Genomic DNA, 72,089 nt, shown 5'->3' on the forward strand with positions numbered 1-72,089 from the left:
CACACCGCGTAATCACTAGTCCCCGGGTGATGTCTTAAACACCGCGACTACTCACCCTTACAACAATGTGGCGTCTTAAACACCGCGACGAATCCACACTTCATTCAATACGATGAGTGGTGTCTTAATCACCGCGACACTTCCACTCCCATGACAATGTGGTGTCTTAAACACCGCGACAATACCACAAGTCAATCATACCATGAGTAGTGTCTTAAACACCGCGACAATGCTACTCGTTACTTAGAATGTGGTGTCTTAAACACCGCGACAATACCACATTCGTGCAACACAAATAAATACATTATATACACATACGCATAATTATTCCACTCACCTTAAACCTTCGGTGATTATTAAACCAAGCTTGAATTCCAAGGTAACGTACCTATTTCACAAGCATATAATTAATCAATCAACTTGGCCTAATCTCATAACACACACCATCCTAGGTCATCTTGACCCATTTTGACACTTAACCCTAATTTGGGTCATTCTTACCAAAAACCCTAACTCTTGGCACTCAAGGCCTTCATACACTTTAAATCACTAGGTTTTAACACAAAACACTAACGTTAACCAATCTTGGTCCATTTTGACCCGTTTGACTCAATAAAAGTCAATACACCCATTTTGGGTCATTTATACCCAAATCACACCCATTTTCACTTCCTTAAGGTGTTCTAGCAAATTATTAGCCAACTAGGGTTTCATAACAACAATTAATACATTTAAAACCTTAGCTTACACACAATTGAGTCTACATGACCCAATTTACCCAAGAACCCCCAAATTTACCAACAAATGGGTTTTATGAGTAACACTAACTCAAACCCTAACCCATACACGAAATCAAAACAAGAATTGAAAGTTAAGGCATACCACAACTATCAAGATGTAGCAATTGACGAGATGAACAACTTTAGAACTTGGACTTTAGCAAGAAACCTTCTTCTTCTTCTCCAAAATGGGATCTCTCTCTCTAGAACTCACTTCTCTCTCTAGAATTGAATTAGGAAGATAAGGTTGGTGAAAAGGGGAGTAAATGAGCTCCCAAACAACTGAACCAAGCCTTAAAGTCGGCCTTGAAGTGAATTTCCCAAAATGCCCTTGATTTAAATTTAAATAAACAAGGGGGGCTGTCTGCACGATTTTGCGCGGCGCGCCATTAGGCCGCGCGGCACGCAAATGGACAGAAACTGGTTCCTAGCTCCTTTTGAAATATAAAACCAATCCCACAACAAAGTTAACTTCTATACATTATATACAATAATTACACGGGTCTTACAACTCTCCCCCACTTATTCGGATTGCGTCCTCGCGATCCAAGCCGCATGACAAGCGGGAAGATAAACCAACACAAACTCTTCGGGCTCCCATGTAAACTCGGAACCTTTATTCCGTCGCCATTGAACTTTGTAGGTCCTAACCTCTTTATGTCTCAACCGTTTGACCTTTTCATCAAGTATTGCAATTGGCTCTTCAACATACTCCAACTTATTGTTTAGCTCAATTTCATCTAAAGGCATCCATGAAGAATCATCCGCAAGGCACTTACGGAGGTGAGAAACATGAAACGTGTTATGGATCCCCGCAAGCTCTTCGGGCAATTCCAATCGATATGCAACTTCACCAACACGAACTAAAACTTTAAACGGTCCAATAAACCGAGGACCTAACTTTCCCCGTTTTCGAAATCGAATAATACCCTTCCATGGCGAAACCTTAAGCATAACCATGTCGCCCTCTTGGAATTCGATCGTTCGTCTACGTTTATCGACATACGACTTTTGCCTATCTTGAGCCTTCTTCAAATGCTCCCGAATAATATCAATCTTGTTATTCGTCTCTAAAACCAAATCGGTACTTCCGATTTCTCTTTGACCCACTTCTCCCCAACAAATGGGAGTTCGACACCTTCGGCCATAAAGCATCTCGTAAGGTGGCATCCCGATACTAGTATGAAAACTATTATTGTATGAGAATTCCACCAAAGGTAAATGCTCATCCCAACTACCACCAAAATCAATGATGCACGCCCGTAGCATATCTTCCAAAGTTTGATTCGTACGCTCGGTTTGACCGTCCGTTTGAGGATGATACGCCGTGCTCAACTTTAATTGTGTACCCATATCTTCATGAAACTTTTCCCAAAATCGAGATGTAAAACGGGTATCTCGATCCGAAATAATAGATATAGGAACGCCATGCCGCGAGACCACTTCCTTGATAAACAACTTAGCCAAGGCCTCCGACGATATTGCTTCTTTAATGGGAAGAAACAAGGCACTTTTCGTCAACCGGTCCACGATCACCCAAATCGAATCATATTGAGTTCTCGCCGTCTTAGGTAACTTAGTGATAAAATCCATGGTAATGTGCTCCCATTTCCACTTCGGGATTTCTAACGGTTGCAACTTACCATACAGCTTTTGATGCTCGGCTTTAACTTGCAAACAAGTAACACATCGTTCGACGTATTTTACAACATCGCGTTTCATGCCCGGCCACCAATAATCTTTCTTCAAGTCATGATACATTTTCGTCGCGCCCGGATGAATGGAATATCTCGACTTATGTGCTTCATCGAGTAGCACCCGTCGGTAATCACCCGTCTTAGGCACCCACACCCTTCCTTGAAAGGACAACAAACCCCGCGGACCCATAGTAATAAACTCCGATTGGCCCACAATTCGTTCCGTGTGCTTATCGTGAACATAAGCCTCTATTTGGTCTTCACCCATCTTTTCAAGAAAGTCGTTAGTGATAATCAAACGTAACGATGTTATACGTATCGCCGGATGTTGAGTCTTTCGACTTAACGCATCCGCGACCACATTCGCCTTACCCGGATGGTAAAGTATCTCACAATCATAATCTTTCACCACATCCATCCATCTACGTTGACGATAATTCAAATCCCTTTGAGTAAAAAGGTGTTTCAAATTCTTATGATCCGAATATATCGTACACTTGACACCATACAAGTAGTGGCGCCAAATTTTCAACGCATGCACAACCGCCGCCATTTCAAGATCATGAGTCGGGTACCTCGTTTCGTGTTCCTTTAATTGCCGAGAGGCATAAGCAATGACTTTACCCCTTTGCATAAGAACGCACCCGAGCCCATTTAAGGAAGCATCACAATAAACCACCATGTCTTCGACGCCTTCCGGTAACACTAATACCGGAGCTTGACACAACTTCTCTTTCAATAATTGAAAAGCAATTTCTTGCTCGTTTTCCCAATTGAACTTAGCACTCTTCCTCGTCAACTTTGTTAATGGAGAAGCAATCTTAGAAAAGTCTTGGATAAACCGACGATAATAACCGGCCAATCCGAGAAAACTTCGGATCTCCGTGGGCGTAGTCGGTCGTCCCCAACTCTTCATCGTCTCAATCTTCCCCGGATCCACTTGGATACCGCTTTCGTTCACAATGTGACCAAGGAATTGAACTTCCCTTAGCCAAAATTCACATTTAGAGAACTTTGCATACAACTTCTCTTTTCTTAGCGTCTTCAAAACTTCACGCAAGTGACGTTCATGTTCGTGCATACTTTTCGAGTAGACTAGTATGTCGTCAATGAACACAATAACCGACTTGTCCAACATAGGTTGGCACACCCGGTTCATAAGATCCATGAATGCCGCCGGTGCATTCGTAAGACCGAAGGGCATAACTACAAATTCATAATGCCCGTAACGCGTTCGGAAAGCCGTTTTCTCAATATCTTCCTCACGGACCCGCATTTGGTGATAGCCGGACCGTAGGTCGATCTTAGAGAAATACGTTGCGCCTTGAAGTTGATCAAACAAATCGTCGATCCTAGGTAGTGGATAACGATTCTTGATCGTCACTTTATTCAACTCACGGTAATCAATGCACATACGCATACTACCGTCTTTCTTCTTCACAAATAAGACCGGAGCGCCCCATGGCGAAGCACTCGGTCGGATAAAACCCTTCTCGAGCAATTCTTGAATTTGATTCAATAACTCTTGCATCTCCGTTGGTGCTAAACGATAAGGAGTTTTAGCAATGGGGGTAGCCCCCGGAACCAACTCGATGCGAAATTCGACTTGTCTTTCCGCCGGGACACCCGGTAACTCATCCGGAAAGACATCCTCAAACTCATTAACTACCGGAATTTCACGAATTGGTGGTGGCTCATTACGAGTGTCGACAACATGAGCAAGGAAAGCCATACCACCGGTAACAACGTGACGTCGTGCCCGAGCAAAAGTGCATATCGGCACCGATCTCCTTCGTTTGTCACCATGAATAATCATCTCTCCCCCACTTGGGGTCTTTACACGAATAAACTTGTCGTGGCATGCAATATCGGCTCTATAACGATCGAGCCAATCCATACCAACGACAACATCAAAATCACCCAAAGTCATCGGAATAAGATCAATTTCGAAACTTTCGGCGCCAAACACAACATTGCAATTTTTACACACATCAACCACTAGAGCCGTCTTGCCATCCGCTATTTCAACTTCTACCGGACGACTCAACTTTACTAGCGGTTTATTTAACTTAGGCACAAATCTTGGAGATACGAAAGACAAATTAGCACCACTATCAAAAAGTATCCGAGCCGGATTAGAATTAACCATGAAAGTACCTGAAACGACTTCATTGGATTGTTTAGCTTCTTCATTAGACATCAAGTAGTTACGACCCCTAGCCGTACCCGCTGCCTTCTCTATCCGCTTAGCATTATCATTACGCAACTCGGGACACTCGGGCTTCTTGTGTCCCTCCTTCCCACAATTGTAACAAGTGAATTTTGTAGTAGAAGATGGTTTGGTACAATCACGAGCCATATGCCCCCTTCGCCCACAATTATGACAAGTATAGGGGAAATCCCCCGAGGCACCTTTCTTCACACTCCCCACACTCTCGGTTGGGCCTTTCTTTGACTTCTTGCTTGAAAAATTTGAGTGACTCGAACCTTCATACTTTCTCTTCCTCAACACAATCGCTTCAAACCCTTTCGCCATATTAAACAACTCATCGAAGCTCTTCACCACATTTACGCTAATCTTTTCTTGATAACTATCATTCAAGGTTCGATAGAAATCTTCTTTCAACATTTTATCATTCCCGACATACTCCGGGCAAAATTGCGTCTTGGACAAGAACACGGATTTGAGAGTGTTCAAGTCCATCGACCCTTGCCTCAAGGTACGTAGCTCGTCCTTAAGTCTTGTAAGATCGGCCGAAGTTCGGTACTCATCGAAGAACTCCGCTTTAAATTCCTCCCAAGTGAAGTCCATACATTGTTCTTCACCATAGAGTTGGATCTTAGCATCCCACCACAATTTCGCGTCACCCCTTAACATGCTACAACCATACCTAGTCTTCTTGTCGGGTGGACACTCACAAGTACGGAAGGCCCCCTCCATATCGGAGATGAATCGGGCACTCTTGAGTGGGTCCCGATCGCCCTCAAAAGTAGGAGGTTGAGCATCCCTAAAGTTCTTGAAGAAAAAGTCACGCCTTCCCCCATTTTCTTCTTGAAGAGCAATCTTAATTTGCTCCTTAACCAAAGTGACGACTTGTTCGTCAATCGTCTCGAGAAACATCTTCTTAACATCTTCGCGAAACTCCGCCTTTTGGCGTTGAAAGATGGCCTCAACCTTGGCCGTGAACTCGGGGTCCTCGCTCGTGCCCCCAATATCGGTGTCGTGTCCGTTTCTCATCTTCATTCTATAAAACGGAAAAGATTAAACAACGAAACTAAAGACATGACACATATATACATATACACCATACCACTCCATCTCGCTCGACAATCGTCGTACATCGCTTGTTTGACACGATTTGCACCCGTAGTAAGGGTAGCTAATCATTACTACGCGAGCTCGTCGCGTTAACTCGCTAGTACAACGTTCATTTCGCTCGATGATTGCTATACAACACAAACAATAACGCATGATTAGTTCATAAAAACCTATGCGCTAACCAAGACCCGGTCCGACCCAAAGTCCTACAAGTCCGCACAATGCACACACAAAAGTCTAAGTCTAGGCGCCTATCTCAAGTCACCTAAATCCCTTAGACCATGCTCTGATACCACTTGTAACAACCCAAACCGTAACCGACCAAACACGACGAAATTTCAAACAAAAAAAAAAATTTTCTGGTGCAGGCCATCTGCGCGGCGCGCCAGGTGGCCGCGCGGCGCGCCAAACCACCTGGACAGCCCGCTGTCCCCGGAAGTCAGTTTAACGAAAATGTTTGACTAGTTCTCGACATTTTTAGCCAAAACGCTTTTAACCATACATTCATATATGTAAAACTAGCACATAACTAAGGTATGAACAAGTTTTACAAGGTAGGGCCCACACGTGCCCAAAACGCCACTAAGTTTAAAATACAATGTTTAATACAAATTAGAGTTTCGACCACAAAAAGTTTAATTGCCAAACGACACAACGAGCATGGTGTTTGGGGTTAAACTACCCAAGTCTCGGTCAAACTCCAAGCCATAACCCAAAAGTGCTTCCTAATCATCGAAGCGGGAAACTCAATCCAAGGTAATGCCCTTACCCTTATCCACACACGAACCTATAAAAAGGTAAACAACGAGAGGGTAAGCAAAGCTTAGTGAGCACAATAATTATACATACACATATATAATCTACTTACTCGCATCACTTACACAACATCATATCCGAGTTTAACAATTCATCAAGCATGCTACATTAATAAGCATATACCAATAAATCACAATCCCACAAGTAGCTAATAGTACAATAGCATACAATTCATAAATTAATACTTCCAATACATAATTCACATAACTTTGGTTAACCAATTCGAACACGGGAAGCGGTACTTACAAGACCGTTGGAGTTCATAACGTCCACTAGTGTTACTTACACACCGCGTAATCACTAGTCCCCGGGTGATGTCTTAAACACCGCGACTACTCACCCTTACAACAATGTGGCGTCTTAAACACCGCGACGAATCCACACTTCATTCAATACGATGAGTGGTGTCTTAATCACCGCGACACTTCCACTCCCATGACAATGTGGTGTCTTAAACACCGCGACAATACCACAAGTCAATCATACCATGAGTAGTGTCTTAAACACCGCGACAATGCTACTCGTTACTTAGAATGTGGTGTCTTAAACACCGCGACAATACCACATTCGTGCAACACAAATAAATACATTATATACACATACGCATAATTATTCCACTCACCTTAAACCTTCGGTGATTATTAAACCAAGCTTGAATTCCAAGGTAACGTACCTATTTCACAAGCATATAATTAATCAATCAACTTGGCCTAATCTCATAACACACACCATCCTAGGTCATCTTGACCCATTTTGACACTTAACCCTAATTTGGGTCATTCTTACCAAAAACCCTAACTCTTGGCACTCAAGGCCTTCATACACTTTAAATCACTAGGTTTTAACACAAAACACTAACGTTAACCAATCTTGGTCCATTTTGACCCGTTTGACTCAATAAAAGTCAATACACCCATTTTGGGTCATTTATACCCAAATCACACCCATTTTCACTTCCTTAAGGTGTTCTAGCAAATTATTAGCCAATTAGGGTTTCATAACAACAATTAATACATTTAAAACCTTAGCTTACACACAATTGAGTCTACATGACCCAATTTACCCAAGAACCCCCAAATTTACCAACAAATGGGTTTTATGAGTAACACTAACTCAAACCCTAACCCATACACGAAATCAAAACAAGAATTGAAAGTTAAGGCATACCACAACTATCAAGATGTAGCAATTGACGAGATGAACAACTTTAGAACTTGGACTTTAGCAAGAAACCTTCTTCTTCTTCTCCAAAATGGGATCTCTCTCTCTAGAACTCACTTCTCTCTCTAGAATTGAATTAGGAAGATAAGGTTGGTGAAAAGGGGAGTAAATGAGCTCCCAAACAACTGAACCAAGCCTTAAAGTCGGCCTTGAAGTGAATTTCCCAAAATGCCCTTGATTTAAATTTAAATAAACAAGGGGGGCTGTCTGCACGATTTTGCGCGGCGCGCCATTAGGCCGCGCGGCGCGCAAATGGACAGAAACTGGTTCCTAGCTCCTTTTGAAATATAAAACCAATCCCACAACAAAGTTAACTTCTATACATTATATACAATAATTACACGGGTCTTACAAAAATCAGGGTTCTTGATTTTGGGATAATGAAGAAGAGGATGAGCTGAAAAGATAAATTATATAAAAAAGAAAAGGAAAAGAATTAAAAGACTAAAGTACCCTCACATGACATGCACGTGATAAGGGGTAACGGCAGGTTTTGACAGAAATTAGACGGTGGGACGAGGAATGTACTCTTTTGATAGTTTAGGGACGAGGAATGCACAAAAAAAGAAAAGGACAGGGAATCAAAATCGATGTAAAGTTCAGGGACGAGGAATGAAATTTTGTCTTGTTAATATTAATTTCCATTTCCATATATAAACAATAAACCAAACCCAAAGTGTTCAATTTGGGTCTAATGGGTCTAGCATATGGGTCAAACGGGTCAAGTTGTAAAGTTTCTAGTTTTTGAAATTCGCATCACAAAAAAATTGATCCAATGAGTTTTTTTTAAAACATACTGGGTCTTAGACAAAAAATAAGAAATGTGTCGATCATATTTAAATCGATCAAGTCCAACAAATAAACAAATAGAGACGGATCCAACGGGTCTTGTATATAGGTGCAACGAGTCGAGCTGTAAAAGTTTGAATTTTAGTTACACGATGTAATTTTTTAAAATAAAATAAAAAATAATAAAAATAATAAATAATAAAAATGATAAAAAGATATTTAAAATTAGAATTTTATTGAAAAAAATGGTTCTCGGCCCGACCCAGCTCGTTTGGGTCTCGACCCACTCAGACCCAACTCAACCCGGGTCCCGACCTAACCTGTTTTTGACCCATTTAAATTATGACCCGTTTCGACCCAACCCGTTTCAACCCATTTATATCAAGTAGATGGCTAGAACAACTGGTAAGTTCATGAGTTTGTAAAGAAAAAAAATCAGAGTTCGAGTCCTTCTGCCTCCTTTTTTCCCCAATTTTTTCCATCAGTTATCGCTCAATATTAGTTTCATAAAAGACGTTAAAATGTTCCACCGCAATGCGCAGACCATTGGATATATTAGGTACCAAACAACGCATATCCAAATACAAACGCAACAATGCGCGGAATTTTTTCTAGCTAGAATTGTTAAGAGTATTTGTTATTTATTCTTTATTTAGTTATTAGTTATTATTATCTCATAGTATTACTTTGTTATTTTTTTTACAGTCAAAATTGAATTATTATATATATACTATGCTCTCTCTAGCAATGCACTAAAGGTGAGACAACGAAAAATACAAAGTGATTACAAATTTACAATGGCATAGTAAACCATGAGTTCCGATCAGAAATAATATTACCTCCATTTTTAAGCCAACGAAAAGAAATAATAACCTAGTTACATCAAAACGCTACTTTTACTATAAAATTTTTTGTTAAAAACTAAGTCGTTCATGAACCGCCAAAGAACCATAGAAGAGTAACCACAATTGCGATGATCCGATCCTTTTTTAGCTCGATAATTGAAGACTCTCGATCCAACTTAATATTTCATCCCATGAACTCCATGAAGAGAAACTAGGCATGTTACAAAGTACAATTCCTTACATTACACCAAATATCCACGGCTAATGGGCACCCAAAAACAAGTGAGATCTCAACTCGATACCATTATTATAAACAGGACAAAAAATAGAATTGATCTCTAAAACTTTCACAGAGAGATTTCAACGAAGAGGAAGAGCATCCAACCTGAATCTCCACAAGAGAACATTAACTTTCCTCAAGAGAAACTTGAACCGAACTGCCGACAATTGCGTAGGACCAAGGATAACTCGGTTAATAAACTCTCTTGTGGATTTTACTGAAAAAATAGTGTTCGCATTTAAAGTAAACATCCACTTATCATATATGTCAGAAATATGAACATCTTGTAGCTCGTCACGAAGCGAAGAAAGAGCTTACATTATACTGCAGTTGACATTTTTTGGTCAGAGTTTTTTATACTATAATTATAATTATAATTATAATTATAATTATAATTATAATTTATAATTATAATTACAACTAAAGTTAAAATTGGGTATTAATTAAGATCAACTAATAAACACCAAAGGGACAGTCAACTAATAAACCGATCATCCATTGTAAATAGTTTTGACTTACGAGCAATAAGATCTTTATTTAGCTTTCTACTCGATAAGCTTTTTTTCCCGACATGAATTCAGGATGACACTAGTAATGTAAAATGAGTTGGGTTCTTCAATGCCATCCCATTAGTAGGCCAAAGCAGCATATCATATCCTGACTTCAGTTTTTCAGTTCAATTCATTTCTAGCAGCTTGCTGCAACATATTTATAGTTACTATTTAACAAACTAAACCACTCTCATATTCATAATAAACAGATTAACTGTCACAAACTGCCTCACTAGATTCACTTAACTCTAGAAACGGACACAACAATGTGTCAACCGACAGTAGGATCTGATACAGAACTGTACAACAACAACAACAACAACAATACCCAATCCAACGAAAGTGGGGTATGGGGGAGGTGAGTGTAGACAATCATTCCTCGTACCCTAGATTAGAAGGAAGTCACTACTCCACCCGCGGGTATAGAACCCGCGCCTAGATAAGGTCGTCCCTCCCTCTACTCTAGCGCAAAAGAGATTGCTTCCTAAAGGACCTCCGGCCCGAAGAGCTCATAAGAACGAAATAGAGAGGGCAAATGATACGTACCTGTACGAGTAATGAGCGCCTAGCAAGAACCAACCATACACAGTAACCATAAAGGGGACACATATAGCAGTAATGCACAACAGTAAGGCAAAGAGCATGAATAAAATAGTGCACATAACCATTTAATTTCAGGTAGACATACAGACAAACAAAATATATACATGTACATGTACATATACATATACATATACATATATATATACACGCACCCACACAGACACACACATCGATATATATATACCACACGAAAGCATGAAAAAAAAAAAAAAAAAAAACACTCATGCTTAAACATAAATACATATAGATACATTCGTAGATATATATACCTAGGTACAGATACAAGACAGACAAACCTACATACATCAATACATGCACTTAGATACATAGATACATATATATATAGATACAAACATATACATCGGTACATATATATAGCCTAAAAACATATACATAGATACAAAGGCATATAAACCATGTAGAGGGGTATAAATAGTGTGGTTATTGAATATCTGGTTATAGTTATATATGTAGTTGTATAATAAAAGTAACTAACACAATGAAAAAAAAATGAAAAAAAAAACCTACTCAATAATTCTAATTCTACTCCTCCACAGGCTCCTATCAGAAGTCATGTCCTCCATCAGTAGGAGCTCTTTCATGTCAAGCTTCAATCTATCCTCCATCCTACGTCTAGGTCTACCCCTTCTCCTTACGCCGCCAACGGCGAGGGTCTCGACTCTCCTAACTGGGGCTAAAAGTGGGCGCCTCCTAACATGCCCAAACCATCTAAGTCGTCCTTCCCTAAGTTTGTTGATGATGTTCCCAACTTCCAATTTCTCCCTAAAAACTCCATTTGGTATCATATCTAGCATGGTCTTACCACACGTCCATCTAAGCATCCTCATTTCTGCCACCTCCATCCTCCTCTCTTGGGCCTTCGTCATTGGCCAACACTCTGATCCGTACAACATGGCTGGTCTAATTGCCACCTTAAAGAATTTACCTTTCAGTTTAAGTGGGACCTTCTTGTCGCACAACACCCCTTTCGCAGCCCTCCACTTCAACCATCCTACTCGTATACGATGCGTCACATCCTCATCTATCCTTCCCGAAATGTGAAGCATCGAGCCTAAATATCTAAAGGACTCTTGCGGAGGTAGAATCTGATCCCCAATTCTGATATCCACTATATCGTCGTGTTCCTCTTCGCCCCCCTTGAAATCGCATCTAAGGTACTCCGATTTAATTCTGATATCCACTATATCGTCGTGTTCCTCTTCGCCCCCCTTGAAATCGCATCTAAGGTACTCCGATTTAAGTCTGCTAATCCGTAGGCCATTTGATTCTAAGGCGATCCTCCATTGCTCTAGCCTCCTGTTAAGCTCATCATGAGAATCCGAAACTAATACAATATCGTCGGCGAAAATCAGGCACCATGGGATGTTGTCTTGTATCCTATGAGTCAACTCGTCTAGGATCAAAGCGAAAAGATAAGGGCTAAGGGCAGATCCCTGATGTAAACCAACCTCTACCGGGAAAAACTCTGTGTTTCCTACCGTCGTACGTACACGAGTCTTCGCCCCCTCGTACATATCTCTAATAGATCTTATATATCTACTTGGGACTCCCCTAGCATTAAGAGTCTTCCAAATCAGCTTACGCGGGACACAGTCATAAGCTTTTTTCAAGTCTAAGAACGCCATGTGTAGGTTCTTTTGCTTTTCCCTATACTTCTCCATAAGGCTTCTAACTATGTGAATCGCTTCCATCGACGAGCGTCCTGGCATGAAGCCGAATTGGTTCTCTGAAACCTTTGTCTCGCGTCTGAGCCTCGTCTCGATCACTCTTTCCCAAAGCTTCATAGTATGACTGAGTAACTTTATGCCTCTATAGTTACTACATAATTGCGCATCTCCCTTGTTCTTGTAAATGGGAATAACCTCACTGAGTCTCCATTCCATAGGCATATTTGCGCTTCTAAACGTCGTGTTGAAAAGGTTTGTCAACCATCTAACCCCGTCACCTCCTAGGCACTTCCACGCCTCAATCGGAATTTGGTTTGGTCCTACTGCTTTGTTTCTCCCCATCTTTCGTAGGGCCAATCTAACTTCCTCCTGATTAATTCTCGTGCAGAAACAGTTGTTTTGAAACTCCTGAACCTCGTGGGGTTCACCGTTCCGCTCTGGTCTTCCCCTACCGAAAAGGGATGCAAAATATTCTTCCCATCTTTTCCTAATAAGGTCTTCTCTCACTATACTTTGCCCTGCTACATCCTTGATATATTTGATGTTACCTAAGTCCCTCCTTCCTCGCTCCCTAGCTTTGGCTATCCTATATATGTCATTAGCTCCCTCTTTAGAGTCTAGTTTTTTATACAAGTCTTCATATGCTTTGTCTTTTGCAATTGCTACGACCTTCTTAGCTTCTCTTTTAGCTTCTTTATATCTTTCTTCTACCCTAGTTCTCTCTTCAGGTGTCCCTTCTCCAAGAGTAATGAGCTCCCTAAACCTCGTCTACTTTAACGCGACTTTCGATTGGACATCGTCACTAAGCCACCACGACTCTCTTCTACTCTTATGGGCTCTCGATGTCCCTATAGCCACTCCTAAGGTCTCTTTTGCCACATCTCTGATAGTGGACGCCATGCGATTCCATATCTGGTCTGCGTCCGTAGGGGCAACGTAATCCTCTTCTACACTCAATCTATTAACAACAATCGCTCTAAAAGTCTCCGCATTCGCTCCATAGAGGTTCTTCCAAAGGATTCTGGGTTGTACAGCCCTAGCCCTCCTGCCAACTCTTCCCCTAGTGACTAGGTCCATGACGAGCAATCTGTGCTGGGAGGAGCACGTCAAAGCTGGAAGGACCTTACAGTCCTTACATGTCCTAAGTTCCCCTTTACGAAGAAGCAAAAAGTCAATCTGGGTGCTGCGACCCCCGCTATGGAATGTGGCTAACTGAGCATCCCTCTTCTTGAAGAAAGAGTTTGCTACCACCAACTCGTGGGCAATGGCAAACTCAAGAATTGAGCGCCCCTCTTCATTTCTAGGACCAAACCTAAAGCCACCATGGGCTCCCTCATAACCTTCTGCCTCCACTCCTATATGTCCATTCAGATCACCACCTATAATCAGTCGATGGTCGGCTGGGCACCCCCTCACCACCTCATCTAACAATTCCCAAAAACTCTTCTTTTCCGCATCACCTAAACCCGCATGAGGTGCGTATGCACTAATGACCGTGAAAGTCTCCTCCTTAATAATTAAACTAACCGACATAATCCTATCGCTAAACCTGCCCACGTCAACAACGTTATCTTTATGTAGTTTTCCTAAAAAGATACCTACCCCGTTACGTGCTATCCTAGAACCCGAGTACCACAACTTATAGTCCTGAATCTCTATCGCCTCTTCACCCTTCCATCTAGTCTCTTGAACACACACTATGTCTACCTTACTCTTAAGAAAGGTATCAACGAGCTCAATCCTCTTACCAGTCAAGGTTCCTATATTCCAATTACCCACTCTAATCCTACCAACGGTGGCTACCCTACAACCTCCTCTAACCCCTCTAGGCCTACCCGCCCCTAAAACAGGAGAACATGACCTCAAGTGACCATAACTATGCGAAGGATCTATATTACTTTGTGCACTAAAAAGATAACCAAGTACAAGCTAAACAATATGAATAAGATAAATTCGTATAAATTGTAAATTATAATATTTAGAACTAAAAAAGGATATATAAATGTAAGTTATACTATAATATAAATTACAACTAGGCGGTATATCAATAAAAGAATAATATATAATCCAATATAGTCAAATAGGAGAGAAAGAAAGGAAAAATATATATATATGTATATATAAGAAGAATTTATACCCAATGGAAAATACTTAATAAATTTATAAAAAAAATCTATTAGATGAAAACTTAATATTGTTAATCGTTTTATATATTTGCATATAACCAACCAACCAACTAGGCTTGATCCTACCACCAAAGATGCATGCAAGATTTGATCATAACAGTACTTAAAAGGTGTTCCATGATACTTGCACAGTTGCACTACTTAAGCATCACACTAAACCTCTTGATATTGACTCTGTCTGACATCAAGAAATATACATACCAAAGTTCAATTACAATCTCACATCTATCAGCAACTACTCGAATCAGGCACGAACAATAATCCATTTCATAATATGACTGAGACTGGGCAGTCAAGGTAAATGACCTTATTTCTCACCAAAGAACAACAATAAATCATAAAAGTGGAGCAACAAGACAAATTTGATTATAGAATTGAATATTAAGCATTGGGATCTGAAAGAGTCGAGTATGATCAACAGTGAAGTTGATAAATCAATCCATTTTAGTAACTGAATGTAAAAATCAAGGCTTACAGATTATAAGTGAAATCTCTCTAATTTGTTTTCAAAACATAAATCATGTAGTACTGAAACATAAAGCAGATCATAAGTGAAACCTCTCTAATTTGTTTTCAAAACATAAATCATGTACTAAATAAAACATATAGAAGCAACAATAATAATGAACAGGCTCAGGTCTACACAGAAGATTCAAAACAAAGGATTTAAATGCCATGGCTGCAAATTCTCGGCTGAGTTGGTGTCGGAAGAAAAACAAGCATATCGACTTCAACACTAGACATTCAGAGAATCGCCCCGCCAAGATACAGTAGATCTCTTTGCTCAACCTTCACGGAGATATAATAGACTAGTCATCACGGCCTCATTTATATGGAATGGGTCAATTTGGGTCATCATATACAAGTCCATTAAGAGGCAAACAAACACAACCTTACTCAAGATATTTGTAAAATCACATTTGTAAAATCACAAATGCATATATTATGTACACATCGTGAACACAATCTCGAGTTTTTATACCACTAGACCAAGCTACCTTCATCAGCAACTTCACCATATTTAATTAATTTGGGAAGAGATAACATAAGTAATCGTAAAAACGCAATCCCAAACACAACCCTATATCGCCAAAAAGCAATTTTATAAGTAAAAATAAATGAGGCTCAGATCTGTAAAAAACAATCAGTGCAAAGAGGATAAACCCGCCATGGCTGCAATAATAACGGCAGCATCGAATGTATCGAGCCACCGGAAAGTTGCCACGCCAAGATACGTCATATCTCAAACTTTGACCAATTAACTCAGACTATTAGAAATAGAAAATTCATCATCACAGCCTCCATTGTATAGTTTATAGTTTTGTAATCACTACCCTTCTGAAAAAGAAAGAAATGAAAAGAAAAGACATAATTACACGAATAGTCTCTGTGGTTGTTGTTGGTGTTGTTATGGTTGTTAAGGTTGATCATAACTGCGTGTAAAGAAGCCGATCTATCGATCGCATACACACATGCATACAGATATCTCTATAGTTTCTATTAAAATACGTGATTTCACGGGTCATTTCACTAGTAGATATAGATAAAGATAAAGATACATAGATATATATATACCCCGTATATATGTATGTAACCAAAAGAGGGTTGTTAAAAAATAGGGGCAAATTGGAAAATCATAAGCAAAGGAGGGGGTCAACAACCCTCGGAAACATCCATTCCCTCCGCTGCTTCATTTCTCTTTTTTGTCTGAGTTTTAAGTTTTATTTGTTTGCCCCAAACCCTAATGGGAGGAAGAAGGACTGCTTTTTATTCTCATATTTCACTGAATTTCCAGTTTTATCCCTTACGCCCTTTTTCAATCATCGGATGTTTTTGTCTTTTCAGTTATTTTTCTTTAATAAAATTTAGTCATTGGTCCTTTAACTTTGTATTAAACAACGTAGATGATCTTAAAATTTTTTTACTTCATTAACCTCGAACTATTAAGATACCTCACGAATGATCCTGCACTTAACGAGCGTTAATTTTATCTCGTGAAATGAGATCACATGACAAACACATAAGGGTATTTTTGTCATTTTACATGTTCCTTTAAAAAAAACAAAACTTCATCTCCATTATTTTCATCTCTTACACAAATATCAAACCATATTAACTCAAAATCAAATTACATGAGGATATTTTTGTCATTTTATGTTTGGATATAGATTTGAGTTTTGATTTTGGTTAATGATATTGATATGGATTGATTTGATTTTGGGTTAATGATATTAATTGGGGTTTGATATTTGGGTAAAAGATGATGATGGAGATGATGAAGTTAAAAAGAGAAGGGAATTTGTAAAATGACAAAAATACCCTCATGCGCTTGTCATGTGATTTCATTTAACATGGTAAAAATAACAATCGTTAAGTCCAGAGTCAGCCGTAAAATAGTTTAATAGTTCGAGGTCAGAAAAAGTATAAACAAACATAAAGCAAAATAATTCGCAATTTAAGATATACTCCGTACTATTTTTATTTTTGCTTATAAAATATATAGAAAACAAGATTTGTCAAATTGGATCACAAATGTTTAGCGTTTTCAATGAAACTTGACAAAAAAAAAATTCATCTTGCCTAATATCTAAAATGTTACTCGTATAATTTTATATTAATATTTTAATGAAATTAACATTTGAAAAGACATATAAATTTTGCTAATGAAAAAACCGTGGTTAACACAATTTAATATGTTGAAAATTTATATTATTCTCATGATTCAATAAAAAAGTATTTTAACCTTAATTTTAATTGATGCAAATTAGACAAAAAAAAAAGACATAAATTATTATAATTAATCTGTAAAATGAAGCATATTTTAACTCTTAGAGTCGTCGTTAACACGAATTATACTTATAGTTATACAATATATCAATCATGAGTAGCTTGGGAGTAGGCTCAGGGATGAGGTTGCAACATCGGTTGTCCCTCTAGGCTTGAATTACTAGTCACTTATAACACATTTTTTTTAAAACACTCAAAAGTTTGTACCTTGCAAATTTTTTTGTCCATTTTAATCCCCATTTATCTCCTTCCAAATTTTTACAGTTTCAACACTCATGTTTTAGATTTTAGCCTTCACCAATTTCCAGTTTTCCTCCTTCCCACTTTTAATTTAGGTCCACTCACTTTCATCTCCGATTTCCTTTTTATTATATTTTAAACCTTCTAATCATTTTATTTATAAATCTTTCCTTAAATTTATTTTACAATGTTTTTGTAGATATTTTTTTTATTTCTTTATCTATATTATATCATATATTGTGTGAATTAGAGAAAAAAAACATATTTGATTTAATATAGTTATTTTGTAAAATAAAAACATAAAAAGTTAAAAGTATTATATTACTATTACTATTACTATTATTACTACTACACACTAATTCTCATAGTTGGGAATGGTAAGTGAATAGTAATCGGTTTTATGCTTCATCGAATTGTACGTTGTGCAGAAACAGTTGTATCCACAAAGCCCAGTAATGAACTACAATGTTTTTTTATTTTATTTTAATTCTCCTCCTCATTCTTCCCTACAAATTTTAATAATGACTGTACAAAAACGTTGCCCCGTTTTTTTTCTAAAACTAATTTTCATAAAAAAAAAAATATTATGCTTACTTCTTATTTTATTATTTTTACCCTTATTTTTCTCTAGAATTTTTTCTAAATATTGCCAAAAAATGTTTACACGATACCATCGCGCGCCCCTACCACTAGTTATACAACTAAAAACTAAAAAGAATGAAACAATAAAGGGTTTGGCTAACTCATGCCCTAAGTGCATAAGCTAACTCTCATCTATTTCACTTAAACTTTCCAAATATATTAAAAAATTAATTTAATAAACTCACAAATTACCAAATTTACATATATATTAATTACACTCTTAACTCATGCCCTAAAGACACAAGTTAGATTTTCCCAACAATAAAATTAACATGAGGGATCACTAACAAATTAATTACAAAGTAAAGATGATAAAACAAAAATGGAGAGAGAGAGAGAGAGAGAGGGGGAGAGAGAAAACGAAAATGGGTGGGAAACTGTAAGGAAGAAACGGAACAAATCTAGGGCAAATAATGAGCAATCGGCTGCAGGCGAGCAAGGAGAGTACAACGGAAACGGGTTTCACGGTCGGCTAGGTAGATCAAACAATCCAAGAGTGATGTCTTTCATGATATTCAACTTCCCGGAATCGTGGATTGTACCGGATTTCTGGAAGTTTTTCGCACCGCAAGGGGGAATAAGGGATGTCTTCATTCCTAAAAAAACGTATAAGAAACGGGCAAAGATTTGCATTCATACGATTCGAAGGGGTACATGATGAGACAGTATTCCTCCGGAGACTTAACAACTTGATAATCGACGAATGGCATTTAAGGGCTTACAAGGCTTTCGACCGAAACACAGATGAAAAAGAAAAGGCGAAGTTTAACTCAGATTCGACAAGGAGTAACATCCCAAAAACGCATGCAAACTTCAACACTTTCACTGATAATAGAAGATATAATGAAGTGGCCGGGAGGAGATGGGTCAGAAAAGATAACCAGAATGAAGAGTTCCCTCCATTACCAAAACACAAACCTGAAATAAGGGGAGAAACTGAACGCGTGGTCACCATAAAAGACGATGAAGATAATACAGATTGCCTCAAGAACGCGATAATAGGAGAGGTAAAAAATATAAAGGTTCTAACTCAACTCAGGTCAATATGAGACATCGAAGGGCTACGTAATGTCGACATTAAATTCATTGGGGGATTGGAGGTCATGCTGATGTGTGGATCCGAAGAGCTAGTAAAGAAATTACTAGAAGATGAAGATCATGGGATTAGAAAATGGATTTCGGGTTTGAAAAGATGGAGTGCAACAACCAAGAATCCAGGGAGATTGACCTGGCTATCAATTTTCGGTGTTCCGGTGCCCATATGGAAAGAAAAAACGTTCCATAAGATTGCTTCCTGGTGGGGAAAAGTCTATGAACTTCAAAATTGTGCTCTTCATGGGGATCAAAACCTTTCTAGTGGCAAAGTCTTGGTTAAAATCATGAATCCAAAAATCGTCAAGGAAGAAATAAGCCTCAAATATAAAGGTAGCATTTTCTATGTCAATGTCTACGAGGATCCACGTGATATTTTCCAGATTGAAAAAGATGATGATATAAGTGAATGGGAAACAGAAAATTGCTCTACAAATAATGAGGACACGCCGATTAATGGTAAGCTACCAGAATTCGTCCAACAACCGGTGGCCGAGCCAAATCCGGTGGTAAACCCTAACTCAAGGGTGGAAGACCAAGGGTCCAAATGCCTTGGAACCAACGAGTGTTCCTCTAGGGTTGAGGATACATTTAATGATGGTAATCATAAAAGGAGCAAGGATGCAGCTGTTGGGTTGAACGATGTGTCAGACATTAATGATGAGAATGTGGCGTGTAAGGTCAGGGAGGAAATCGATGAGACAAACACTTTGAATGATAACGATATTAGAAGTGGGCCAGGGTTACATGTTGACGATGGGCCCAATATATGTTTATCATCAAGTGGGCCGAGAACTCAAAAGGGTGGGATAACAACAAATATTAGGGATACTGTCAAGGAGTCTGTTGGGCATGCTGGGCTTGACAAACCAGATAAGGTGAACCATGGGCCTCAAGTGTGCAACAAAGACTTAGAGCCCACAGAAGTTAATCCGGTAGAATTGGGGAAACCTGATGATAACTCATCCAAAAACACGGGTCACAAGATTAGAACCAAAACATTTAAGAGGGCTGTAAATTCCCAAATTAATTTACCTAATATTCTTTCTACGGGTGCTGCGAATTCGAAGACAAGATATGGTAGTCGATCCCTTGATTCAATATGGAAGAAAGCAGCTAGATGGCATGTCTCTTCTAGGTTTCTACATTTGAAGAATCTCGCAAGGAAAATCCATCTTTTAAAGAGAAAAAAGAGAAAGTTCTCAACTTCAATTCCAACTTCTAAATCAGTTTCTAGGTCTAAAAACAACAATTACGGGCCAAACATTAGAGGTGGAAGCATGATGACTAAGGGTAAGCAGAAAGTATCCAACAATTGCAACAACTCTCACTCTCAAGGAAGCGAAGATACGGTGAACCACCATGGATTCGGTGAATTGTTGGGGCTTCATTGGGCAGGTCAGAAACATTGAACCTCCTTTCTCGTTTCGATAGTCTGTGTTATTATGATACTCTTATCAGTCAATATTCGTGGTTTTAAAAAGAAAGGGATGATAGATTGGCTTCGCAATCTCTGTGATAATTCAAAACCTTATATTATGGCATTACAAGAAACAATGTGTGAGTCAATTGATGAAAAATTCATTGAGTTCTTCTGGGGTTCCCCGAATTATAACTTTATTTAGAAGGCGGCTAATGGTAGGTCGGGGGGTCGCTACTGATATGGGATCCCATCTTGTTTAATGTTGATCAAACAGTAGAGGGAGAGTACTACCAAACGGCTAAAGGAAGATTTGAAGGGCATGATCGAGATACAATAGTAGTGAATGTATACGGACCTCACTATGATAATAAAAAGCGATTGTTTTTTGACAGTTTGGAGAACCTTATGAAATTCGACAATGAAAACTGGATATTGTGTGGAGATTTTAACGAGGTTCGAAGGATGGAAGAACAGAGGAATTGTGAATTCAATCAACGCAGAGCTACTCGTTTTAACAAGTTCATTGATAAAGCGGGGTTAGTAGACGTTCCTTTGGTTGGCAAAAAATTCACCAGAATTTGTGATAATGGGAAGAAATTTAGCAAGTTGGATAGGGTTTTAGTCTTTGGTTCGGTTTTAAATAGATGGAGTGAACTATGGGTAATGGTACTCGATAGAAAACTCTCTTATCATTGTCCTTTGCTTCTGAGGTCTAAAGTACTAGATTACGGGTCCAATCCCGTAAAGGTTTTCGACTCGTATGTAGTGACCCGAACTTTTCCATGTTTATATATATATTAAATGACCACCCAAGTTGACCGGTGATTCACGAACGTTAAAACTTGTAAAAACTATACGATGACATATATATGGTTATATATATAGTTAACATGATTTTATTATAAGTATGTATCTCATTAGGTATTTTAACAATGAGTTATATACATAAAAATGAGACTATTAATTTAAGAAACTCGAAAACGATATATATAACGATTATCGTTATAACAACGTCTTACTAGGTACATATGAATCATATTAAGATATTGATACACTTGGTTAATTATGTTAAATGATAAGTAAATATATTATTAAGTGTATTAACAATGAAATACATATGTAAAAATAAGACTACTAACTTAATGATTTCGAAACGAGACATATATGTAACGATTATCGTTGTAACGACATTTAACTGTATATACATCATACTAAGATATATTATATATCATAATATCATAATAATATAACAATTTAACATCTCATTTGTTATAATAAACAATGGGTTAACAACATTCAACAAGATCGTTAACCTAAAGGTTTCAAAACAACATTTACATGTAACGACTAACGATGACTTAACGACTCAGTTAAAATGTATATACATGTAGTTTTTTAATATGTATTCATACACTTTTGAAAGACTTCAAGACACTTATCAAAATACTTCTACTTAACAAAAATGCTTACAATTACATCCTCGTTCAGTTTCATCAACAATTCTACTCGTATGCACCCGTATTCGTACTCGTACAATACATAGCTTTTAGATGTATGTACTATTGGTATATACACTCCAATGATCAGCTCTTAGCAGCCCATGTGAATCACCTAACACATGTGGGAACCATTATTTGGCATCTAACATGAAATATCTCATAAAATTACAAAAATATGAGTAATCATTCATGACTTATTTACATGAAAACAAAATTACATATCCTTTATATCTAATCCATACACCAACGACCAAAAACACCTACAAACACTTTCATTCTTCAATTTTCTTCATCTAATTGATCTCTCTCAAGTTCTATCTTCAAGTTCTAAGTGTTCGTCATAAATTCCAAAAGTTATAGTTTCATAAAATCAAGAATACTTCCAAGATTGCAAGTTTACTTCCAAGTTTTCTAAATCCATTCCAAGTAATCATCCAAGATCAAGAAACCTTTGTTACTTACAGTAGGTTATCTTACTAATACAAGGTAATAATCATATTCAAACTTTAATTCAATTTCTATAACTATAACAATCTTATTTCGAGTGGAAATCTTACTTGAAATTGTTTTCGTGTCATGATTCTGCTTCAAGAACTTTCAAGCCATCCAAGGATCCTTTGAAGCTAGATCTATTTTTCTCATTTCCAGTAGGTTTATCCAAGGAACTTGAGGTAGTAATGATGTTCATAACATCATTCGATTCATACATATAAAGCTATCTTATTCGAAGGTTTAAACTTGTAATCACTAGAACATAGTTTAGTTAATTCTAAACTTGTTCGCAAATAAAAGTTAATCCTTCTAACTTGACTTTTAAAATCAACTAAACACATGTTCTATATCTATATGATATGCTAACTTAATGATTTAAAACCTGGAAACACGAAAAACACCGTAAAACCGGATTTACGCTGTCGTAGTAACACCGCGGGCTGTTTTGGGTTAGTTAATTAAAAACTATGATAAACTTTAATTTAAAAGTTGTTATTCTGGGAAAATGATTTTTATTATGAACATGAAACTATATCCAAAAATTATGGTTAAACTCAAAGTGGAAGTATGTTTTCTAAAATGGTCATCTAGACGTCGTTCTTTCGACTGAAATCACTACCTTTACAAAAATGACTTGTAACTTATTTTTACGACTATAAACCTATACTTTTTATGTTTAGATTCATAAAATAGAGTTCAATATGAAACCATAGCAATTTGATTCACTCAAAACGGATTTAAAATGAAGAAGTTATGGGTAAAACAAGATTGGATAATTTTTCTCATTTTAGCTACGTGAAAATTGGTAACAAATCTATTCCAACCATAACTTAATCAACTTGTATTGTATATTATGTAATCTTGAGATACCATAGACACGTATACAATGTTTCGACCTATCATGTCGACACATCTATATATATTTCGGAACAACCATAGACACTCTATATGTGAATGTTGGAGTTAGCTATACAGGGTTGAGGTTGATTCCAAAATATATATAGTTTGAGTTGTGATCAATACTGAGATACGTATACACTGGGTCGTGGATTGATTCAAGATAATATTTATCGATTTATTTCTGTACATCTAACTGCGGACAACTAGTTGTAGGTTACTAACGAGGACAGCTGACTTAATAAACTTAAAACATCAAAATATATTAAAAGTGTTGTAAATATATTTTGAACATACTTTGATATATATGTATATATTGTTATAGGTTCGTGAATCAACCAGTGGCCTAGTCTTACTTCCCGACGAAGTAAAAATCTGTGAAAGTGAGTTATAGTCCCACTTTTAAAATCTAATATTTTTGGGATGAGAATACATGCAGGTTTTATAAATGATTTACAAAATAGACACAAGTACGTGAAACTACATTCTATGGTTGAATTATCGAAATCGAATATGCCCCTTTTTATTAAGTCTGGTAATCTAAGAATTAGGGAACAGACACCCTAATTGACGTGAATCCTAAAGATAGATCTATTAGGCCTAACAAACCCCATCCAAAGTACCGGATGCTTTAGTACTTCGAAATTTATATCATATCCGAAGGGTGTCCCGGAATGATGGGGATATTCTTATATATGCATCTTGTTAATGTCGGTTACCAGGTGTTCACCATATGAATGATTTATCTCTATGTATGGGATGTGTATTGAAATATGAAATCTTGTGGTCTATTGTTACGATTTGATATATATAGGTTAAACCTATTACTCACCAACATTTTTGTTGACGTTTAAAGCATGTTTATTCTCAGGTGAATACTAAGAGCTTCCGCTGTTGCATACTAAAATAACGACAAGATTTGGAGTCCATGTTTGTATGATATTGTGTAAAAACTGTATTCAAGAAACTGATTTCGATGTAACATATTTGTATTGTAAACCATTATGTAATGGTCGTGTGTAAACATGATATTTTAGATTATCATTATTTGATAATCTACGTAAAGCTTTTTAAACCTTTATTTATGAAATAAAGGTTATGGTTTGTTTTAAAAATGAATGCAGTCTTTGAAAAACGTCTCATATAGAGGTCAAAACTTCGCAACGAAATCAATTAATATGGAACGTTTTTAATCAATAAGAACGGGACATTTCAGTTGGTATCCGAGCGTTGGTCTTAGAGAACCAGAAAATTTGCATTAGTGTGTCTTATCGAGTTTGTTAGGATGCATTAGTGAGCCTGGACTTCGACCATGTTTTCTTTAAAAATGATTGCTTAACATTTTTGTTGGAAACTATATATTATTAACATGTATATATTATGTGATATATTAATCTCTTAACATGTTTGATATTGTGTGATAGATGTCTACCTCTAGCACAAATCCCATTGACTCACCTAATAATAACGAAGAGTCGAATATATATTGGACTGATTCACAAGTTCCCGAAGAAGAACTGGAAGAAGAATCAGAACCGGAAGAAGAATCAGAACCGGAAGAGGAGGAACCGGAGGAGGAAATAGAACCGGTGGGGGAAACAATAAAACGGTTAAGTAAAAGAAAATCCTCAACCAACCGACCAAGGTTAATTATGGTCAATGGTGTTTCCGCCAAGGAAGCAAAATATTGGGAGGATTACCAATTCTCCGATGAATCGGATTCCGACGAGAATTCCGATGATGTTATAGAAATTACCCCAACTGAATTTAAAAAGGCAAAAGAAAATAATAAGGGAAAGGGCATAAAAATAGAGAAATCTAATTCCAACCCCGATGAACTTTATATGTATCGTCAACCCCCGAAGCCCTTAAGTTGTAACAATGACCCGGGAACCTCTAAACCACCAGGTTTTTCTAAACCATTGTGGAAAACGACAGCTCGTATTGGGGGAACATCATATATCCCTAGAAACTTGGCAAAACGAACCAAAACCGAAGAAGAAGAAACGAGCGAGTCGGAATAAGATAGTTGTATTCGTGTGGTGTAATATATGTAATATAGTGTGCTTATGCTTTATGATATATGTAATAATTGCTTGTATTAATAAGTATTTTTTTATGAATCTAACTCTTGTCTATTTTACAGTATAAAAACACAAAATGGATAGACAACCCAATATTTTAAGAGACCTACCCGGAGACATGATTGATGAAATCTTGTCTAGAGTCGGTCAGAATTCTTTGGCACAACTATTTACGGCGAAATCATTTTGTAAGACATTCGAAGAACGTTCCAAGAATGTCTTGGTTTATAAGAGACTTTCGTTTGAAAGATGGGGGATATCACATTGAGAAACCCATAAGTTACGATGTGTTTACTTTGACGCATATATTGCGGGAAACCCAAATGCTATTTTACGCAACGGGTTAAGAAATTATTTTGACTCAATGTATCCGAATATAGGACTTCATGATTTAGAAAAAGCGGCTAAAATGCAACATAAAGAAGCATGCTATGCTTACGGGTTAGTAATGTTCGCTTCTCACCAAAGTGAGAAAAAGAACATCGGGCTACAACTATTAAACAAAACGTTCCCACAAGTGACGGAGTCGGTAATTGGGGTAAGAAATGAGGTTTTTAGGTTATTACGAGACTGTTGGTCATTACGTAACCCTCGTCCCTTTGACGACGTTACAACATGCTGTCTTATCAACGGCCATAACGGTTATGTTCCACAAGACCAAGGATGGGAAGTAGTCCTAGTAAAACCAGAATGCATGACTTGTTTCTGGACGTATGAATTACGTGTCTTTATTGTAGTGACCCGAACTTTTCCATGTTTATATATATTAATTGAGATTGATATTTACATGATTAAACGTTTCCAACATGTTAAGCAATCAAACTTGTTAAGACTTGATTAATTGAAATAGGTTTCATATAGACAATTGACCACCCAAGTTGACCGGTGATTCACGAACGTTAAAACTTGTAAAAACTATATGATGACATATATATGGTTATATATATAGTTAACATGATATTATGATAAGTAAACATATCATTAAGTATATTAACAATGAACTACATATGTAAAAACAAGACTACTAACTTAATGATTTTGAAACGAGACATATATGTAACGATTATCGTTGTAACGACATTTAATGTATATATATATCATATTAAGAGATATTCGTACATCATAATATCATGATAATATAATAATTTAAAATCTCTTTTGATATTATAAATATTGGGTTAACAACATTTAACAAGATCGTTAACCTAAAGGTTTCAAAACAACATTTACATGTAACGACTAACGATGGCTTAACGACTCAGTTAAAATGTATATACATGTAGTGTTTTAATATGTATTCATACACTTTTGAAAGACTTCAAGACACTTATCAAAATACTTCTACTTAACAAAAATGCTTACAATTACATCCTCGTTCAGTTTCATCTACAATTCTACTCGTATGCACCCGTATTCGTACTCGTACAATACACAGCTTTTAGATGTATGTACTATTGGTATATACACTCCAATGATCAGCTCTTAGCAGCCCATGTGAGTCACCTAACACATGTGGGAACCATCATTTGGCAACTAGCATGAAATATCTCATAAAATTACAAAAATATGAGTAATCATTCATGACTTATTTACATGAAAACAAAATTACATATCCTTTATATCTAATCCATACACCAACGACCAAAAACACCTACAAACACTTTCATTCTTCAATTTTCTTCATCTAATTGATCTCTCTCAAGTTCTATCTTCAAGTTCTAAGCGTTCTTCATAAATTCCAAAAGTTCTAGTTTCATAAAATCAAGAATACTTTCAAGTTTGCTAGCTCACTTTCAATCTTGTAAGGTGATCATCCAACCTCAAGAAATCTTTGTTTCTTACAGTAGGTTATCATTCTAATACAAGGTAATAATCATATTCAAACTTTGGTTCAATTTCTATAACTATAACAATCTTATTTCAAGTGATGATCTTACTTGAACTTATTTTCGTGTCATGATTTTGCTTCAAGAACTTCGAGCCATCCAAGGATCCATTGAAGCTAGATCCATTTTTCTCTTTTCCAGTAGGTTTATCCAAGGAACTTAAGGTAGTAATGATGTTCATAACATCATTCGATTCATACATATAAAGCTATCTTATTCGAAGGTTTAAACTTGTAATCACTAGAACATAGTTTAGTTAATTCTAAACTTGTTCGCAAACAAAAGTTAATCCTTCTAACTTGACTTTTAAAATCAACTAAACACATGTTATATATCTATATGATATGCTAACTTAATGATTTAAAACCTGGAAACACGAAAAAACACCGTAAAACCGGATTTACGCCGTCGTAGTAACACCGCGGGCTGTTTTGGGTTAGTTAATTAAAAACTATGATAAACTTTGATTTAAAAGTTGTTATTCTGAGAAAATTATTTTTATTATGAACATGAAACTATATACAAAAATTATGGTTAAACTCAAAGTGGAAGTATGTTTTCTAAAATGGTCATCTAGACGTCGTTCTTTCGACTGAAATGACTACCTTTACAAAAACGACTTGTAACTTATTTTTCTGACTATAAACCTATACTTTTTCTGTTTAGATTCATAAAATAGAGTTCAATATTAAACCATAGCAATTTGATTCACTCAAAACGGATTTAAAATGAAGAAGTTATGGGTAAAACAAGATTGGATAATTTTTCCCATTCTAGCTACGTGAAAATTGGTAACAAATCTATTCCAACCATAACTTAATCAACTTGTATTGTATATTATGTAATCTTGAGATACCATAGACACGTATACAATGTTTCGACCTATCATGTCGACACATCTATATATATTTCGGAACAACCATAGACACTCTATATGTGAATGTTGGAGTTAGCTATACAGGGTTGAGGTTGATTCCAAAATATATATAGTTTGAGTTGTGATCAATACTGAGATACGTATACACTGGGTCGTGGATTGATTCAAGATAATATTTATCGATTTATTTCTGTACATCTAACTGTGGACAACTAGTTGTAGGTTACTAACGAGGACAGCTGACTTAATAAACTTAAAACATCAAAATATACTAAAAGTGTTGTAAATATATTTTGAACATACTTTGATATATATGTATATATTGTTATAGGTTCGTGAATCAACCAGTGGCCAAGTCTTACTTCCCGACGAAGTAAAAATATGTGAAAGTGAGTTATAGTCCCACTTTTAAAATCTAATATTTTTGGGATGAGAATACATGCAGGTTTTATAAATGATTTACAAAATAGACACAAGTACGTGAAACTACATTCTATGGTTGAATTATCGAAATTGAATATGCCCCTTTTTATTAAGTCTGGTAATCTAAGAATTAGGGAACAGACACCCTAATTGACGCGAATCCTAAAGATAGATCTATCGGGCCCAACAAGCCCCATCCAAAGTACCGGATGCTTTAGTACTTCGAAATTTATATCATATCCGAAGGGTGTCCCGGAATGATGGGGATATTCTTATATATGCATCTTGTTAATGTCGGTTACCAGGTGTTCACCATATGAATGATTTTTATCTCTATGTATGGGATGTGTATTGAAATATAAAATCTTGTGGTCTATTATTATGATTTGATATATATAGGTTAAACCTATAACTCACCAACATTTTTGTTGACGTTTTAAGCATGTTTATTCTCAGGTGATTATTAAGAGCTTCCGCTGTCGCATACTTAAATAAGGACGAGATTTGGAGTCCATGTTTGTATGATATTGTGTAAAAACTGCATTCAAGAAACTTATTTTGTTGTAACATATTTGTATTGTAAACCATTATGTAATGGTCGTGTGTAAACAGGATATTTTAGATTATCATTATTTGATAATCTACGTAAAGTTTTTTAAAACCTTTATCTATGAAATAAAGGTTATGGTTTGTTTTAAAAATGAATGCAGTCTTTGAAAAACGTCTCATATAGAGGTCAAAACCTCGCAACGAAATCAATTAATATGGAACGTTTTTAATCAATAAGAACGAGACATTTCAGTTGGTATCCGAGCGTTGGTCTTAGAGAACCAGAATTTTGCATTAGTGTGTCTTATCGAGTTTGTTAGGATGCATTAGTGAGTCTGGACTTCGACCGTGTTTACTTGAAAAATGATTGCTTAACAAATTTTGTTGGAAACTATATATTTTTAACATGTGAATATTATGTGATATATTAATCTCTTAACGTGTTTGATATTATGTGATAGATGTCTACCTCTAGAACAAGTCCCATTGACTCACCTAATAATAATGAAGAGTCAAATGTAAATTGGAATGATTCGTGGACTGATTCACAAGTTCCCGAAGAGGAACCGGAAGAAGAGTCGGAACCGGAAGAAGAGTCGGAACCGGAAGAAGAATCGGAACCGGATGAAGAAGTAGAACCGGTGGGGGAAATAATAAAACGGTTAAGTAAAAGAAAATCCTCAACCAACCGACCAAGGTTAATTATGGTCAATGGTGTTTCCGCCAAGGAAGCAAAATATTGGGAGGATTACCAATTCTCCGATGAATCGGATTCCGACGAGAATTCCGATGATGTTATAGAAATTACCCCAACTGAATTTAAAAAGGCAAAAGAAAATAATAAGGGAAAGGGCATAAAAATAGAGAAATCTAATTCCAACCCCGATGAACTTTATATGTATCGTCAACCCCCGAAGTCCTTAAGTTGTAACAATGACCCGGGAACCTCTAAACCACCAGGTTTTTCTAAACCAATGTGGACAACGACGGCTCGTATTTGGGGAACATCATATATCCCTAGAAACTTGGCAAAACGATCCAAAACCGAAGAAGAAGAAACGAGCGAGTCGGAATAAGATAGTTGTATTAATGTGGTGTAATATATGTAATATAGTGTTCTTATGCTTTATGATATATGTAAAAATTGCTTGTATTAATAAGTATTTTTTTTATGAATCTAACTCTTGTCTATTTTACAGTTTAAAAACACAAAATGGATAGACAATCCAATATTTTAAGAGACCTACCCGGAGACATGATTGATGAAATCTTGTCTAGAGTCGGCCAGAATTCCTCGGCACAACTATTTAAGGCGAGATCAGTTTGTAAGACATTCGAAGAACGTTCCAAGAATGTCTTGGTTTATAAGAGACTTTTGTTTGAAAGATGGGGGATATCACATTGGGAAACCTATAAGTTACGATGTGTTTACTTTGACGCATATATTGCGGGGAACCCAAATGCTATTTTACGCAACGGGTTAAGAAATTATTTTGACTCAATATATCCGAATATTGGACTTCGTAATTTAGAAAAAACGGCTAACATGCAACATAAAGAAGCATGTTATGCTTACGGATTAGTAATGTTCGCTTCTCACCAAAGTGAGAACAAGAACATCGGGCTACAACTATTAAACAAAACGTTTCCACAAGTGACGGAGTCGGTAATTGGGGTAAGAAATGAGGTTTTTAGATTATTACGGGACTGTTGGACATTATGTAACCTGAAATGTCCCGTTCTTATTGATTAAAAACGTTCCATATTAATTGATTTCGTTGCGAGGTTTTGACCTCTATATGAGACGTTTTTCAAAGACTGCATTCATTTTTAAACAAACCATAACCTTTATTTCATCAATAAAGGTTTAAAAAGCTTTACGTAGATTATCAAATAATGATAATCTAAAATATCCTGTTTACACACGACCATTACATAATGGTTTACAATACAAATATGTTACAACAAAATAAGTTTCTTGAATGCAGTTTTTACACAATATCATACAAGCATGGACTCCAAATCTTGTCCTTATTTAAGTATGCGACAGCGGAAGCTCTTAATAATCACCTGAGAATAAACATGCTTAAAACGTCAACAAAAATGTTGGTGAGTTATAGGTTTAACCTATATATATCAAATCGTAACAATAGACCACAAGATTTCATATTTCAATACACATCCCATACATAGAGATAAAAATCATTCATATGGTGAACACCTGGTAACCGACAATAACAAGATGCATATATAAGAATATCCCCATCATTCCGGGACACCCTTCGGATATGATATAAATTTCGAAGTACTAAAGCATCCGGTACTTTGGATGGGGTTTGTTAGGCCCAATAGATCTATCTTTAGGATTCGCGTCAATTAGGGTGTCTGTTCCCTAATTCTTAGATTACCAGACTTAATAAAAAGGGGCATATTCGATTTCGATAATTCAACCATAGAATGTAGTTTCACGTACTTGTGTCTATTTTGTAAATCATTTATAAAACCTGCATGTATTCTCATCCCAAAAATATTAGATTTTAAAAGTGGGACTATAACTCACTTTCACAGATTTTTACTTCGTCGGGAAGTAAGACTTGGCCACTGGTTGATTCACGAACCTATAACAATATATACATATATATCAAAGTATGTTCAAAATATATTTACAACACTTTTAATATATTTTGATGTTTTAAGTTTATTAAGTCAGCTGTCCTCGTTAGTAACCTACAACTAGTTGTCCACAGTTAGATGTACAGAAATAAATCGATAAATATTATCTTGAATCAATCCACGACCCAGTATATACGTATCTCAGTATTGATCACAACTCAAACTATATATATTTTGGAATCAACCTCAACCCTGTATAGCTAACTCCAACATTCACATATAGAGTGTCTATGGTTGTTCCGAAATATATATAGATGTGTCGACATGATAGGTCGAAACATTGTATACGTATCTATGGTATCTCAAGATTACATAATATATAATACAAGTTGATTAAGTTATGGTTAGAATAGATTTGTTACCAATTTTCACGTAGCTAAAATGAGAAAAATTATCCAATCTTGTTTTACCCATAACTTCTTCATTTTAAATCCGTTTTGAGTGAATCAAATTGCTATGGTTTCATATTGAACTCTATTTTATGAATCTAAACAAAAAAGGTATAGGTTTCTAGTCGGAAAAATAAGTTACAAGTCGTTTTTGTAAAGGTAGTCATTTCAGTCGAAAGAACGACGTCTAGATGACCATTTTAGAAAACATACTTCCACTTTGAGTTTAACCATAATTTTTGGATATAGTTTCATGTTCATAATAAAAATCATTTTCTCAGAATAACAACTTTTAAATCAAAGTTTATCATAGTTTTTAATTAACTAACCCAAAACAGCCCGCGGTGTTACTACGACGGCGTAAATCCGGTTTTACGGTGTTTTTCGTGTTTCCAGGTTTTAAATCATTAAGTTAGCATATCATATAGATATAGAACATGTGTTTAGTTGATTTTAAAAGTCAAGTTAGAAGGATTAACTTTTGTTTGCGAACAAGTTTAGAATTAACTAAACTATGTTCTAGTGATTACAAGTTTAAACCTTCGAATAAGATAGCTTTATATGTATGAATCGAATGATGTTATGAACATCATTACTACCTTAAGTTCCTTGGATGAACCTACTGGAAAAGAGAAAAATGGATCTAGCTTCAATGGATCCTTGGATGGCTCAAAGTTCTTGAAGCAAAATCATGACACGAAAACAAGTTCAAGTAAGATCATCACTTGAAATAAGATTGTTATAGTTATAGAAATTGAACCAAAGTTTGAATATGATTATTACCTTGTATTAGAATGATAACCTACTGTAAGAAACAAAGATTTCTTGAGGTTGGATGATCACCTTACAAGATTGGAAGTGAGCTAGCAAACTTGAAAGTATTCTTGATTTTATGAAACTAGAACTTTTGGAATTTATGAAGAACACTTAGAACTTGAAGATAGAACTTGAGAGAGTTCAATTAGATGAAGAAAATTGAAGAATGAAAGTGTTTTTAGGTGTTTTTGGTCGTTGGTGTATGGATTAGATATAAAGGATATGTAATTTTGTTTTCATGTAAATAAGTCATGAATGATTACTCATATTTTTGTAATCTTATGAGATATTTCATGCTAGTTGCCAAATGATGGTTCCCACATGTGTTAGGTGACTCACATGGGCTGCTAAGAGCTGATCATTGGAGTGTATATACCAATAGTACATACATCTAAAAGCTGTGTATTGTACGAGTACGAATACGGGTGCATACGAGTAGAATTGTTGATGAAACTGAACGAGAATGTAATTGTAAGCATTTTTGTTAAGTAGAAGTATTTTGATAAGTGTATTGAAGTCTTTCAAAAGTGTATAAATACATATTAAAACACTACATGTATATACATTTTAACTGAGTCGTTAAGTCATCGTTAGTCGTTACATGTAAGTGTTGTTTTGAAACCTTTAGGTTAACGATCTTGTTAAATGTTGTTAACCCAATGTTTATAATATCAAAAGAGATTTTAAATTATTATATTATCATGATATTATGATGTACTAATATCTCTTAATATGATATATATACATTAAATGTCGTTACAACGATAAACGTTACATATATGTCTCGTTTCAAAATCATTAAGTTAGTAGTCTTGTTTTTACATATGTAGTTCATTGTTAATATAATTAATGATATGTTTACTTATCATAATATCATGTTAACTATATATATAACCATATATATGTCATCATATAGTTTTTTTTACAAGTTTTAACGTTCGTGAATCACCGGTCAACTTGGGTGGTCAATTGTCTATATGAAACCTATTTCAATTAATCAAGTCTTAACAAGTTTGATTGCTTAACATGTTGGAAACATTTAATCATGTAAATATCAATCTCAATGAATATATATAAGCATGGAAAAGTTCGGGTCACTACATAACCCTCGTCCCTTTGACGATGTTACAACACGCTGTCTTATTAACGGCCATAACGGTTATGTTCCACAAGACCAAGGATGGGAAGTAGTCCTAGTAAAACCAGAATGCATGACTTGTTTCTGGACGTATGAATTACGTGTCTTTATTGCTTTTGCTGAACGACTTGTGTACTAGCTAAAATTATCTTCACAACTATCTTGTATCAAAGTTATCGTGTGCTATATTTCATGCTTTATGTAAAATAAGCGGTATTGTAAGTTTGTAAAATATTGTATAAAAGTTTGAACGCGAAATATTATTATAATCAGTTTTTCATATAGAATTGTAGTAGTTGAATTGTATATTAGCTACTAAGTATGAACTTAACGGGTATGTACTACCCGAATTTAAACTTATAAAATGCTAATATGAAGAAAAAGCTTTTATAAATGAGTTCATATTATGCTACGAAATACTATTAACTACTCTTAATATTCTGTATGATTAACTTGTTCCATTTGACTATTTTGAAGGAAATGGCACCGACTACTCGACACACCGTGAATATGAATGAAGAGGAATTCCGTACTTTTCTAGCTTCAAACATAGCCGCAGTACAGGCTGCGCTACATACCAACAATAACCTTGGATCTAGTAGTACAGGAAATCGTGTAGGATGCACCTACAAAGAATTCACTGCCTGCAAACCTTTGGAATTTGATGGAACCGAAGGACCGATCGGATTGAAACGGTGGACCGAGAAGGTCGAATCGGTGTTTGCCATAAGTAAGTGTACTGAAGAGGACAAAGTGAAGTACGCTACGCATACCTTCACAGGTTCTGCGTTAACATGGTGGAATACCTATCTAGAGCAAGTGGGACAAGACGATGCGTATGCACTACCGTGGTCAGCATTCAAGCACTTGATGAACGAGAAGTACCGTCTCAGAACCGAGGTCAATAAGCTCAAGACAGAACTTAGAGGGTTACGAACCCAAGGATTTGATATTACCACGTACGAAAGACGATTCACAGAATTGTGCCTATTGTGTCCGGGAGCATTCGAAGATGAGGAAGAGAAGATCGACGCATTTGTGAAAGGATTACCGGAAAGAATCCAAGAAGATATAAGTTCACACGAGCCCGCCTCTATACAACAGGCATGTAGAATGGCTCACAAACTAGTGAACCAGATTGAAGAAAGAATTAAAGAACAGACTGCTGAAGAGGCCAATGTGAAGCAAGTCAAAAGAAAGTGGGAGGAAAACGGTGATAAGAATCACCAATACAACAACAACAGCAATTACAACAATAATCGCAACAATTATCCCAACAATCGCAACTACAACAAACGGCCCAACAACAACAACAACAACAACAACAACAACAACAACAACAGCAACAGCAACTACAACAATCATCCCAACAACAATAATAACCGCAACAACAACAACAATCAGAAGCAGCTATGCCAAAGGTGTGAAAAGTATCACTCGGGGTTCTGCACCAAATTTTGCAACAAGTGTAAAAGAAATGGTCATAGCGCGGCGAAGTGTGAGGTCTATGGACCAGGGGTTAATAGAACGAAAGGAACAAATGGTGTCGGAACGAGTAATGGCGGAGCAAGTAGTGTCGGAGCAAGTTATGCCAATGTAGTTTGTTATAAATGTGGAAAACCAGGCCACATTATTAGAAATTTCCCGAACCAGGAGAACACGAATAGACAAGGCCGCGGAAGAGTTTTCAATATTAATGCGGCAGAGGCACAGGAAGACCCGGAGCTTGTTACGGGTACGTTTCTTATTGACAATAAATCTGCTTACGTTTTATTTGATTCGGGTGCGGATAGAAGCTATATGAGTAGAGATTTTTGTGCTAAATTAAGTTGTCCATTGACGCCTTTGGATAGTAAATTTTTACTCGAATTAGCAAATGGTAAATTAATTTCAGCAGATAATATATGTCGGAATCGAGAAATTAAACTGGTTAGCGAAACATTTAAGATTGATTTGATACCAGTAGAGTTAGGGAGTTTTGATGTGATAATCGGTATGGACTGGTTGAAAGAAGTGAAAGCAGAGATCGTCTGTTACAAAAATGCAATTCGCATTATACGAGAAAAAGGAAAACCCTTAATGGTGTACGGAGAAAAGGGCAACACGAAGCTACATCTTATTAGTAATTTGAAGGCACAAAAACTAATAAGAAAAGGTTGCTATGCTGTTCTAGCACACGTCGAGAAAGTACAAACTGAAGAAAAGAGCATCAATGATGTTCCCATTGCAAAAGAATTTCCCGATGTATTTCCGAAAGAATTACCAGGATTACCCCCACATCGATCTGTTGAATTTCAAATAGATCTTGTACCAGGAGCTGCACCAATAGCTCGTGCTCCTTACAGACTCGCACCCAGCGAGATGAAAGAACTGCAAAGCCAATTACAAGAACTTTTAGAGCGTGGTTTTATTCGACCAAGCACATCACCTTGGGGAGCTCCTGTTTTGTTTGTCAAGAAGAAAGATGGTACATTCAGGTTGTGTATCGACTATCGAGAGTTGAACAAACTTACCATCAAGAACCGCTACCCACTACCGAGAATCGAAGACTTATTTGATCAACTACAAGGCTCGTCTATTTATTCAAAGATTGACTTACGTTCCGGGTATCATCAAATGCGGGTGAAAGAAGATGATATTCCAAAGACTGCTTTCAGAACACGTTACGGTCATTACGAGTTTATGATCATGCCGTTTGGTTTAACTAATGCACCAGCTGTGTTCATGGACCTTATGAACCGAGTGTGTGGACCATACCTTGACAAGTTTGTCATTGTTTTCATTGATGACATACTTATTTACTCAAAGAATGACCAAGAACACGGTGAACATTTGAGAAAGGTGTTAGAAGTATTGAGGAAGGAAGAATTGTACGCTAAGTTTTCAAAGTGTGCATTTTGGTTGGAAGAAGTTCAATTCCTCGGTCACATAGTGAACAAAGAAGGTATTAAGGTAGATCCTGCAAAGATAGAAACTGTTGAAAAGTGGGAAACCCCAAAAACTCCGAAACACATACGCCAGTTTTTAGGACTAGCTGGTTACTACAGAAGGTTCATCCAAGATTTTTCCAGAATAGCAAAACCCTTGACTGCATTAACGCATAAAGGGAAGAAATTTGAATGGAATGATGAACAAGAGAAAGCGTTTCAGTTATTGAAGAAAAAGCTAACTACGGCACCTATATTGTCATTGCCTGAAGGGAATGATGATTTTGTGATTTATTGTGATGCATCAAAGCAAGGTCTCGGTTGTGTATTAATGCAACGAACGAAGGTGATTGCTTATGCGTCTAGACAATTGAAGATTCACGAACAAAATTATACGACGCATGATTTGGAATTAGGAGCGGTTGTTTTTGCATTAAAGACTTGGAGGCACTACTTATATGGGGTCAAAAGTATTATATATACCGACCACAAAAGTCATCAACACATATTTAATCAGAAACAACTGAATATGAGGCAGCGTAGGTGGATTGAATTGTTGAATGATTATGACTTTGAGATTCGTTACCACCCGGGGAAGGCAAATGTGGTAGCCGATGCCTTGAGCAGGAAGGACAGAGAACCCATTCGAGTAAAATCTATGAATATAATGATTCATAATAACCTTACTACTCAAATAAAGGAGGCGCAACAAGGAGTTTTAAAAGAGGGAAATTTAAAGGATGAAATACCCAAAGGATCGGAGAAGCATCTTAATATTCAGGAAGACGGAACCCGGTATAGGGCTGAAAGGATTTGGGTACCAAAATTTGGAAATATGAGAGAAATGGTACTTAGAGAAGCTCATAAAACCAGATACTCAATACATCCTGGAACGGGGAAGATGTACAAGGATCTCAAGAAACATTTTTGGTGGCCGGGTATGAAAGCCGATGTTGCTAAATACGTAGGAGAATGTTTGACGTGTTCTAAGGTCAAAGCTGAGCATCAGAAACCATCAGGTCTACTTCAACAACCCGAAATCCCGGAATGGAAATGGGAAAACATTACTATGGATTTCATCACTAAATTGCCAAGGACTGCAAGTAGTTTTGATACTATTTGGGTAATAGTTGATCGTCTCACCAAATCAGCACACTTCTTGCCAATAAGAGAAGATGACAAGATGGAGAAGTTAGCACGACTGTATTTGAAGGAAGTCATCTCCAGACATGGAATACCAATCTCTATTATCTCTGATAGGGATGACAGATTTATTTCAAGATTCTGGCAGACATTACAGCAAGCATTAGGAACTCGTCTAGACATGAGTACTGCCTATCATCCACAAACTGATGGGCAGAGTGAAAGGACGATACAAACGCTTGAAGACATGCTACGAGCATGTGTTATTGATTTCGGAAACAGTTGAGATCGACATCTACCATTAGCAGAATTTTCCTACAACAACAGCTACCATTCAAGCATTGAGATGGCGCCGTTTGAAGCACTTTATGGTAGAAAGTGCAGGTCTCCGATTTGTTGGAGTGAAGTGGGGGATAGATAGATTACGGGTCCGGAGATTATACAAGAAACTACCGAGAAGATCATCCAAATTCAACAACGGTTGAAAACCGCCCAAAGTCGACAAAAGAGCTACGCTGACATTAAAAGAAAAGATATAGAATTTGAAATTGGAGAGATGGTCATGCTTAAAGTTGCACCTTGGAAAGGCGTTGTTCGATTTGGTAAACGAGGGAAATTAAATCCAAGGTATATTGGACCATTCAAGATTATTGATCGTGTCGGACCAGTAGCTTACCGACTTGAGTTACCTCAACAACTCGCGGCTGTACATAACACTTTCCACGTCTCAAATTTGAAGAAATGTTTTGCTAAAGAAGATCTCACTATTCTGTTAGATGAAATCCAAATCAACGAAAAACTTCAATTCATCGAAGAACCCGTCGAAATAATGGATCGTGAGGTTAAAAGACTTAAGCAAAATAAGATACCAATTGTTAAGGTTCGATGGAATGCTCGTAGAGGACCCGAGTTCACCTGGGAGCGTGAAGATCAGATGAAGAAGAAATACCCGCATCTTTTTCCAGAAGATTCGTCAATACCTTCAACAGCTTAAAATTTCGGGACGAAATTTATTTAACGGGTAGGTACTGTAGTGACCCGAACTTTTCCATGTTTATATATATTAATTGAGATTGATATTTACATGATTAAACGTTTCCAACATGTTAAGCAATCAAACTTGTTAAGACTTGATTAATTGAAATAGGTTTCATATAGACAATTGACCACCCAAGTTGACCGGTGATTCACGAACGTTAAAACTTGTAAAAACTATATGATGACATATATATGGTTATATATATATAGTTAACATGATATTATGATAAGTAAACATATCATTAAGTATATTAACAATGAACTACATATGTAAAAACAAGACTACTAACTTAATGATTTTGAAACGAGACATATATGTAACGATTATCGTTGTAACGACATTTAATGTATATATATCATATTAAGAGACATTCGTACATCATAATATCATGATAATATAATAATTTAAAATCTCTTTTGATATTATAAACATTGGGTTAACAACATTTAACAAGATCGTTAACCTAAAGGTTTCAAAACAACATTTACATGTAACGACTAACGATGGCTTAACGACTCAGTTAAAATGTATATACATGTAGTGTTTTAATATGTATTCATACATTTTTGAAAGACTTCAAGACACTTATCAAAATACTTCTACTTAACAAAAATGCTTACAATTACATCCTCGTTCAGTTTCATCAACAATTCTACTCGTATGCACCCGTATTCGTACTCGTACAATACACAGCTTTTAGATGTATGTACTATTGGTATATACACTCCAATGATCAGCTCTTAGCAGCCCATTTGAGTCACCTAACACATGTGGGAACCATCATTTGGCAACTAGCATGAAATATCTCATAAAATTACAAAAATATGAGTAATCATTCATGACTTATTTACATGAAAACAAAATTACATATCCTTTATATCTAATCCATACACCAACGACCAAAAACACCTACAAACACTTTCATTCTTCAATTTTCTTCATCTAATTGATCTCTCTCAAGTTCTATCTTCAAGTTCTAAGTGTTCTTCATAAATTCCAAAAGTTCTAGTTTCATAAAATCAAGAATACTTTCAAGTTTGCTAGCTCACTTTCAATCTTGTAAGGTGATCATCCAACCTCAAGAAATCTTTGTTTCTTACAGTAGGTTATCATTATAATACAAGGTAATAATCATATTCAAACTTTGGTTCAATTTCTATAACTATAACAATCTTATTTCAAGTGATGATCTTACTTGAACTTATTTTCGTGTCATGATTTTGCTTCAAGAACTTCGAGCCATCCAAGGATCCATTGAAGCTAGATCCATTTTTCTCTTTTCTAGTAGGTTTATCCAAGGAACTTAAGGTAGTAATGATGTTCATAACATCATTCGATTCATACATATAAAGCTATCTTATTCGAAGGTTTAAACTTGTAATCACTAGAACATAGTTTAGTTAATTCTAAACTTGTTCGCAAACAAAAGTTAATCCTTCTAACTTGACTTTTAAAATCAACTAAACACATGTTATATATCTATATTATATGCTAACTTAATGATTTAAAACCCGGAAACACGAAAAAACACCGTAAAACCGGATTTACGCCGTCGTAGTAACACCGCGGGCTGTTTTGGGTTAGTTAATTAAAAACTATGATAAACTTTGATTTAAAAGTTGTTATTCTGAGAAAATTATTTTTATTATGAACATGAAACTATATCCAAAAATTATGGTTAAATTCAAAGTGGAAGTATGTTTTCTAAAATGGTCATCTAGACGTCGTTCTTTCGACTGAAATGACTACCTTTACAAAAACGACTTGTAACTTATTTTTCCGACTATAAACCTATACTTTTTCTGTTTAATTTCATAAAATAGAGTTCAATATGAAACCATAGCAATTTGATTCACTCAAAACGGATTTAAAATGAAGAAGTTGTGGGTAAAACAAGATTAGATAATTTTTCTCATTCTAGCTACGTGAAAATTGGTAACAAATCTATTCCAACCATAACTTAATCAACTTGTATTGTATATTATGTAATCTTGAGATACCATAGACACGTATACAATGTTTCGACCTATCATGTCGACACATCTATATATATTTCGGAACAACCATAGACACTCTATATGTGAATGTTGGAGTTAGCTATACAGGGTTGAGGTTGATTCCAAAATATATATAGTTTGAGTTGTGATCAATACTGAGATACGTATACACTGGGTCGTGGATTGATTCAAGATAATATTTATCGATTTATTTCTGTACATGTAACTGTGGACAACTAGTTGTAGGTTACTAACGAGGACAGCTGACTTAATAAACTTAAAACATCAAAATATACTAAAAGTGTTGTAAATATATTTTGAACATACTTTGATATATATGTATATATTGTTATAGGTTCGTGAATCAACCAGTGGCCAAGTCTTACTTCCCGACGAAGTAAAAATCTGTGAAAGTGAGTTATAGTCCCACTTTTAAAATCTAATATTTTTGGGATGAGAATACATGCAGGTTTTATAAATGATTTACAAAATAGACACAAGTACGTGAAACTACATTCTATGGTTGAATTATCGAAATTGAATATGCCCCTTTTTATTAAGTCTGGTAATCTAAGAATTAGGGAACAGACACCCTAATTGACGCGAATCCTAAAGATAGATCTATCGGGCCCAACAAGCCCCATCCAAAGTACCGGATGCTTTAGTACTTCGAAATTTATATCATATCCGAAGGGTGTCCCGGAATGATGGGGATATTCTTATATATGCATCTTGTTAATGTCGGTTACCAGGTGTTCACCATATGAATGATTTTTATCTCTATGTATGGGATGTGTATTGAAATATAAAATCTTGTGGTCTATTATTATGATTTGATATATATAGGTTAAACCTATAACTCACCAACATTTTTGTTGACGTTTTAAGCATGTTTATTCTCAGGTGATTATTAAGAGCTTCCGCTGTCGCATACTTAAATAAGGACGAGATTTGGAGTCCATGCTTGTATGATATTGTGTAAAAACTGCATTCAAGAAACTTATTTTGTTGTAACATATTTGTATTGTAAACCATTATGTAATGGTCGTGTGTAAACAGGATATTTTAGATTATCATTATTTGATAATCTACGTAAAGTTTTTTAAAACCTTTATCTATGAAATAAAGGTTATGGTTTGTTTTAAAAATGAATGCAGTCTTTGAAAAACGTCTCATATAGAGGTCAAAACCTCGCAACGAAATCAATTAATATGGAACGTTTTTAATCAATAAGAACGGGACATTTCATTTATTGCCTTTGCTGAACGACTTGTGTACTAGCTAGAATTATCTTCACAACTATCTTGTATCAAAGTTATTGTGTGCTATATTTCATGCTTTATGTAAAATAAGCGGTATTGTAAATTTGTAAAATATTGTATAAAAGTTTGAACGCGAAATATTATTATAATCAGTTTTTCATATAGAATTGTAGTAGTTGAATTATATATTAGCTACTAAGTATGAACTTAACGGGTAGGTACTACCCGAATTTAAACTTATAAAACGCTAATATGAAGAAAAAGCTTTTATAAATGAGTTCATATTATGCTACGAAATACTATTAACTACTCTTAATATTCTGTATGATTAACTTGTTCCATTTGACTATTTTGAAGGAAATGGCACCGACTACTCGACACACCGTGAATATGAATGAAGAGGAATTCCGTACTTTTCTAGCTTCAAACATAGCCGCAGTACAGGCTGCGCTACATACCAACAATAACCTTGGATCTAGCAGTACAGGAAATCGTGTAGGATGCACCTACAAAGAATTCACTGCCTGCAAACCTTTGGAATTTGATGGAACCGAAGGACCGATCGGATTGAAACGGTGGACCGAGAAGGTCGAATCGGTGTTTGCCATAAGTAAGTGTACTGATGAGGACAAAGTGAAGTACGCTACGCATACCTTCACAGGTTCTGCGTTAACATGGTGGAATACCTATCTAGAGCAAGTGGGACAAGATGATACGTACGCACTACCGTGGTCAGCATTCAAGCACTTGATGAACGAGAAGTACCGTCCCAGAACCGAGGTCAATAAGCTCAAGACAGAACTTAGAGGGTTACGAACCCAAGGATTTGATATTACCACGTACGAAAGAAGATTCACAGAATTGTGCCTATTGTGTTCGGGAGCGTTCGAAGATGAGGAAGAGAATATCGACGCGTTTGTGAAAGGATTACCGGAAAGAATCCAAGAAGATATAAGTTCACACGAGCCCGCCTCCATACAACAGGCATGTAGAATGGCTCACAAACTAGTGAACCAGATCGAGGAAAGAATTAAAGAACAGACGGCTGAAGAGGCCAATGTGAAGCAAGTCAAAAAAAAGTGAGAGGAAAACGGTGATAAGAATCACCAATACAACAACAACAGCAATTACAATAATAATCGCAACAATTATCCCAACAATCGCAACATCAATCGCAACTACAACAAACGGCCCAACAACAATAACAACAACAACAACAACAACAACAACAACAACAATAACATCAACTACAACAATCATCCCAACAACAATAACAACCGCAACAACAACAACAATCAGAAGCAGCTATGCCAAAGGTGTGAAAAGTATCACTCAGGGTTCTGCACCAAATTTTACAATAAGTGTAAAAGAAATGGTCATAGCGCGGCGAAGTGTGAGGTCTACGGACCAGGGGTTAACAGAACGAAAGGAACAAATGGTGTCGGAACGAGTAATGGCGGAGCAAGTAGTGTCGGAGCAAGTTATGCCAATGTAGTTTGTTATAAATGTGGAAAACCGGGCCACATTATTAGAAATTGCCCGAACCAGGAGAACACGAATGGACAAGGCCGCGGAAGAGTTTTCAATATTAATGCGGCAGAGGCACAGGAAGACCCGGAGCTTGTTACGGGTACGTTTCTTATTGACAATAAATCTGCTTACGTTTTATTCGATTCGGGTGCGGATAGAAGCTATATGAGTAGAGATTTTTGTGCTAAATTAAGTTGTCCATTGACATCGTTGGATAGTAAAATTTTACTCGAATTAGGAAACGGTAAATTAATTTCAGCAGATAATATATGCCGGAATCGAGAAATTAAACTGGGTAGCGAAATATTTAAGATTAATTTGATACCAGTAGAGTTAGGGAGTTTTGATGTAATAGTTGGCATGGACTGGCTGAAGAAGGTGAAAGCAGAGATCGTATGTTATAAAAAATGCAATTCGCATTGTACGAGAAGAAGGAGAACCCTTAATGGTGTACGGAGAAAAGGGCAACATGAAGCTACATCTTATTAGTAATTTGAAGGCACAAAAAACTAATAAGAAAAGGTTGCTATGCTGTTCTAGCACACGTCGAGAAAGTACAAACTGAAGAAAAGAGCATCAATGATGTTCCCATCGTAAAAGAATTTCCCGATGTATTTCCGAAAGAATTACCGGGACTACCTCCACATCGATCTGTTGAATTTCAAATAGATCTTGTACCAGGAGCTGCACCAATAGCTCGTGCTCCTTATAGACTCGCACCCAGCGAGATGAAAGAACTGCAAAACCAACTGCAAGAACTATTAGAACGTGGTTTCATTCGACCAAGCACATCACCATGGGGAGCTCCTGTTTTATTTGTCAAGAAGAAGGATGGTACATTTAGGTTGTGTATTGACTACAGAGAGTTGAACAAACTTACCATAAAAAACCGTTATCCACTGCCGAGAATTGACGACTTATTTGATCAACTACAAGGCTCGTCGGTTTATTCGAAGATCGATTTACGTTCTGGATATCATCAAATGCGAGTAAAGGAGGATGATATTCCAAAAACTTCTTTTAGGACGCGTTATGGTCATTACGAGTTTATGGTTATGCCGTTTGGATTGACTAACACTCCAGCTGTGTTCATGGACCTTATGAACCGAGTGTGTGGGCCATATCTTGACAAGTTTGTCATTGTTTTGATCGATGATATACTTATTTACTCAAAGAATGATCAAGAGCACGAAGAACATTTGAGAAAATTGCTAGAAGTATTGAGGAAAGAAAAACTGTACGCTAAGTTTTCAAAGTGTGCATTTTGGTTGGAAGAAGTTCAATTTCTCGGTCACATAGTGAACAAAGAAGGTATCCAGGTGGACCCGGCAAAGATCGAAACCGTTGAAAAGTGGGAAACCCCAAAAACTCCGAAGCATATACGTCAATTTTTAGGATTGGCTGGTTACTACAGAAGATTCATCCAAGATTTCTCCAAAATAGCAAAACCCTTGACTGCATTAACGCATAAAGGGAAGAAATTTGAATGGAAGGATGAACAAGAGAAGGGATTTCAATTATTGAAGAAAAAGCTAACTACGGCACCTATATTGTCATTGCCTGAAGGGAATGATGATTTTGTGATTTATTGTGACGCATCAATGCAAGGTCTCGGTTGTGTATTAATGCAACGGACGAAGGTGATTGCTTATGCGTCTAGACAATTGAAGATTCACGAGCAAAATTATACGACGCATGATTTGGAATTAGGCGCGGTTGTTTTTGCATTAAAGACTTGGAGGCACTACTTATATGGGGTCAAAAGTATTATATATACCGACCACAAAAGTCTTCAACACATATTTAATCAGAAACAACTGAATATGAGGCAGCGTAGGTGGATTGAATTGTTGAATGATTACGACTTTGAGATTCGTTACCACCCGGGGAAGGCAAATGTGGTAGCCGACGCCTTGAGCAGAAAGGACAGAGAACCCATTCGAGTAAAATCTATGAATATAATGATTCACACTAACCTTACTACTCAAATAAAGGAGACGCAACAAGGAGTTTTAAAAGAGGGAAATTTAAAGGATGAAATACCCAAAGGATCGGAGAAGCATCTTAATATTCGGGAAGACGGAACCCGGTATAGGGCTGAAAGAATTTGGGTACCAAAATTTGGAGATATGAGAGAAATGGTACTTAGAGAAGCTCATAAAACCAGATACTCAATACATCCTGAAACAGGGAAGATGTACAAGGATCTTAAGAAACATTTTTGGTGGCCAGGTATGAAAGCCGATATTGCTAAATATGTAGGAGAATGTTTGACGTGTTCTAAGGTCAAAGCTGAACATCTGAAACCATCAGGTCTACTACAACAACCTGAAATCCCGGAATGGAAATGGGAAAACATTACCATGGATTTCATTACTAAATTGCCAAGGACTGCAAGTGGTTATGATACTATTTGGGTAATAGTTGATCGTCTCACCAAGTCAGCACACTTACTGCCAATAAGAGAAGATGACAAGATGGAGAAGTTAGCACGACTGTATTTGAAGGAAGTCGTCTCCAGACATGGAATACCAATCTCTATTATCTCTGATAGGGATGGCAGATTTATTTCAAGATTCTGGCAGACATTACAGCAAGCATTGGGAACTCGTCTAGACATGAGTACTGCCTATCATCCACAAACTGATGGGCAGAGTGAAAGGACGATACAAACGCTTGAAGACATGCTACGAGCTTGTGTTATTGATTTCGGAAACAGTTAGGATCGACATCTACCGTTAGCAGAATTTTCCTACAACAACAGCTACCATTCAAGCATTGAGATGGCGCCGTTTGAAGCACTTTATGGTAGAAAGTACAGGTCTCCGATTTGTTGGAGTGAAGTGGGGGATAGACAGATTACGGGTCCGGAGATAATACAAGAAACTACCGAGAAAATCATCCAAATTCAACAAAGATTGAAAACCGCCCAGAGTCGACAAAAGAGCTACGCGGACAGTAAAAGAAAAGATATAGAGTTTGAAATTGGAGAAATGGTCATGCTTAAGGTTTCACCTTGGAAAGGCGTTGTTCGATTTGGTAAACGGGGGAAACTAAATCCAAGGTACATTGGACCATTCAAGATTATAGATCGTGTCGGACCAGTAGCTTACCAACTGGAGCTACCTCAACAACTCGCGGCTGTACATAACACTTTCCACGTCTCAAATTGAAGAAATGTTTTGCTAAAGAAGATCTCACTATTCCGTTGGACGAAATCCAAATCAATGAAAAACTTCAATTCATTGAAGAACCCGTCGAAATAATGGATCGTGAGGTTAAGAGACTTAAACAAAACAAGATACCGATTGTTAAGGTTCGATGGAATGCTCATAGAGGACCCGAGTTCACCTGGGAGTGTGAAGATCAGATGGAGAAGAAATACCCACATTTATTTCCAGAAGATACGTCAACACCTCCAACTGCTTAAAATTTCGGGACGAAATTTATTTAACGGGTAGGTACTGTAGTGACCCGAACTTTTCCATGTTTATATATATATATTAAATGAAATTGTTATTTACATGATTAATTGTTTCCAACATGTTAAGCAATCAAACTTGTTAAGACTTGATTAATTGAAATAGGTTAAATATATAGACAATTGACCACCCAAGTTGACCGACGATTTACGAACGTTAAAACTTGTAAAAACTATACGATGACATATATATGGTTATATATATAGTTAACATGATTTTATTATAAGTATGTATCTCATTAGGTATTTTAACAATGAGTTATATACATAAAAATGAGACTGTTAATTTAAGAAACTCGAAAACGATATATATAACGATTATCGTTATAACAACGTCTTACTAGGTACATATGAATCATATTAAGATATTGATACACTTGGTTAATTATGTTAAATGATAAGTAAATATATTATTAAGTGTATTAACAATGAAATACATATGTAAAAATAAGACTACTAACTTAATGATTTCGAAACGAGACATATATGTAACGATTATCGTTGTAACGACATTTAACTGTATATACATCATACTAAGATATATTATATATCATAATATCATGATAATATAACAATTTAACATCTCATTTGTTATAATAAACAATGGGTTAACAACATTCAACAAGATCGTTAACCTAAAGGTTTCAAAACAACATTTACATGTAACGACTAACGATGACTTAACTACTCAGTTAAAATGTATATACATGTAGTGTTTTAATATGTATTTATACACTTTTGAAAGACTTCAAGACACTTATCAAAATACTTCTACTTAACAAAAATGCTTACAATTACATCCTCGTTCAGTTTCATCAACAATTCTACTCGTATGCACCCGTATTCGTACTCGTACAATACACATCTTTTAGATGTATATACTATTGGTATATACACTCCAATAATCAGCTCTTAGCAGTCCATGTGAATCACCTAACACATGTGGGAACCATCATTTGGCATCAGCATGAAATATCTCATAAAATTACAAAAATATGAGTAATCATTCATGACTTATTTACATGAAAACAAAATTACATATCCTTTATATCTAATCCATACACCAACGACCAAAAACACCTACAAACACTTTCATTCTTCAATTTTCTTCATCTAATTGATCTCTCTCAAGTTCTATCTTCAAGTTCTAAGTGTTCTTCATAAATTCCAAAAGTTCTAGTTTCATAAAATCAAGAATACTTCCAAGATTGCAAGTTTACTTCCAAGTTTTCTAAATCCATTCCAAGTAATCATCCAAGATCAAGAAACCTTTGTTACTTACAGTAGGTTATCTTTCTAATACAAGGTAATAATCATATTCAAACTTTAATTCAATTTCTATAACTATAACAATCTTATTTCGAGTGAAAATCTTACTTGAAATTGTTTTCGTGTCATGATTCTGCTTCAAGAACTTTCAAGCCATCCAAGGATCCTTTGAAGCTAGATCTATTTTTCTCATTTCCAGTAGGTTTATCCAAGGAACTTGAGGTAGTAATGATGTTCATAACATCATTCAATTCATACATATAAAGCTATCTTATTCGAAGGTTTAAACTTGTAATCACTAGAACATAGTTTAGTTAATTCTAAACTTGTTCGCAAATAAAAGTTAATCCTTCTAACTTGACTATTAAAATCAACTAAACACATGTTCTATATCTATATGATATGCTAACTTAATGATTTAAAACCTGGAAACACGAAAAACACCGTAAAACCGGATTTACGCCGTCGTAGTAACACCGCGGGCTGTTTTGGGTTAGTTAATTAAAAACTATGATAAACTTTAATTTAAAAGTTGTTATTCTGGGAAAATGATTTTTATTATGAACATAAAACTATATCCAAAAATTATGGTTAAACTCAAAGTGGAAGTATGTTTTCTAAAATGGTCATCTAGACGTCGTTCTTTCGACTGAAATGACTACCTTTACAAAAATGACTTGTAACTTATTTTTCTGACTATAAACCTATACTTTTTCTGTTTAGATTCATAAAATAGAGTTCAATATGAAACCATAGCAATTTGATTCACTCAAAACGAATTTAAAATGAAGAAGTTATGGGTAAAATAAGATTGGATAATTTTTCTCATTTTAGCTACGTGAAAATTGGTAACAAATCTATTCCAACCATAACATAATCAACTTGTATTGTATATTATGTAATCTTGAGATACCATAGACACGTATACAATGTTTCGACCTATCATGTCGACACATCTATATATATTTCGGAACAACCATAGACACTCTATATGTGAATGTTGGAGTTAGCTATACAGGGTTGAGGTTGATTCCAAAATATATATAGTTTGAGTTGTGATCAATACTGAGATACGTATACACTGGGTCGTGGATTGATTCAAGATAATATTTATCCATTTATTTCTGTACATCTAACTGTGGACAACTAATTGTAGGTTATTAACGAGGACAGCTGACTTAATAAACTTAAAACATCAAAATATATTAAAAGTGTTGTAAATATATTTTGAACATACTTTGATATATATGTATATATTGTTATAGGTTCGTGAATCAACCAGTGGCCAAGTCTTACTTCCCGACGAAGTAAAAATCTGTGAAAGTGAGTTATAGTCCCACTTTTAAAATCTAATATTTTTGGGATGAGAATACATGCAGGTTTTATAAATGATTTACAAAATAGACACAAGTACGTGAAACTACATTCTATGGTTGAATTATCGAAATCGAATATGCCCCTTTTTATTAAGTCTGGTAATCTAAGAATTAGGGAACAGACACCCTAATTGACGCGAATCCTAAAGATAGATCTATTGGGCCTAACAAACCCCATCCAAAGTACCGAATGCTTTAGTACTTCGAAATTTATATCATATCCGAAGGGTGTACCGGAATGATGGGGATATTCTTATATATGCATCTTGTTAATGTCGATTACCAGGTGTTCACCATATGAATGATTTTTATCTCTATGTATGGGATGTGTATTGAAATATGAAATCTTGTGGTCTATTGTTACGATTTGATATATATAGGTTAAACCTATAACTCACCAACATTTTTGTTGACGTTTAAAGCATGTTTATTCTCAGGTAAATACTAAGAGCTTCCGCTGTTGTATACTAAAATAAGGACAAGATTTGGAGTCCATGTTTGTATGATATTGTGTAGAAACTGTATTCAAGAAACTGATTTCGATGTAACATATTTGTATTGTAAACCATTATGTAATGGTCGTGTGTAAACAGGATATTTTAGATTATCATTATTTGATAATCTACGTAAAGCTTTTTAAACCTTTATTTATGAAATAAAGGTTATGGTTTGTTTTAAAAATGAATGCAGTCTTTGAAAAACGTCTCATATAGAGGTCAAAACCTCGCAACGAAATCAATTAATATGGAACGTTTTTAATCAATAAGAACGGGACATTTCATCGTAGCTCAAGCATCCTGATGCATGTGACATTATTTCAGAAGCATGGAATAACCAGGTGAAGGCTACACGTCCTGATATCGTCTTTCGTTTGAAACTAAAAAATGTAAAGACGGCTCTCAAGAACTGGAGTAAAACAGCTTTTGGTAATCAGGATTCTGAGATTGAATCGGCGAAAAAGGAGGCAAGTAATTGGGAACAAATTGTAAACGACAGGGATATCGACGACAATGAAAGATCAAAGTGGTTGGAAGCAAGGAGAATATGGCTTGAAAAGGATAAAATAAAAGCAAACATGATGAAGCAAAAGTAGAGATGCAAGTGAATCACCGAGGGGGAGGAAAATACCAAATATTTCCACTCATTATGCAAAAGAAGAAATAGCAAAAATGCAATCAGAGGCCTACATATCCATGGCACGTGGGAGGATGATCCAAAGCTGGTCAAAAACGAGGTACATAATTATTTTCAAAATCTATTTCGTGAAACCAATCGTGAAAGGCCTGTCACTCCAAACACATCCGGAATTAAACTAACAATAAAAGAAGCAAATCTTTTAGAAGTCAGTTTTGTTGAACATGAGGTTTGGGAGGCGGTTAAAGGGTGTGATGGGTCGAAAGCTCCAGGACCCGACGACTTTAATTTTAAATTTTTCAAAAAATACTGGAATTTAATCAAGCTTGATCTTCTTGCTGCGATTGAGTGGTTTTGGGAAAAGGGTGAGATTTCGAATGGGTGCAATGCTTCTTTTATGACACTAATCCTGAAGTGCAGTGATCCAACCGAACTTAGCGACTATCGGCCAATAAGTTTGATAAATAGCTATTATAAGATAATTGCCAAGTTGCTTGCTAATAGAATCCGCAAGGTTCTACCTCGCCTCATTGGAATTGAACAAAGTGCTTTTCTCTCAGAGCGTTCCATTTTAGACGGGATATTAGTTCTAAATGAAAGTGTTTGTGATTTAAAAAGGAGTAGGGTTAGAAGTTTTATATTCAAAGCGGATTTCGCCAAGGCGTTTGATAGCGTGAATTGGAATTTCTTACTCTCAATGTTGAGTCGAATGAGATTCGGGACTAAATGGATTAAATGGATTGAAATGTGTCTTAAATCCGCATCTATATCCATTATTGTCAATGAATCTCCAATCGAAGAATTCAAACTACAATGTGGTATTAGACAAGGTGATCCCCTCTCGCCTTTCCTTTTCATTATAGCTAGTGAAGGTCTAAATGTTCTTGCCCAAGAAGCTAAGGTAAAGAGTCTCATGACGGGGGTGAAAGTGGGTAAATATAATATTTCGTTAACCTATCTCCAATACGCGGATGACATCGTCTTTATTGGAGAATGGTCTAAACGGAACATTTATAATTGTATAAAACTCCTTCTTTGTTTTGAAGACGTATCGGGCCTTAAATTTAATTTTGGGAAGAGTTGTCTATACTGGATTAATGTGGTGACAGATGAAATAGAGTCAATGGATAGGCGACTCAAGTGTAGCTCCGGCAAACTTCCCTTCACTTATATCGGGTTACCTGTAGGGGCAAAAATGAATAAAAGTAACGATTGGGATCCAGTGATTAAAAAAATTCCATAAACGATTCTCGGATTGGAAATCTAGAAAGGTATCATTCGGGGGGCGTTTGACGCTTATCAAGTCGATTCTAAACAGTTTACCGTTGTACTTCTTCTCGACTTTCCGTACACCGGCTTGCATCATAAATTTGCTTGAAGGTTTGCGTCGTATCTTTTTTTGGGGCGGGTCGGGTGAGGGAAATAAGATGTCTTGGGTTAAATGGAATGATATTTTACTTCCATATGGGGAGGGAGGGTTAAACATAGGGTAACTGATAGTGCTCCAAATGAACATATATTTAGGCACAATATCCTTCCAATATGTAAAGCTTTTAGTTGTAATTGTTCTATTTTTATGTAATATTTGTTTAAATAAATAAATGCGAAGACAAAAGAAGAAAACGACAATTTGAAGACGCAAATGACCAAAAAGATAAAAAGTACAAAGTACAATCCAAGTGGTTCAATTTATTGATGAGAAACGTCTCAAAATTACAAGAGTACGAGTTGCAAAACGCAAAGTACAAGATATTAAATTATACGAAAGGACGTTCGAAAAATCGGAACCGGGACCTGAGCCAATTATCAACGCGCGACGCAACGGAGCTAAAATTACAAGTCAACTATGCACAAGAATATAATATAATATTTAAATAATTATATAAATTATTTATATATTATATATTATATTAAATAACGTCGACAAACTAGCAAACAAAAAATATGTGAGCTGGATCTGACGGCCATGCGATCGCATGGGAAATAGGCATAAAACCCATGCGAGTGCATGAGCCCATGCGAGTGCATGAGATTTGCACTAAAATCTCATGTGATCGCATGAGTTACTGTAGCAGGCCAAATTCTATAAAAAGTCAGTTTTTCGGACGAGTTAGGGACATATAATTCAATCTCTCTTACTCTAAAATATATATATATATATATATATATATATATATATATATATATATATATATATATATATATATATATATATATATATATATATATATATATATATTTATATTTTTAATTTTAATTTTAATTTTAAGTTAATAATAATAAGGTTATTTTAAGAATGTTTTACGGGTTTTAAGTCGAAATTCTGTCCGTGCAACGCTACACGATTAATCACCACTGTAAGCTATGTTCTTCCTTTTTAAATTAATGTCTCGTAACTAAGTTATTATTATGCTTATTTAAGCCAAAGTAATCGTGATGTTGGACTAAAAATTAAGATTAGGTTATTGAATTTTGTACCATAATTAAGGTTTGGACAAAAGACCGACACTTGTGGACATTGGACTATTGACTATTAATAGATAGGGGGTATTGTCTAATCGAATGACAACTCATTAGAATCTGTCGAACCTATCTTCAAATTAGTTAATCTAATAATTATTAAAATGATTATGTATGTTCTATTTAGTGACGTTTATACGACATCTTTTACGATCATTTAATTAATTATTCGGGTTGGGTAATTGATTATTCATTATGATCAAGTGGGTAAATTAATATTCATATCTCATTAAAACAAGGGTGGATTACATACAAGGATAATTGGTGTAATTGTTAACAAAGTATTAAAATCTTGAATTACGTGCAGTCGATAACTTGGTGTAATTATTAAACAAAGTATTAAAACCTTGTTACAGTTCGAATCCCTAATTAGTTGGAATATTTGACTTCGGGAATAAGGTTAATTTGAAGAGCATTTTATAATTATGACCGATGGACTATTATGGACAAAAACCAGATAGGTATCAAATAAACCAGGACAAAGGACAATTAACCTTGGTAACAATTAATTAAAATCAACACGTCGAACATCATGATTACGGAAGTTTAAATAAGCATAATAGTTTTATTTCATATTTCATCGTACCTTTATTTACTGTCATTTTAATTACTGCAATTTACTTTATCGCAATTTAAATTCTGTCATTTATATTATCGTCATTTATCTTTACGCTTTATTTAAAATTGACAAACCGGTCATTAAACGGTAACACCCCCTTTTATAATAATAATAATATTACTTATATATATAGTTATACAAATATAGTGTAAAATAAATATAGCGTTAAACTTAGCCAGCTCCCTGTGGAACGAACCGGACTTACTAAAAACTACACTACTCTACGATTAGGTAAACTACCTATAAGTGTTGTAGCAAGGTTTAGGTATATCCCATCCGTAAATTAATAAAACTTGTGTAATATTTCGTAGTATTTCGTAGTAAAAATAATAGTATTTCGTATACACCGCTGCACACATCAAGTTTTTGGCGCCGCTGCCGGGGAAGCGAAACGCTATATTCTAAAAAAAAAAAATAGTTAGTTTTTAGACTATTTTTGTAAAAATATATAAGTTTTAATAAAAATATAAAAATATAAAAAAAAGAGAAATATATATCTATATTTCTAAGTGTTAAATTAAAAAAAAAGTTTTTATTTTTTTTATTTACAAAAACTAATAAGTAATTTTTGTTAAAATATAAGTTTTACTTACATTATATTTTCTAAAAAAGAAAATAAAGTTAAAAAAAATAAAAAAATAAAAAAATAATAATAATAAACTGAATCTGCCGAACAAGTTTGAGCCTGCACAGCATCTGAATCTGCAAACTCCGCACTCGCAGAGCTTTTTGGGCATAAACCATCCGCACTCGCGGAGCCGTCTGACAGGCTGAACATTGGACTTCATTAATTACGGAATTAGGGTTATATTTTCAATTAATATTATTATTATACCCTAATTAGGTTTACAATTAATATATTTGTTTTTAGTTTTAGTGTTATTTGTTATTTTAAGTTTAATATTATTATTAAGATTAATATTTTTATAAAATATAATATAAAAATAATATTTTTATAAAATTTGTTTTTTTATCATTTTTAGTTATAATTTGTATTTTTATCGTTTAATCGTAATTTGTATATTTATCGTTCGTAATTAGTTTTAAACTTAGTTTTTGCCGTAGTTAGTTTATATTTCTAGATTTCTAGGCTTTCCGTTAAAATTCCTTAAGTGCTTTCTCTTTAGATTAAGATTTAGGCGCTTTAGAATTTTACGACGTTGCTTATCGCTTTAATATTTAATAGATTTTAGTGCCTATTAAGTTATTGCCGTTTTGGATATAGAATTTCTTTTAAGCTTTAATTCCTTTAGACGCAACTTTTAATATTTAGTTTTTAGACTTTTAAGTTTCGACGCTTACTTTCTTATTATTATTTTCTTGACTTTTTATTTTTCGACGCACTCTTTTTCTTCCTCTTATTTCTCGACGCTCTAGTTTTTAGGACATAGATTTTTATTTCAAAATCTCGACGAAAAATTATTTTAAGCAGTTAAATTGATAGACATTCAAATTTTCTGGTTCGTAGTAATAGTTGGATTTGTTAGTGGCGAGTTGTGGGCTTTCGATTTAAAGGGTCCTGGCTACCTGCTGCATCTATTGGCTATTCGAAACGTGGGCAAAATCAGAAAAGTCTATTAATTTGATAACTTATATAATTTTTATCTTTTATAACTAATAGGAAATTCAGTGAATGCACCGAGCAAAACGTTCACCACCTTTCATACGTTCACCACCTGTAACTTGTGATGACCCGGGAATTTTCGACCAAATTTAAACTTGAATCTTATATGGTTTCGACACGATAAGAAAAGTCTGTAATGTGGAGTCTCAAAAACTTTGAAACTATGCTCATATATTCAACTAACCTTTTGACTAGTTCCGACGATTCACGAACCTATAATTGAAAATAGAAATGTAAATATAAATAATTATATTAAATATATTAACGAACTATTATGTAATTTTATTACTATGAAAGATAACTTTAACAAATTAAAATTTGTTATTTTGAATACATAGAGTATATTAGATATAAACGGCTTCAAACATAATTTGTCAACATTATCAAAGTATTACATGTATAATGTTACACTTTGAGTTTAATTGTCTAATATATATAACTAGTTATCTACTTAATATTTAAAACATAATTGAATATATAACTGAATATATATATATATATATATATATATATATATATATATATATATATATATATATATATATATATATATATATATATATATAATCTATATATGATTTCTATTTATAATTATGAATATATTGTAATACATGTACATTAAATATTCAATGAATATTACCATATAATATATTAAATAATTATTAAATATTACATAGTAATAAATTACAATATTAAGATATTAAATGTGGTTTCAAGAAGAGTATAATTGTTATACTAATATTATTATCATTAATTCATTATTGTTATAATATTCGTATTAATATTAATATCAGTCTTATTAATATTACTAGATATGAAACTTGATACTAATAATGTGTTAAAATTTCTAATATTATTATTATCATTACTAATATAAGTATTATTATTATTTATATCGTTATTACTAAATTATCATAATTATAACTATAATGTTAGTTATTAATATGATTATTTTTATTATTAGTATTAACATAATTAGTATTATTAATTACATTATGAATAATATTATTATCACCATTATTTTTAATCATCATTATTATTATCTATTATTATCATAATTATTATTAATATAATTATTATTAGTATTATTAATATTATTATTATTATTATTATTATTATTATTTATTAATATTAATTATATAGAATATAAAAGCAAGAATTTCATACAAGTTGTTATGTGTATCTATCTGACTGTTCCAAATTTGATTTCTTGTCTCTAAGATTAATTCCACGACTTTAACCAGTTAAATCCAAAAAAATATATAGTCAATTTAATCATCTATTTTCGTTAGCAATCCACATCAATATTTTTCTTATTTATTTGATATTTTTTTTCTGTTCCTGTAAATCCAAAACGAGACCACAATCCTTTTATATAACAATGTAATTGTCCAGTGATATAGTAAACTACTCAACATCACACTATATACTTTATCTTACTGCAATTTCAAAAAAAAAAAAATGGAGAACACCGCTTTTAAAGCTCTGTTCTTGAACTTTTTAGCAAAGATTCAAAATCGAGTAAATTATCAAAATCTGATAATGTAGTTTCGTTAGGAATCTTCTAATTAAACTCTCTGCAAGATTTCAAATCCCAATTCTTTGTATCAAGGTCTAATTTTTGAGTCAAATTTATTTTTGAAAAAGTCAACTGTTTTGTTCATCGTGAAATTCGAAATTGTTAGGATGTTTTAAGTGCAATTGATGAATCCAATAGTTAATAGAGGTGATTTGGAAAATATTTCGTGAAGAAATTATGATCTAAAAACCTCTAAAAATCATAATCAATTTTTTTTCTTTCTAAAAGCAGCGACGCTGCAGTAGTTTTTTTTTATTTTTTTATTCATTTCAATTTTTTTTATTCATTTCAAGAACACCTATGTTTGTTTACAAGTGTAATTAAAAAGCAAAATTCGTATCTAGCTGTGTTTATGAAGTTACAGTCGAATTGAGTGGATTAGAATGAGGAAGATGATGAATTAAAGGAAACGGGTTAAGTACGTTAGGAGTGATACAATTTCAGATAAAACAGGAACGGATGTGTGGTGATGGGTGTTTCAGGTTTTCGAGAGGTCGGGGGTTCGAGTCTTGCACCAGGCACAATTTTTTTTAAAACCCTTTCCAAGGTAGTTTTCTATTTTTATTATTATTATTATTATTAATATTATTATTATTGCCATTATTATGATTATTATTGTTAATGTTAGGATTGTTGTTGTTATAAGTAATTGAATTATAAGTATTATTATTGTTATTATTATTAGTATAAGAGTCACTTATCAATTTTTATTATTATTGATAATGCTAATATTATTATTTTTTTAAAAATAAAATTGGTATCATTTTATTACTAAATATAAATATTATTATCATTATTACGATTATGATTATTATTATCATTATTAGTATGAAAATAATATAATCTATTACTATTATAATAGCATTAGTATTAATTTATGATTATTAATAACAGTATTAATATCAATATAAGTATTACTATTTTTGACATAAGTATTAATACTATCATTATTATTATTATAAAGGTTAAAAACAGTATTGTTATTGAAGATCGTTATAGCTATTACTAAAAACATTATTACTTATTTATCATTTATATTAAAATTATTATTTTTATTATTATTATTATTGTTATAAGTATTATTATCATTATTAACATCATTAATGGAATCATAAATATTATTATTATTATTAATATTAAGTATTATAGTTATTATTACTTTGTCATTACAAATAAAATTTTTAGTATTACTATAAATCCTATTTTTTTTAACAAACAAATGATATATATATTTATATAAAGATATATTTAATATATATAAACCTAACAAAATTTAATATTTTTATATAACAAAATGAATATAAGAAACACACACACACACACACACACATATATATATATATATATATATATATATATATATATATATATATATATATATATATATATATATATTATTAATATAAAAAGAATATAACTAATAAATTTATATATATATATATATATATATATATATATATATATATATATATACTTATTCGATTACGATTATATATATTAATGAATACACAAATGATATAGGTTCGTGAATTCGAGGCCAACCCTGCATTTGTTCAATATAGTCATATGTATTTTTACTACAAAATACATTAGGTGAGTTTCATTTGCCATTTTACCCTTTATATTTTTGGGCTGAGAATACATACATGTTTTATAAATGATTTACAAAATAGACACAAGTACGTGAAACTACATTTTATGGTTGAATTATCGAAATCGAATATGCCCCTTTTTATTAAGTCTGGTAATCTAAGAATTAGGGAACATACACCCTAATTGACGCGAATCCTAAAGATAGATCTATTGGGCCTAACAAACCCCATCCAAAGTACCGGATCCTTTAGTACTTTGAAATTTATATCATGTTCGAAGGAGGATCCCGGAATGATGGGGATATTCTTATATGCATCTTGTTAATGTCGGTTACCAGGTGTTCAATCCATATGAATGATATTTTTGTTTCTATGCATGGGACGTATATTTATGAGAACTGGAAATGAAATTGTTGTGGTCTATTAAAATGATGGAAATGATTATTTATGCTAAACTAATGAACTCACCAACCTTTTAGTTGACACTTTAAAGCATGTTTATTCTCAGGTGTTAAAGAAATCTTCTGCTGTGCAATTGCTCATTTTAAAGATATTACTTGGAGTCATTCATGACATATTTCAAAAGACGTTGCATTCGAGTTGTTGAGTTCATCAAGATTATTATTAAGTCAATTATAGTTAGATATATTATAAAATGGTATGCATGTCGTCAACTTTCGATGTAACGAAAGATTGTCTTTTCAAAAACGAATGCAATATTTGTAAAATGTATCATATAGAGGTCAAGTACCTCACGATGTAATCAACTGTTGTGAATCGTTTATATTCAATATGGACTTCGTCCGGATGGATTAGGACGGGGTATGACATAACTCGATCAAGACATCTAGCCAATATTGTCGCCGTTGATTTTTCTTTAGAATCATCATCCAGTCGACCAAGTACTCCAATTCAAATTTCCGATAATCCATTTTTTGAATCCGACCTTTCAATTGAGAATCCAGAGGATATTCAGGGATAATTCAGAGATCCTGAACCACTAATCATTCCTCCTAAACAACAAATCACTCATCCAGAAATTGTCGAGGAAGAAACCATTAAGTCAGAATCCTCTAGTGATTCAGATTCAACAAATTCAATCATGGAAAATCTGGAACCTCTAAGTATGGAATACCGAATGAGAGCCACACGCACTGGCCAAGGTCACGACATTATTAAGCCAGACATTAATGTGCCAGATTATGAAATCAAAGGACAAATCCTACACATGGTAACTAATCAATGCCAATTTAGTGGTACGCCAAAAGAAGATCCAAACGAACATCTTCAAACCTTTAATAGGATTTGTACTCTATTCAAGATCAGAGAAGTTGAGGATGAACAAATCTATCTCATGTTATTTCCCTGGACTTTAAAGGGAGAAGCCAAAGTTTGGTTAGAATCGTTACCTGAAGGGGCGATTGACACATGGGATGTTTTAGTTGAGAAATTTCTTAAACAATTCTTTCCGGCATCTAAAGCCGTGAGACTTCAAGGAGAAATAGTTACGTTCACGCAAAAGCCAAATGAAACTCTATATGAGGCGTGGACAAGATTTGGAAAGTTGTTGAGAGGATGTCCGCAACATGGTTTAGACACTTATCAAATAGTACAAATATTCAACCAAGGTTGCGACATTACTACACCAAAATACATCGACATAGCAGCTGGTGGTTCCATTATGAAGAAAACCGCAACTGAAGCTCACAAAATTATTGATAACACAGCCTCCCACTCACATGAGTGGCACCAAGAAAAAGATATCTTTCGTTCATCTAAAGCGGCTAGAGCCGATTCTAGCCATGACTTTGATTCCGTTTCCGCAAAAATAGATGCTTTCGAGAGACGAATGGAAAAGATGACTAAAGATATTCACGCTATACGAATTAGTTGTGAGCAATGCGGTAGACCACACTTAATGAAAGAGTGTCACATCGAGCAAACGATGGAACAACGAGAGAATGTTTTCTACATGAACCAAAGGCCGGGAACTAATTATCAGAATAATTATCAACCGCCAAGGCCAAACTTCAATCGAAATCAAAACATTCTTTACAATCCAAATGGGCCAAACAATAACTCGTATAACCAACAAGGTCTGAATAACCAACCAACTGAAAACAACACTTTCAATCAACAAAGATCTGGCTTATATAAACCACCACAACAAACCGAAGAGAAAAAGTCAAATCTAGAAGAAATGATGGCAAAGCTAATGGAATCTCAAACACAATTTATTACATCTCAAACCCAAACAAATGAGTGGTTTGATCAGTCATTAAGAACTCAACAAGCTTCCATTTTGAATCTAGAAAAACACATAGGTACTCTTGCTAGCATGATGAGTGAGAGGGAACAAGGAAAGCTACCAAGTAATACTGAAGTAAATTCTCGGAATGAGAATGTTAATATGGTGTCAACAAATTCTGAAAAACCAGCTCTAGAAGATGGGAAGGTTTTCGATGAGAGTAACAATGAAGAAGTTACAACACCACCACCACCACCCGAGTATGTAAAGCCAGTGGTGGCACCATACAGACCACCCATCCCGTTTCTAAGAAAAGGAGTTGAATATGAGCAAGTAATAGGTAATAAAATTTATGATACCTTTGGAAAGAAGAAGAAGAATAAGAAAGTACCAAAAACAAAAACCGTAAAGATAAGCCCGGTGAAGACAGTTCCACCAAAACCTCCACCAAGGTTGGGTGATCCGGGTGAATTTATTGTTCCTTGTCTACTTAGTGATTGTGTCATGTATGATGCACTAGCAGATTTAGGTGCGAGTGTGAGTGTTATGCCTCTTTCATTATATAAGAGATTAGGAGTAGGTGAGTTAAGTCCAATGAAAATGAGTGTTCGACTCTTTAATCAAAATATTAAACACCCAGTTGGAATTACTGACAACCTACCCGTTCAAGTGGGTAATTTAACCTTTCTAGTCGAATTCATTGTCATTGACATAGAAGAGGACCCAAACATTCCTCTAATTTTAGGTCGACCATTCTTAGCGTCTACCGGGGCGTTATTTGATGTAAGAGAGGGTAGAATGACACTTAGTAATGATGAAAAATCGATCACCTTTGTAAGTCGAAAGTCTAAATCTCCACCAACCAAAACCGTTGAACTAACAAAAATGATTGGTAAAAACCATATTGATTTACCAACTCCAACGGTAGTGCTTAACAATAATAAAATGCCTAAGTGTGGGAAAGATGAAGTAACACCTAATGATGACCTGATAACAAAGAACCCCGTTGTAATACGAAATTAAATGACTCCGTTATTAACAGTTCAATGAAGAAACTTATTAAACGGATTCGCGATGCTAGAACCAAGGGGAACTTTAAGTTATGTAACTGGTTAGTATCCAATCTTTTGCCTAAAGAAAAGGCGAAACTAATTGAATTTGTGGATATTACACATGAATCCGACCAATGGCTTAAAGCAAAAGTCACATATATGCAAGTTGATTATGGTCCAAGAGTAATTGACGATGAAGTTTACCACAATTTCGACACCACAGCTACCTAAGTGTGGGGAGATTCAAATGTTCTAAGAAATAATGCTGTCTAGGGTTAGTTGTTCTGTTCTCGTGTAGTTCCGAGAATGGAATCCGATTGGTCTTTTTAACTAGCAGACACTAAAGAACTAGTTTTCTTTCCCCCATTCCGAATTTTTGTTTTGTAGGGTTTGTATGAAATTAATTTGCATTTTTAAATTTAATTTTTTGTGAATATAAAAAAAAATTTACTTTATTTCATTAAGTTTAAAAAATGATTTCTAAAATTCATCGTAAGTTGAAGACTAGGTCATGAAACCGAAATTGGTTTACCCGAGCGTAGGGCGAAAAATTTTGTTATCATTATTTTTAATATTATTGATCTAAAGTATACCAAAAAAATTAAAAAACCCCAAAAATATTTGCTTTTAAAACAATCGCTTTAAAAACGAGAAATTTTAAATTTTGTCGAGGGACGGACAAGGTAAACATACCGAAACTACCTAAAGTAAAAGGAAACAAAGTTTTAAAAAATTATTCATTTAAATTGTTTTAATAAATAAAGGTTTTATAAAAAAATAATAATAAAAATATTATGTATGTTTGTAGTTTATCTTATGTACAAAACAGGGTAAAACATCTCAGTTTCAAAGACTGACATTAAGTTCAACAAAAGCTACTAATTTTAACGACAAGACGCAAAATATCAAATGTGTTATAAAATAATATGTTTGCAAACTCAGTATTTTTAATCACTTTTCTACACTAATCACCCTCATGAATGTATAATTATAGTCCGATTTCATGCAAATGAGGGCATTGCATGATCTCAAGTGTGGGGAAGGGTTATAAATTCTCTCGGGTTTACACTTAGTTTAATTTGAAAAATTTTCAACTAAATGAATTCAAAATCATGTTTATACATATTTATGAATGATAAAACTAGGTGATAATGCCGAAATTATTGTTACCTCGGAGAGAACATAAATGAAGAAACAACCCAAAACGTTAGAATTCATTTAAAATGGAATAGAGGAGAATAAAAAGGCAAAGAAAGAAATAAATAAAAGCTAAGTGTGAGAAGAATTTACCAGTTTCTTTAAAACACAGATCACATATTTGGTACAGATTATTGCAGGTACTTTTGCTTTGGACTAAACTAATCAGTTTTACCCGATTTATTACCTTTGAAAGAAAGATGGATCTACACGATGAATCAATTCCATCATTAAAAGGAAGTAAAGTCTTCCGAAAAAGACACGCGCTTCTTGATTTAGGTCAGGAAGTTGTCGTCCAGACCAGTTGTAGGTTGACGAAAAATCTAGAAAAGTCATCTCGAAAATCAGCTGAAAATCCACGGACCTCAGCATCAAACAGGGTCGCCAAGTGGTCAGACTTATCCTAACCATGAGAGGATCTGTCTCGTAAAATGGGGAGGGCGCCATGCAAATTAGCTTGATAAGACTAATGAATCAGACCCCAGAAAGGATAATCTCCTTAAAGATTAAAAATTAGCATTTAAGCCTGATATTACTCAATCCTTGGGATTGACCTTAAAGATTGAGAATTACAAACTCATGGAATTCGATGATATCTAAACTCGAGCTTGAACGAGAAAATATTTTGATCAAATTAAAACCGATTTATTTTCTGAAAACCTATTTTCAATGCTTTCATTACCATTGAACGTAAAATCCTAGGAATTCACCTAGAATTCATTAGGTCACCTGAACCAATTCGGGTGTCAACCGTAAGAACGGTGGTTGCATAGCATGGTCGAAGACAGGACCTTGTGCCAGACCGAAAAATTATAGGGTGATCTTTACTATTGCTCCTACAAAGGATAGTAATTGCATCTGACACGTTGTGGACCATGAACATCTGCATGTCATTAGACATTGCCTTAACAGTTGCTTGTTCAACGCTTTCCTTTACAACCGGACCGAAAGGTAATATACGGAGCAAGTATACTAGATGTGTTGCTTTCCTAATACAAGGTTAGCAAGTGGGTGACACAAAACCGCAAGTTTTGACCTAAAATTTTAAAATCTGAAACCCACAAAAATAATTTGCAAACACTGGTGAAGGGTTATTCAGGAAAACTTATCTAGGGTAAAAGCTAGAATAAATTTTCAAAAGATCAAATGTTTTCATAAAGATCCAATTTCCTTAAAGGATCTAAATTTTTAATAGTCATGTGGAACTGTAAACCACATCGTTACTTTCATTATGTATACCGTTGTATCAAAATCACTTATGTATAAAGTGTGAGAATAAAAAAAGTGATTCAAGTGAAGTGTGATTTTATTTCAAAGTTATGTATTGCTTGAGGACAAGCAACGCTCAAGTGTGGGAATATTTGATAGTGCTCCAAATGAACATATATTTAGGCACAATATTCTTCCAATATGTAAAGCTTTTAGTTGTAATTTTTCTATTTTTATGTAATATTCGTTTAAATAAATAAGTGCGAAGACAAAAGAAGAAAACGACGATTTGAAGACGCAAATAACCAAAAAGCTAAAAAGTACAAAGTACAATCCAAGTGGTTCAATTTATTGATGAGAAACGTCTCAAAATTACAAGAGTACGAGTCGCAAAACGCAAAGTACAAGATATTAAATTATACGAAAGGACGTTCGAAAAACCGGAACCGAGACCTGAGCCAACTATCAACGCGCGACGCAACGGAGCTAAAATTACAAGTCAACTATGCACAAGAATAAAATATAATATTTAAATAATTATATAAATTATTTATATATTATATATTATATTAAATAACGTCGACAAACTAGCAAACAAAAAATATGTGAGCTGGATCTGACGGCCATGCGATCGCATGGGAAATAGGCATAAAACCCATGCGAGTGCATGAGATTTGCACTAAAATCTCATGCGATCGCATGAGTTACTGTAGCAAGCCAAATTCTATAAAAAGTCAGTTTTTCGGACGAGTTAGGGACATATAATTCAATCTCTCTTACTCTAATATATATATATATATATATATATATATATATATATATATATATATATATATATATATATATATATATATATATATATATATATATTTTTAATTTTAATTTTAATTTTAAGTTAATAATAATAAGGTTATTTTAAGAATGTTTTACGGGTTTTAATTCAAAATTCTGTCCGTGCAACGCTACGCGATTAATCACCACTGTAAGCTATGTTCTTCCTTTTTAAATTAATGTCTTGTAACTAAGTTATTATTATGTTTATTTAAGCCAAATTAATCGTGATGTTGGACTAAAAATTAAGATTGGGTTATTGAATTTTGTACCATAATTAAGGTTTGGACAAAAGACCGACACTTGTGGACATTGGACTATTGACTATTAATAGATAGGGGGTATTGTCTAATCGAATGACAACTCATTAGAATCTGTTAAACCTATCTTCAAATTAGTTAATCTAATAATTATTAAAATGATTATGTATGTTCTATTTAGTGACGTTTATACGACATCTTTTATGATCATTTAATTAATTATTCGGGTTGGGTAATTGATTATTCATTCTGATCAAGTAGGTAAATTAATATTCATATCTCATTAAAACAGGGGTGGATTACATACAAGGATAATTGGTGTAATTGTTAACAAAGTATTAAAATCTTGAATTACGTACAGTCGATAACCTGGTGTAATTATTAAACAAAGTATTAAAACCTTGTTACAGTTCGAATCTCTAATTAGTTGGAATATTTGACTTCGGGAATAAGGTTAATTTAAAGAGCATTTTATAATTATGACCGATGGACTATTATGGACAAAAACCAGATAGGTATCAAATAAACCAGGACAAAGGACAATTAACCCGGGTAACAATTAATTAAAATCAACACGTCCAACATCATGATTACAGAAGTTTAAATAAGCATAATACTTTTATTTCATATTTCATCGTACCTTTATTTACTGTCATTTTAATTACTGCAATTTACTTTATCACAATTTAAATTCTGTCATTTATATTATCGTCATTTATCTTTACGCTTTATTTAAAATTGACAAACCGGTCATTAAACGGTAAAACCCCCCTTTTATAATAATAATAATATTACTTATATATATAGTTATACAAATATAGTGTAAAATAAATATAGCGTTAAACTTAGCCAGCTCCCTGTGGAACGAACCGGACTTACTAAAAACTACACTACTCTACGAGTAGGTACACTGCCTATAAGTGTTGTAGCAAGGTTTAGGTATATTCCATCCGTAAATTAATAAAACTTGTGTAATATTTCGTAGTATTTCGTAGTAAAAATAATAGTATTTCGTATACACCGCTGCATACATCAGTCACTAAAAGCAAAAAATTGGGCACTTTTGGAAAAATGGTGGTGGAGGTTTCGTACCGAAACTAATGCGTTTTGGGTTAAAATAATTCAAAGTATCTAAGGTCGAGAGGGCGGGTTGGGGATACCACTTAATGGCCGGGTTGGGGTGGGCTACTCACCTTGGAAAGATGTCATTAAGATTGGCATTGAAATGACAAAACGTGGTTACAATATTAACAATTTGATGTTAAAGCGGAGGGGTACGTAATACTATTAATTTTTACTACGAAATACTATTAAATACGATACAATTTTACACAAGTTATTTATTTATTTGTTGAATGGAATATACCTAACCTTGCTACAACACTTATAGGTAGTGTACCTAATCGTAGAGTAGTGTAGTTTTTAGTAAGTCCGGTTCATTCCACAGGGAGCTAGCTGAGTTTAACGCTATATATATTTTAAACTATATTTGTATAAATATTTGTATATATATATATATATATATATATATATATATATAAGATGTATAAGTAGTATTATTATTATTATAAAGGAGGGTTTTACCGTTTAGTGACCGGTTTGTCGATTTTATGTCTTAAGTCACAATTAAAACCTAATATAAAATATTAATATAAATATAACTTAATTTAAAGCGTAAAGTAAATGATGATAAATAAAAGTGCGATAAATAAAATTGCAGTAATTTAAAGTACGATAAATAAATGACGGTAAATAAAAGTACGATGAAATATAAATTAAGAGAATTATGCTTATTTAAACTTCCGTAATCCTGATGTTTGACGTGTTAATTTTAATTTATTACCACGGGTTAATTGTCCTTTGTCCTGGATTATTCGATACGTCCATCTGGTTTTTGTTCATAATAGTCCATCAGTCATAAATATAAAGTGTGAGTGTCCTCGTCAAATTACCCTTATACCCGAAGTCAAATATTCCAACTAATTGGGGACTTAAACTGTAACAAGGTCTTAATACTTTGTTAATGATTACACCAGGTTATCGACTGCGTGTAACCCAAGATTTTAATACGTTGTTAACAATTACACCAAGTGTCCTTGTATGTAATCCACCCCTGTTTTAATGAGTCCATTGACTATTAATCCATTCCCGTGTCCAGTCAAATGAACGATTATTAGTATTTATAAATATCCCGCCCATCATATCCGATCGAATGTATGTGGTTATTTATAGATACGTCAAATTATTAATTTCAATATTAAATTAACGAACTATCATTCAGTTAAACAAATATAAAGCCCATTAATAGCCCATAGTCTAATTTACACAAGTGTCGGTCTTTTGTCCAAACCCCAATTATGGTCCAAAGCCCAAAAACCCCGTCTTAATATTTAGTCCAACATCACGATTACTTCGGCTTAAATAAACATAATAATAATTTAGCTACGAGACATTAATTTAAAAAGGTTGAAGATAACTTACAATGATTATTAATCACGTAGTGTTACACGGACAGAATTTCGACTTACAAAGTTAAAACATTCGCCACTATAATCTTATTATTATTAACTTAATATTAAAATTATAATTATAAAATATAAATATAAATATATATGAGAGAGAGCAGAGAGTTGATTGAATATTTGTGTGTATAAAACGTCGAGCAAACTGCCTTTTTTATAGGACCTGGCCTCACTGTTACAGCCATGCGATCGCATGGAATTTGGTCTTCCTGGCCATGCGATCGCATGGCCACCTGGGACAGCTCACATACTTTTGTTTTCTTATTTTCCGACATTTTTATTTAATAATATAATATAATATATATAATTTTATATAATTATATATATATTATATTATATTCATGTGCGTAGGTGACTTGTACTTTCAGCTCCGTTTCGTCCCGCGTTGAAAGTTGGTTCATGTCCTGGTTCCGTATTTTTGAACGTCCTTTCGTACGATTTAATATCTTATACTTTGCGTTTTGCGGCTTGTACTCTTGTAATTTCTAGACGTTTCTCATCAATAATTTGAATCACTTGGATTGTACTTTGTATTTTTTAGCTTTTTGGTCGTTTGCGTCTTGAAATCGTCGAATCTGTCTTTTGTCTTCACCTTTTATTATTTAAACGAATATCACTTGTAAATAGAACAATTGCAACTAAAAGCTTGTTTTTCTTGAAGGATAATGCTATGAAATATATGTTCGTTTTTAGCATCATCAAATATTCCCACACTTGAGCGTTGCTTGTCCTCAAGCAATATAGAACTTGAATATAACTTTACTAGAATCACTTCTTTATTCTTCACACTTTGTACATCAGTGATTTTGATATGGCGGTATGAACAATGATAGTAACGATGTGGTTTACAGTCCCACATGACTATAAAAATTCAGATCCTTTAGGAAATTGGATCTTTATGAAAATATTTGATCTTTTGAAAATTCAATCTAGCTTTTACCCTAGATAAGTTTTTCAGAATAACCCTTCACCGGTGTTCGCAAATTGATTTTGTGGGTTTTGTGGATTTCAGATTTGAAAATTTTAGCTCAAAACTTGTGGTTTTGTGTCACCCACTTGCTAACCTTGTATTAGGAAAGCAACACGTCCAGTATACTTGCTCCTTATATTACCTTTCGGTAAACTACCATCCGGTTGTAAAAGAAAGCGTTGAACAAGCAACTGTTAAGGCAATGTCTAATGACATGCAGATGTTCATGGTCCACAACGTGTCGGATGCAATTACTATCATTTGTAGGAGCAATAGTAAAGATCACCCTATAGTTTTTCGGTCAGGCACAAGGTCCTGTCTTCGACCATGCTATGCAACCACCGTTCTTATGGTTGACACCCGATTTGGTTCAGGTGACCTAATGAATTCCGGTGAATTCTTAGGATTTTACGTTAAATGGTAATGAACGCATTGAAAATAGGTTTTTTCAGAAAACAAATCGGTTTTAATTTTTATCAAAATATTTTCTTGTTCAAGCTCGAGTTTAGATATCATCGAATTCCATGAGTTTGTAATTCTCAATCTTTAAAGTCAATCTCAAGGATTGAGTAATATCAGGCTTAAAAGCTGATTTTTAATCTTTAAGGAGATTATCATTTCTGGGGATCTGATTCATTAGTCTTATAAGCTAATTTTCACAGTGCCTCCCCATTGTACGTGACAGATCCTCTCATGGTTAGGATAAGTCTGACCACATGGAGACCCTGTTTGATGTTGAGGTCCGTGGATTTCCAACTGATTTTCGAGAAAACTTTTCAAAGTTTTTCGTAGACTCTACAACTGGTCTGGACGACAACTTCCTGACCTAAATCAAGAAGCGCGTGTCTTTTTCTCGGAAGACTTTACTTCCTTTTAAATTCCATTTATATTACAATAAGCTGGATAAAACTGATTAATATCGTCCAAAACAAAAGTATCTTCAATTATTTATACAAAAATATGTGATATGTGTTCTAAATAACTTGGTAAATATTTCCCACACTTGGCTTTTATTTTTCTTTCTTTGCCTTTTTATTCTCTTCTATTCCATTTTAAATGAATTCAAGCGTTTTGGGTTGTTTTTCAATTTATGTCCTTTCCGAGGTAACAATAATTTCAGTGTTAACACCTAGTTTTATTGTTCATAAATATGTATAAACATGATTTTGAGTTCATTTAGTTGAAATTTTTTTAAAAATTTTACTAGAAGTGGGTAGTCAGTATATAAGACTAGGGCTGTTCTTTATTATCAGAGAGCACTAGATTCTAATACAACTACTGCTTTACTAGTAAAGTTTAACGTTGGCTATTAAACCAAGTGTAAAAGTCAAATTTTGTTTTTTTAAAACCGAAAGAATTTAATCCCTTCCCACACTTAAGATCTTGCAATGCCCTCATTTGTAAGAAATCAGTAACAATTTAAATTATTGAGGGTGATTAGCGTAGAAAAATGATTAAATTTTACCAAAGTTTCCAAACATATTGTTGTTTGTTTGAATGATAAATGGTGCACATCATTTGTTCATTCCTGCAGTTGTTATATCTCATTTATTTTGCATCTTGTCGTCAAAATTAGTTGCTTTTGCTGAACTTAATGTCAGTCTTAAAAGTTCGCTGTTTTACCCTGTTGTGTACATGAAATAAAATACATGCAATACAAATATAAACATGCATGGTATTTTGAAATGTGACTTAATATCCCACTTTCAATTTACAAAAATGAAATATTAGTACAAAATAATAAAAATGTTAAACATTACATAAAAGTATCAAAATGTTAAATGTTTTACATAAATAGATAAAAGTAATAAAAGATAAGAAATCACCAATGGAATACTATCAATTTAGATATGGATTCCAATTCATATCATCGCTCGGGTTTCATGGTTGGTGATAGATGTCCTGATAGGCTTGATTGAGGTCGTGCATGTTAAAGGGTGGTCGCATGTCGATGTGGTGGATAGAAAGCAGGTCGAGCCGGGATATAGTTATGTGGTACCCGATATGATAGCTGGCTCATGATCTGG

The sequence above is a fragment of the Rutidosis leptorrhynchoides genome, chromosome 1 (assembly GCF_046630445.1).
Source record: "Rutidosis leptorrhynchoides isolate AG116_Rl617_1_P2 chromosome 1, CSIRO_AGI_Rlap_v1, whole genome shotgun sequence".
Lineage (NCBI taxonomy): Eukaryota > Viridiplantae > Streptophyta > Magnoliopsida > Asterales > Asteraceae > Rutidosis > Rutidosis leptorrhynchoides.